Here is a 60,948-nt window from a genome sequence, read left to right as displayed (position 1 = left end):
ACTCCTTCACTTTCATTGCCCCTTTTTATTACCGTTGACTATTGTAAGACTCTTAATTACACAAGGCATTGTTGCAAATGAAGATCTGTGTTTGATACCAGTTACACTAAGATCACATTAATATAATCAGAATGAAAGCCATTTTACAACATCAACACATGGAACTTTAGGCAGCTTAAAATTATGAATGAGCTTTTTTGAATGATGGCAAGGAATTCACCACTGATCTGTGACCGCCGAGTTATTTGGGAATCTCTGTGGCAGCATCCCAGAGCAGCAGGCAGTTTGAGATCTCAGACGGTCTTGAAGGTCGACACTTCGGTCTCTCAGTTCTATCTAAGTTAAATTTTATGATAATAATTTCACAGTCAAAATGAAACTAAACCTCCTTACTATATTCAAACAAAATGAAAACTACGGTGCGTAATTTGGCAAAAACTTTCATCCGTCTGCATCCTTTCCATCATTTTCCGTCAATGGAAAATCAAATTAAATGTATTTGTGACCCGGTCAGCTCAGAGGTGGCATGAGGCATCAGGAGGCATCAGGGTGTGTAAGGACGTCACGCATTTAAAGGGGTAATAAAGGAACCTGTGACCCTGTCAGTTTGCGGCATGTTAAAGACAAACGATTATCGGGTGGGGTCATGATGTGACCCCCACGCCCCCCACACACACATCTGACACTGAGTGAACCCTCTGTTATTTACATCAATGTGTGTGTGTGTTTTATGTAAGGATGATTACCTGAGTCTTAAATCAAAGCCCTCAATCGTCATAGTGTGTGTGTGTCTGCAGATACAAACACACACACACACTGTTGAACCTTTATTGAGAGGTTTAACCACAAGGAGACGACAAGATCGAGTCACCGTAATAAATCACAGTTATCAAAAACTATTAAAAGTCAACAGAAATAAAAAGGTACACAAAACTCTACAGAAATACGATACTAATTGAATTGAAGGTATCCGCGTCTGCTATTTGAAATATTGATTGGCTTTTTTCAGCTCGTCTTTCCCAGTATGAATAACAGAGAGCAGGGTGAAGCTGCGTCCTGAGGCTGAGAGAGCTCCGTTAATGCCCAAAAACACGCATACACACTCTGACCAGCTGTTTTCTCCTCTTGCTGACAAAAAGTTACACAAAAGATGTAGCGATGATATGCACATGGTGTCCAACTGTGAATACCCACAACTCACCAAACGCTAATGGATGATGGGCACACATACAGGCAGAGGCCCCACAGTGACAGGCTAATGACATAAATATTCATCATGTCATGATTGCAGATATGTAAATAAAGTCAACAATGGTGAAATTGCCAACATCTGGTCACTTGGAGGGGAGAGGAGGAGAGAGAAGGACAAGATGGGGGGACATCTAGGATGCAGCGATGAGAGAGAAAGGTGATGGCAGGAGGATGTGGGGAGTCCAAATCGATAAGTTTATTTTATACTTCCAGCATAATGACTCTCTCATAGCTTTGTGCGTGTTTATTTAATGATAAATATCCTGTAGAGCCGATCCATCTGAGAAGCAGCTGCGGTGAGCGCTGAGGAATGAGTAGCATCTGGACTTCATGAAGAGAGATAATGGCTCTCTGGGCACCGGTGGATCACAGGTTGGGGATCTACTACCATCCACTAACATTTGGTAGGCAGGCGGAGTCTGCGGTGAACAGCAGGAAACAGCTCACAAAATGAAGCAACATTCAATTATTCGCAATCGTCTTCAAGTGTGGGTCATGGGAAACTCCTTCTGGCATTAATCTGACCTTGAATATGATCAAAATTTTTATATTGTTATGTTTAAGATCATAAATATGCACTAAAACTATAAAGAAATATAAAAATGATTGCTTGATAAATGATTAGTGGTGAATTAAATAACATAACAGAAGACTTTATAGTAAAAAGTATAGTTTACTATGTCATCATATTTATGCATGTATAAAATTTCCAGTATTTTAGTCTCGCTCTCGTTCAAACAGTCTGTACTGCCACAAGGTTTGGATTTGTACAGTGTTATGCCATTTGTGTGTGTGTGTGTGTGTGTGTGTGTGTGTGTGTGTGTGTGAGGGTGAGGTTGGATGTTTATATTTTAAGCAAAAAGAAATTAAAAATAAAAATTACCATAATAGCATTTGCCTTTATCACAAAAAGATGGTTTCTGCTTTCGCTAAGCTGAGCCAAACTCATCTGCTCAGCCCTGACCTGACTGTGCATGCATAAGTAATCATGCTGCCTATAGTGTGCTGGAAGGCACAAAGCAAACTCAAACAATCTGGGCCACAGTAGTTAACAGTAGTTGGCCTTCTACGTTACTATGGTCGGTTCAAAACCTCCAGTAGCTCCCTGTAGCCCAGTGAACTTAGAACTTCACTTTACTTGTGTTTGGTGTTTGTTCATCTTAGTCACACCTTTTGTTTCAGGGTGTTTCGAGTTGAAGGTGTTGTGTATTTGGTTTTAATGTTGATTTACACCACAGATTAAGACAAGAGAATAATGAACGGTTATATGAAAGGATATAAAACTACCTATAAGTCTCTTCTTAGCCTCAAACGACACAACATAGCTGATACCGTCTTTGCAACTTAGTTGGCCAACATATTGCTCAAAAAGATAACTCCTTGGATCTTAGATACCACAGTGATGCAGACTGATTAGCAGATAATCCTACATGTCCCCATATATCTGCACCTACTGTCTTGCCCTCCATTAACGCAACTCTGCCTTTTATCTTTTCCAAGGAGTGTGAAGGTGTGGGAGAGGTTAGTGTGACTAATGGGGCATCAAAAACAACCTTGATCTCTGCGTGAGACGCTGTGAGAGTTTCACCTTAGCAAAGATGAGCCAAAACGAGCTGACAAATTAGTCTTTGGATCAGTGGAGATCATTCCATAGAGAATACAATAGGGAGAGGGGTTCAAATATGTGAGACAAATACAACAATATGGAAATATATATATATAAATATGACCTTGGTTACAGAGTTTCAAAGTAAGATTTACTGTATATTAGTCCAAAGCACCTTGGATATGATGAACAGCCACATGGAAAGAATGCGGAAACAAACCTTAAATTATAATGTTCATACAATAGTAAGACCCACAGAGTCACCTGGCAAAGGTGTGTCTCATTCTCAGAGATGCCAAACTGAAGGAGCTACTTCTGTGGGTGTCAAAATGTCTTCAAGACCAATAGAGCTGGATATAATTGTGATATTAAACAATTATACATCAACTCTGACTAATGGCTAGACTGTGACACCAAATATAAACGAAGATGAGGCCAGAAAACTATTGTAACAGACTTTCCATACCTTAAGTATTTCAGATTGACTTCCTAATTTCCTTCACAGTGAGAACATGTAAAGAACATTCTCCTGTTCACCCTTACAGATGGTCCCATGCCAACATAACATGGTTTACGGTTCATGTCATGGGGGCTTGGACCCTTTTCAAACTTGCTTGCAAGTCTAGTTTGTTGATTTTGATTTTTGATTTTTTTTCTTAAATTTGTGTGTGAAGGTATTGTGATCTGTTTGCCGCCTGCCTTGTTTGTGTGTGTTCTCTCCTTTCCCCCTGGCAGGCTCCGGTGAGAATAAACTAAACAAGTATCCAACAGCTATAACTTGCCAAATACTCAAGGCTAGTTTCCAGATAATTAATTTCTACTCTCAAGAGGCTCAGATTTACCACTTTTAATCTCTATACAAAACAGGTTAACGTCAAAAGTTGTGGTTTAAAGACTGTTGCCTTTGAGCCATTCTTTTCAAACAATACAAGGACATCTGATGGATCTCCCACATGATAAAAGGACACAGTGTCTACTCATGAAAGGGTGGCCATGACTGTCCTTACAGCCCACGTTATTGTCCTATGGTGTAAAAGGAGAGGTGTGTGCTAGTGTGTCCAAGGGCTGTTGTGATTGATGTTCCCTCATGGGCCTTGGGGCTTTGGGGACTGGTGATATGACCTCTGCAATGGTGAGTGGATCAGCTGCTCTGCCATGACTGACTGCCTACCTGGGTGATCACTCGGGATGCCTTCTGTACCCTTCTCCTGCATGGACAACACATGGGACTCACTGTTAATGTTATTATTATTATTAAATATCCTTAATATTATACAATATTGTGAACACAAGTTCACAATAATGAATGGAATGTCTACCCCTAAATCCAGAAATCCAGATTGTAGCGGAAGAATCTCATCCCTGGTACACACACTGTCACGTTTGCCCTGCACACATGACAGGCATCTTCAAGGTCAGTGTGTCTGTTACAGTGGATAACTGTGTTAGTTGGGAGCATGACAGCTGCCATTCCCACTGTGAGCATTCATTACACTGGTGGAGTGAGACAGATAGAGACACAGTAAAGTGTGTGTGAATGCACATGCACAAACAGCATACTCACACACCGGGGGTAAAACTCCTAAATCTTCATCGGCAATGCCAGCTCAAGGATCTGAACAGAAACCTCACTGATGAATGACTCTATATATAGAGGATGTGTTAGACTGGTAGTGGTGTGTGTGCATGTCTGTTCGTCTGTGTGAGTGTGTATGCTAGGACCAATGTTCCCACAGAGATTAGTTGTAAACCAATCAGGACAAGTGATTAAACATACCAGAGAACACTATATAGGGCTCTGAGCGTCCCCAGAAACACACACACACACACACACACACACACATACACACACACACACACACACAGATATAGATCTCATCACCCCGAAATGATGCAGGAACTTTGTGGGCCAGTCAGCAATGAGATGTGTCACTGTTTGGGTTCATCTAAAGGGCATATCAAGTCGAGTCAATTTATTTGTATAGCCCAATATCACAAACATTGTCTCAAAGGGCTTTACAGACCCACATCAGGAAAATTCCCAACCCCGCCCAAAGCTCTCTAGGAAGACGAGGAAAAACTCCAGAGAAACCTTAATGTATGAGGAAAAACGGAAGAAACCTCGGGAGAGAGAGAGAGAGAGAGAGAGAGAGAGAGAGAGAGAAAGAGAATGATAGAGCACAATACAGTCTCTCTCAACAATAACAATAACCCTCAACAATGGCTTTTCACAGTATTAAATTAAACTTATAATGATATAATCCCCTCTGGCCAATCAATAACAACAAAATCTCAAAATCATCCCTCAAAGGGCCATTGAAATATCTCAATGATATCTGTTTACGTCTCAATGCGTATTGTCAGAAGAGTCAGTGTTTTATTTACATCACAGCGACAGGGGAGTCGATCCATAGATTTCAATCCAGTTCAAAGTTGTCCACACAAACCATGGCAGCTCCACAAAACCATTGGCATTTCCATATTGACAACTTGGCTTTGCTTTATTCGTATGCATCATAGCACCTACAGTATTCCTTTGACTTTCTTTTGCTCCTTAGGTCGTGCCTTGCCTTGGCAACATCCCCTTTGGCACTGTTGCACTGAATGAAAGGTGTTGGGCTGTGACAAATCACTGCACAATTGATTGGTTAAAGGAATTTATTGATGACTTGATTGATCTAGTCATTGACCTCTAAAACTGGTGCATACCCGAAGGCTAACAGGTTCAAGGTAGGACACAGCATCCACCCAATACACTGAGGACACGGACATAGGAGAGTGACACATAAGAAACCCTTGAAAAGTGAAAATAATCTATACAGAATATGAATATGTATCTGAATATTCACAGGTAAGGTACTTAAAGGTGTTCCAGGACAGTTTCTCTGCAGGACGGTGCCACCATGTCAATGCACTCTGACATCTCCACGGAATTCATCAGCCGCCTCTCTGCCTTCTGGCACCGTTTCCTCCTCCTGCTTTCATTGACAGACTGGGCTCCACATCATGTGTTTGGTCTCAGCCTGTGTGGATGTGATTCTCTCTCGCCCTCCCTCAGTCTCCGTCTCTCTCCCCGTCTCTGCAGGCATCCCTCCCCTCTCTGCTTCATTCACAGCGCAGTGCTGAGCGGGATGACTCATCCTATGGTGTGAAAGAAGCACCCAGTCTGTGTTCATCCTGACTCGGTTGGTTCTCTTCCAGCCTCCCAGCTCCCTGTGTCCTTCCCCTTGTCTCCTCCTACCTCACATCTCCCCCCTCCGCTCCTCCGCTCCTCCCTCATCTATGAGGCACCGATGCGTAGCTCTCTTCTGTCACATACAGATGTGGATGGACAGTATAGTAAGTGTTTGTGACAAAGCAGCACATCTCACATATGCAGATAGACGTGTGACAGCTTCCTCATGTCCCTGATCTCAACTGATTGAAATAGCAGAACTTCAAGATGAGTAATGAATTGGACATCTTAGTCTATTTCATTTTGTCTCTGTATCTTTTATACTAGCTTATATAATAGCTGAAGGATACACTCCAATGCTTCAACGCTGAAAAGAATAATAACAATCAAACCCAGCATCTGGACGGCTGCTTTGATATGAAATGTGTGCAATACTTCAGAGTATAAAGTCACCAAGTAAGACTGAACTACATCCAAGGTACAGAGCACATGATTATCTAACTTCACATGTTGGTGTAATCATTTTTAGATCATGTGACTCATTCATATTTAAAGACAAGGAGACGTGTTTCTATTTTAGAGAATCCTTTTTAATCATGAATGCTTAGTTTCTGCTTTGATATCTCCATGTTGTGTGAACTGAGTCGCATGATGCATCATGGTTGACTACAGGCTGTGTTTAAAGGGACATTCCTAAATTTGGAGGCACAGGAAAGTGCACACGTGCCTCAGTTGGTGTTTGGATCTAAAATGCAACTATCCTCATTTTAATTAGTTTTAAGTAGGAAAGCATCAAATTCAGTTCACTTAAAGATTTAAACATGTGCAAATGAAAACAGGCAAATATAAATTAGATATGTCTTGGATTTAACGTGTGTGTGTGTGTGTGTGTTTGTGTGTGTGTGTGTGTGTGTGTGTGTGTGTGTGTGTGTGTGTGTGTTGAGAGTGAAAAATAGAACGAATTGCACACTTGCACACTTCACATATAGATGCAGGACGTGTGTGTCTGACTGTCACACACATGTTCATGTGTGTGTATAATCCCAAGAACGTACACGGCGGCGGGAGGGGGGGGGGGGGTGAACACCATTCTGCACTTATGGTAAGAGTGCCTGGGGATTGCCATAATTGCGTGTGTGTGTGTGTGTGTGTGTGTGTGTGTGTGTGTGTGTGTGTGTGTGTGTGTGTGTGTGTGTGTGTGTGACGATGACACTTATGCCGTTGCTCTGCTGTGTACTGCGACCCCTGTGTTTGTTCTGAGGGAATATTCTGTATTCCAAGTACACATTCTAAAATGATAGATTGCTTTGCTCTTTCTCTCTCTCTCTCTCTCTCTCACACTCTCACACTCTCACACACAATTATCCCTTCCATCTGCTGCACTGCTTTAATAACAAATAGAAGTTTACACCAGTGACCTTACATAAAAGGTAATATTGGATTCGGAGTATTTCTCCATTCCAGACCTCCACATCCTTCGTTCTTTCACTCCCTTCGTATGTTTCCATTATCTCTCCCTGGAGGATTCTACTTCTCCAATCTGCCTGTTTTCACCTGCTTTCCCCCCTCAGGCTGCCCTCATACGCTCTCTCTCAAAAACCTGTGTGCAAAAATGGATTACCTGTCTTATACATAACTATATAACTATATAACTATATAACTACATCTATAACACATCTCTCTGCAAGAGAGGCGTATTAATTAGTTGCCACAGGTCCATAGTGTGTGTGTGTGTGTGTGTGTGAGAGAGAGTGCTTTGTGCCTGTAAATAGATGCACCCGTACTCGTGTGTGCATAATATATGTCTTCTTTAAGTTAACACACATATTTGGACAACTGCAAAGGCAAATATTTATACAAGAGCACAAAAATGTATACACGCACACACACACACACACACACACCAACCACACACATTCTTTTTCCATTCCATTTACCCCCTTTGTCCCTCCTACAGCTCAATGTCAATTAAAGCTGGGACAACACACACTCATTCAAGTCCTGCGTCGCTCGATCTCTCTCTCTTCCTATGACACACAGGTACACACACACACACACACACACACACACACACACACACACACACACACACTTTGCCACGCTTGCAAGCGGTGGGAAGGCCTTACTTCAATTTCATACAGGAATGCCAGCACTTTGAGGTGGTTGTGTCCCCGTATGCATGTATAATTCATACCTGTGTGTGTGTTTGTGTGTGTGTGTGTGTGTGTGTGTGTGTGTGTGTGTGTGTGTGTGTGTGCCCTTCTACATCCATGTTCAATGTGAAATGACACAACATGCATTCTGTGCTTTCTCTGTGTGTGGGAGTGTGTGTATGTGTGTGTATGTGTGTGTATGTGTGTGTATGTATTATTCACTGGCTTCTATTAAACTAAGTGCAATGATAAATACAGCAGGGTTATAGAATTATTCATGTCTTGTATTTTCCTTTAACTCGAGCGGCTCACATAGGGGAGGGAGAGAGGGAGAGAGGGAGGGAGGGAGAGAGGGAGGGAGGGAGGGAGGGAGAGAGGGAGGGAGAGAGGGTGAGAGAGGAGAGGAATGAAGGAAAGACAAGGCAGCCAGTCAGCCTGCAGGCAGAGAGGATGACTGACAGATGGAAACTTCTTACTTCAGTTCAAGGGTTTGATGAAGCTGAGAACGCAGAGTCCAGACCAATAAATAAGATTACATTCAGCTTTTGTAAGTGGATATTAATATTACAGTGATAAGCTCTTCATCTTTGTTCTGTTTGCTCGATTTGTTGTGACAAACAAGCGCTGCCACACCTCCTCACGATGAAGGCTCCCTCTCCTCCTCAGTGGATTTTCTGATGACTCGTCTTGCACTTGAGAGAGTGTGTGTTTGTGGTATAAAGTGCTGCCTGTTTGAGATGAAACGCTCTGACAGAGACAGAGAATGAGCTGGAATGCCTGCGATTCGCTATTTTCCAAGTCACACCCTCAAACCGGATCTCTCCCAATGTAAGAGAACATCAAGACGACTCACTTCACCTCAGAAATCTGCATCTGGATGTGGAGCTGCATCCAGATACGTGCAAGGAGAGCCAATCACAGGACACGGATTGATGCCCTGGATTGTGGGATCTCATGGTGGAGGTTTGGGTGGAAACAGGCAGCCACACAGCCAACAACCCATCTAGTCTCCTTCTTCCTCGTTTCCTTTTCTCCTAGGCTGCGGAGGAGAAAGGCGGGGGCGGAAGAGAAACAGCAGACGGCACCAAGACAACTCTTCAACGCTGTGTCAGCACCGGGCACCTCTGGAGAATAATAAAGCAGAGGGATAATTCACCACTGACGAAGGGCTAATGAGGGATGGAAGGGAACAAGGGAGGAGGAAACACAGGAAAGTCAAATGAAGGTTTATTCTTTACCAATCAATACGTTTGGAACACTGGAGACCACTGACGTCTCAGTGTCACGTCATAGCGACTGACCAATGGAGCGGAGTCCAGCCTCCCTGTTTTGCCAAAATGAGTTTCCAAGGTTAGAATGAAGCTTTCTCCAATCATGCTTCTTCTCCCTGTTGTGTCTGATGACTCTTCTTCATTCCCTTATCTTTATTATTATGTATTGTGTTTCTGCTTATGAAGCTCAGCTGAACAGGGCCACACATTATGGAACAAACACAAGACTCAATAACTCTACACACCAGCAGAAGTGTGCTCATTACACAAGGTTACATAAATACCAGGTGAGATAAGAAGAATGGCTCATTGTTGACTGAATAATAACAGCGTTTTTCATAGAATTAATGATGCGACAACATTTCCTGCAGTGTCATGCAACATTATTTAGGTGGCTCTCCATCTCTGTCTCTCTCTCTGTCTCTCTCTCTCTTTCTCTCTTTCTCTCACCTTCTTTCTCTCTCACAGACATGAACACACGCACACACACACACACACACACACACACACACACACACACACACACACACACACACATTACGTCGGGTGCCAACAGCAACGTCTGCAAAGTTGAAAGGAGGAGAGCATAGGAGAGGAGAGGGACGGAGATGTTGATCAATAAAAGTAATTGTGTCCAATGACGGACATGACTGCCGGCGTCACAATCAACAGTGACGTCATCGCGCACCACACACACACACACACACACACACACACACACACACACACACACACACACATGGAGAAGCAGAGGAAAATAATCAAATGTACAAAGATTCATTCTGCAAACACTCCAGTTCCAGAGAGAGAGAGAGAGAGAGAGAGAGAGAGAGAGAGAGAGAAAGCGAGGGAGAGAGAGAGAGAGAGTACAGAGGAGCTTCCAGTCACAGCAGATTTGATGACAGGCACAAACTAATGATACCAACTCCAACAGAAAAAGTGCTTATGTCAAGAACAGCAGGGGAAACACTCAGCATGAGGGAGACGCTCTCGCTCTCAGCTCTCCGCTCTCAGCTCTTATTTCTTTATTTATTTCATTTTCCCCCCAGCCCAAAGATGAGGAAACTTCAGGGTTTACAGTTTCTGGCCAAGCCACAAAATCAACAGCATCGACTACACGGGCGTCAAAAATCAATGAGCATCTCTGCATCAGCTTAGGGCCCAAACACACAGGACCTCCAGTGTGGATTAACACACTGGAGTGGGTGTGGTGATCATTCCCAGGTTCTCACACGTCACAGCGCTGGCACAGACCCCTGCTCTTACAAGATCTGATGAACTTTAATAGAGCTCCGGACTGTACAGGTCCCAGGACAAGATTTAGTGTAAATGTCAATCATCTGTGTTTTGTGGTGGTTCTGTAGCTAGGAGACAGTTAGGGTCAGACTTCAGATTCAGAAAAAAGTCCGGGGGGGAAGATAGAACCTTATAAGTCTCAACAATAGTGTGTATCTTTGCAAACTGGTAATGGTAACTAGCTTGAAACGGAAATAATGAGGAGTTAATTTCTCCCAAACTGTACTGGAATGAGACTGAGTGACCAGGCAGGGTGTGGGGGGGTTTGGCCAGGATGTGGTGTTTACAGAGGCGAGCCACGTTGTGTGTGTGTGGACCCAGGCGGAGACTGTGATGATGCATTTCATTATGCAGTTCTGGAGAAACATGTACAGCTATGAGGATAGAATGGCTACCAAACCCCTGAGAGGTGCTAGATTGTTCTTATTATCCCATTTGCTTGCAATCCTACAAACTAAACAGGATGTAAGAATGTATGTAAGTGTGTAACATAAGCTGAGAGGATCTATGATGACTGAAGCAACGCTGCGAGTACGAGCGTGTGAAGGAGCGAGGCGATCACGGAGCGACACACTGCATGGTTTCTATATTAGATGTAATTAGAGGGACGGTAATGGAGTTAGAGAGACGATGTGCTGGTGTAGTACAAGTACGAATGGAGTGAGTTCAGTTAAACAGCCTCTTCCTCTGTCGCTTGGTTACATCACCTCTCTTCACTTGACAGGCGGCTTCATCCACCTGAGAGGCGTCGCACAGCACCGGCAAAGAGCTGATCAAGTAGAAAAAAGGGATAAGTGACCTGAAGTTCCAGTTTCGCGGCGGGCGGCGGGGAGGGATGAGGCAGATTTAGATGTAATTGGGTGACGGAGCTTCCATAAACGAGTGGAGCTGGAGACTCCTGGCATCAGCAGGCGTCCTCGTTATCTGGCTGCTTCTCAGCGGGGGGGCGGCTGCTCAGATGGGTGATCATCCACTCATTTATAGAATAACTAACAACAGACACTCTATGAATGATGGGAATCCATTCTCTGCAACCTTGCGTTAACATTCAACCTGATTATTTGTGTGAGGTCTCCATATTGATGCCTGGTTGAGGACCTATGAGCTGCGTCCTGCTGGTGACATGAGGCATCACTCTTTGGCAGAACGTCACCAGTGCTTGGGTTAGTGTATTAATATTATAATAAGCGTTATGCAGCCAAAGCCGTGCGTGGCTGAGGACTTTTACGACGGCCTGTGACGTGCCTCGGCCAATCAGAAGTGAGCAGCGTCTGTTTTACGAGGTATGATTTACATCGGGCTCTGTGGAGGATAGTTATGATGACTTGTGCTTTTGCAAGTCAGCCAGACGGGAAAGCTTGTGCCAGGGTAAAAGGGGAGGAGACCTACTGTGTGTGTGTGTGTGTGTGTGTGTGTGTGTGTGTGTGTCTGTGTGTGTGTGTGTGATCTGCATTGAGACGTTGCAGGTGTTTTCAGGACTTTGCGTCTCTCTTCCCCTTCACTCTTATTACACACGATCCTGTAATGGAGATTAATGCATCACTGGCACCAGGACAAGTCTCAACCCTGTGAAAGTGGGAAGGAGGGATGGTGGGTGTGAGTGTGAATACGAAGCAGCAGTGTGTGTGTGTGTGTGTGTGTGTGTGAGAGGGGTGGGGGGGTCCTGGCAAAGGCAGCACTGAGAGGGAGGAAACAGGGGCAGAGATGAGAGATGGATGGGACTCAAGCAAATGCACCGCCGGTCGCTGCACGAAAACACCAGAAACAAATGACACTGGGTCACACACAGACACACACACTTTGGTTTATATTCTATATTTCCACAGGCTATTCATTGTGTCCGCTGGATAAGATCAGCAAGTTGTTTAGGACCACCACTCACTGTTTCAACTCTTCTAGGTCAAGGTGATGGATTCATGTAACCAACTGTGTACCAAAACATCCGACACACACACGTGCCACTGAAAACAACCACGCACACACACACACACACGCACACACACAAGAAGACAATACCCCTTTATTTATGTAGAAGTAACATAGAATAGATGACAGGATAGGTTTACATTGGTCAACTGACACTTACAACACTGTGGTTACCCTTGTGTGTGTGTGTGTGTGTGTGTGCCTATGTGTGTGTACATAAGAACCAGGTCATGGTGTAAGCTTGATACCTTGGTTGTCTTTCACTGAGGGGCTGGGGCTGAATGGGGACAAGTGTTCACCTGGCGCACACACACACACACACACACACACACACACACACACACACACACACACACACACACACACACACTACCCTAAGGGCTGAGGTTACTGTGGCCTATTTACAAGATAGATTAACAATCTCCACCATACAGGTAAGGGAAGGAGACACGTCTGACACTTTAAAGCTAAAATGAGCTTTTTGATGAGGTAATATTCATGAATTCAAGTCACTTTAGGGAGTGTTGTCATGTGTGTTAAGACATTTGAAGCTTAGTTCATCATTGCAACATTAATCCACACCATTTGACTTGGAATTTGCCTCACAGCAGCTCAGACAAACTAAAGGGATCCTGCATGTGAACATATGGATCAAGACCAAGACTGCCTAACCTTTAAAAGGGAGCGGCTCCATCTTTCATTCATCCTTTGCCAGGTTCCCGAGGTCGTGTTACCAACAGTGACATCTGTAAATTGCACCATCAAGCAAATTCCTCGCTTGGTAATCGGCTTAATGGACATCAACAGATTGCTGCTGTCAGAGTGTGGATCTATCTGGGGGTGTTAAAGGAAAACGATAATGTTCCATGTTTCTGCTTACAACAGCTGTGCCATCATCAGCTAATCATTACAAGATCCAAATATTTTCTAAAGTCACACACTGCCTGGAGAAACAGCCAAAGTGTGTGTGTGTGTGTGTGTGTGTGTGTGTGTGTGTGTGTGTGTGTGTGTGTGTGTGTGTGTGTGAGTCATCCTTCGTGTCTGTTTCATCACACCAAGGAGGAAAGTTTGACTTCAACTCCTGCAGAGGGAATTTGAGCCTGGATCAGATATTCATCATTTATGAGTGATCCTAGATATTCAGATCATTCTAGAAGCCTCCTCAAAGGCTTTTAAAGGAGCGTTCTTTGTGTAAACATTTTAAATGGACTCGATCTGCATGCATATTGTGCTAAACCTCCTGTAATGGAGTCTAAACTAATGTGTCCTTTTAGAGCTGAGTCCATGAATCATCAGTGATTAAACTCCAAATAATGAGCCTCATGTCTCATCCCTCCTCATTATGCACACACAGCAGCAGAATGCATCTATTGTAAAAAGCCAAAGAAGAATATCAATCAGCAGAGAGGCCGACCTTATCTCCCACATCCATGTGAGCTTCAGTGGAAACGTCTGCCTCCAAAATGTCATCACTGCACAAAATGTCACGCTGCCTGAAAGTAACTTTGTCTACTTTAAACATCCTGTAGCAGCCGCTCCCCCGACGCCACACACACACACCTGCAGTGAATTCAATGTTTACAAAGAAACTAAACACCAAAAATCTGCTGCCTAAGCAGGTTGGCTGCTGATGTTTGCAGATCAGATCTTGTGGTTAAATTGCCAATTGACAGCACAAGGCTACTGTGCTGCAGCGGACCCTGACCTTTGACCTTGCTGTGAGCAATAGGGCAAGACCAATCAGGGGTTAGGGAATTATAATGATCTATTTTGCATTCTTTCATATGAAACTAAGAAGGGCACCAATGTTTTAGTGTTACTATGATAACAAACTTGTAGAGTTCCTGAAAAAGGCCCATGTGTACGTTTTAAAAACATTTCTCTCTCATTCTAAAAACATTCCTGGCCGAGTGAGTATTGTGTTTTACTTGTGTTATTTTAGCGTGTGTGGAATCCTCTCACTGTGCTTTGAAATCCTCTTTGTATAAACAGACAGAGTTGAACTGAGGCGTCCCGACACAAACACTGTCCTGGAGAGCCCTCTGTTGGAGAGAAGAGGCATTGCAGGTCCAAGTTGATGTTTCCTGAACTGTAGGCCTCTGTGACATTAAGGAGGATCTTGATGTCACTATGACATCATCTCAGTTTCCTCCTCAGAACAAAATGTGTTCACAAAGCGTTTTGAAACGTAGAGATTTATTTCATGCTAAAGCAAAAACTCTGTAAGAAAAGAAAAACAGTAATAAATCCAAACAAATCAGCGGCGATACAGAGACAAGAGAGGAAGAACTCAAGTTCAGATAGAAAACTCTGTGGAGTGATTGAATAGATTCTTATCTCAACATTTGAATACAGAGCAGAGTGAATAGTTCAGCTCTGACTGTGTTTGATGTGTGGGATTGATTAGATAGATAAGAGATTGATTCAGTGTATTTTTAGACATAGATCCTTCAGTTATGATACTTTGAAGTAGAATCATCAGTAGTTTGTGCACAAATGTTCTAATGATTCTAAAGACTGAAGCATGAGCCCAAAGTCGCCTCTTAGTGTCCGGGCCTCATCTGTACTCTGTGCCATCCCTGGACAGCAGATATTAGAAATCTCCCCTTTCTCTGAAGCCTACAATGACGTCATCATTGCAAACCTCAGGCCTTTCCCCCCCCCGGCTCTCATTTGTTTATCTAGAATCTCACAATATCATAAAATATAAGATTTGATTTTCTACAAAAAGGTTTCATGCTTACAGATCAACTTGAAACACAGAACATTGATCGTTTCAAGCCTTTCCAAAGATCTGGCCCAAGGTGGAGAAGTGCTAAAAACACACACACACACCACACACACAAGCTTATGACACTTGGCATGTCAATACACAACCTGCTGCCGCTTCTCTGCAGCACACATCGTTTGCCACCTCAAGAAACACACTTTGGTTTCCTGAGGTTCAACACACACACGCACACGCACACACACACACACACAGTTATAAACCCTCAGTAGTAAGCACATAGAGAATAAATGATACTGTAACATCAGAGTGCATCACGACACCACCAGCTCAACACACAATAGAAAGCCTGCACCTACATTCAACCAGCTGCTTGGAACAAACAACAAATCACCGCTATTAAATATCTTCTATATTTTCTTTCTTAGCATGTAAAACGTGGCTGGAGCCGATCTTGTGCTTGTAGCGTTAGTGCAGTGCAGTGCATGGAGGTAAACACACTCCGTTTAAGAGTTTACCCCTTATTTCATTTGCAGAATTGTGTTCACACACCTTTTCAGGCTTAGAGACGTCTTGAGGAGAGGGAGGAAATAAATGCACAGTACAACTGAGCTGATGATTGTATAAGTAAACACAAAAAAAGTCTAAATGAAGCTGTGGCAAATGTCTAAACAGAAATGTGGAGTGGCACCAAGTGTGTGTGAGCAGCTTCCTGTGGCTGAGGATCAAAGCACCGCAGCCACTCTGAACAACTCTGGAACTTTCCTCTGTTTCACGCCCAGCAGATTCACTGTTACTTCTTTATTTCAAAATAAATAAGTAAGTAACCGTGTCTGGATGAGCGATGGTAAAGAAAGTCACGCAGCAATAAAGAGACAAGATGGAGGAGGACACTGAAGAGGGAACGAGAGGCAGCCAGGGCAACCGTCCCAAAAAAGATGTCCGGAGCCTGGCAGAGCCACGTCCCCACTGCAAAATCTGTTCAAAGGAGCAGAGGATGGCCCGACTCCCTCCCTCCCTCCCTCCCTCCCTCCATGCTCCCTGTGAGCGTCCCCCCATCTGCTGAGAGCAGATAGAGCCCAGCGCGTAACAAACACCCGCCCAGGGGATAAGACCCTGGGCTGAGGCCCGATGTGTGTTTGAATCCAGCTGTGTGGCTTCGTCTCAGACTCACACACACACACACACACTCACTGTATATGCTGTATATATATATATATATATACTGTGTATAAACATAAACACAAAGCTCATTAAAGAAGACGAGCCAAGCAGAGGAGACAATTATCAGAAGTCAAAAGCCATCTGCCATAAATGTAGTGAGTGTGTGTGTGTGTGTGTGTGTGTGTGTGTGTGTGTGGCCCTTTCACTTCTGAGAGCAAAGTAACCAGGCTAAACTACAATGCGCAGTTCATACTTTAGATCCTTGCTCACACGTTGCTGCTGATTGAAGCCTCACTTCTTGGTGACAGTGTTTTGTAAATTCAAGGCGGAAATTGAGAATTTTACTCAAAACCCGGAGCCCAAACGTCTCAACAGGTAGATTCAAACCTTACCTCAGGTGGAGTGGAAGGACATCATCAGTGTGAAGCAGCGGTGCTACACCTGTGCAGTCTAGAACTATCTTAGCAGCGTTAACATCCTTATTATCCCTGTCAATCAAATCTGACCGCAACTCTCTGACACATTCAGTTGATTCAAGAATGTCACAGGACTGAAGTTCTGACGGTGTGAAGGCGATTTTGCAAACACTCGAGCGTGATTCTTTGGTACATTCAGTAAGACAGATGAGGAGCTGTGCTGCAGGACGAAGGGGCAGGCCGGCGTTATGAATACCTGAGAAAGAGAAGAAGAAGAAGAAGAAGAGGGGGAAGAAGATGCATGGGGAGAAGGCGCAGAGATGAAGGAAGTGGGCTAAGACGTTAAACAGAGACTCTTTGATCCAAGACTCAGCACTTCTCCTCACATTACATTCAATTACATCATCTTTACCTTTCTCCCCCCCCCCCCCCCTCTCTGATCCAGCCCACACATAAAAGAAGAGGGAAATATGCAAACCCGGGGCTTTTCCCCCCCTCTGTCTTTAGAAGTGTGAGTGTTCTATGAAAAGCCTTTAGGTGGTGATACACACAAATGTACACACACACACACACACCATCTGTGTCGTTCTCTGTGGGACTCGTTTCAAGCCGGCGTTCAACTTTTTCTAGCACCAGCTGATGAAGTCTCATTAAGGCCAGCTTTGTTTGGTGTGGGCTTGTCTCCACGGCAACAGCTCGCCGGCAGAGTTTGGTCTTGACGGGACCGTCGGCCACACTTTGCGGTGGCGGGACGTGTCTGTGTGTTTTTGGTTTGGAGAGTGTGTGTGGAGCGGCGGAGGCTCTGTTGCAGTCGTTAGGGTGGAAACAGGAGGAGCTCGTTTGGTTTGAAGCCTGCGGTGTTTAGAAGAGAACACCTCTGCTTCAACCTGGAGCCCTCTGATGTGTGTGTGTCTCAGAGAATAGGCACACACACGCACACACACACATTCCTGTACCACTATGCAGCATCGTAGCATCAGAAGAACTTGTCATCGATGCGGAAGTGTGGCCTGGTGACATCGTCGGGGTTGAGGAAGACAGATATGGATTTCCCAGGGTTCTCAGTGACGAGCTGCTGCAGCCGCTGAGCCAACTTGTCTTCCGATGGCGAGATGATGCCGTTGGCCGCGTGATGCCCGGGGGAGCTGTGGCCGTTGGTGCTCGCCATGGCCTCTTTCTTAAGGTGGCCCACCTGCTGGGCTTGGTCCACAGCCGCCCCCAGGTGCTCGCTCGGATCCGAGCGGATGTGGGCCAGTTTCCTCGCCACCAGCAGAGCCTGGCTGTCAGTCAGGTGCTCCAACATGTTGCACTGGGGCAGGAAGTAATTTGGGCAGTTCTTCCCCAGGATGCAGTGAGCCAGGTCATCCAGAAGACCCAGAAGGAGGCGGCCAGGAGTGTCCGAGTCAGGGCTGGAAAGGTAGGCGGAAGGCAGGCGGTCACAGGCCCAGAAGAGCAGCGTGCGGAGATGATAGAGGCTGAGGCCGGTGCGGGGCCGGGCCAGGATACGAGACAGCACAGCTCGGGCCGCCTGGAACGCCTGAGCCATGGGGAAGGGGATGCACTTTTTCAACTGAACCTGGTGAGGACAGAGACACAGGACGGCTCTCAGGACTGAGCTGAGGTGCAACAGGAAGGAACACATGCAAAGTGACCCCCTTTCCCATTGAGCTTAAAAAACTAAACTTCTGAGAGACAAGAGGAGCGAAAGCCTCACCTCACTGCGGGAGAAGGCCAGCCTCCACTCCCTCTCGGGCCGCCCGCCCAGCGGGGAGCAGCAGGGCAGCAGGTAGAACCCAGATATGGCCTCCTCCTCTGTGATTTTGCCGTCCCAGAAGTGATTGGCCGTCAGCCAGCCCTGGGCCACGGCGGGCCAGCCCCTAAAGGAGACCACGGGCAGCAGGTCGTACAGCACCCGGCTGGAGCCTGCCTACAGGGAGAACGGCAGAAGGACATTACATCATCATTTACCCAGGCCTGAATCTCTTTCCCCTTTAACGAGACTGAGGGCAGAGTCGTTTTCTTCACAATGGTTTAAAAAGGTAAAAGACACATTTACAGACGGCAATCTGCTGCAATATTGATTGGATCTCCCAGACGGACACTTTGAGATCAGGGCAGGAGAGTTCAGCAGGCTCACATTCCTTATGGACATGTTGAGTCAGAGCACCGTGGTTACAGCATCACTCTGTCTGGTCTCTACCTGGAGGATGATGGTAGTCAGGGGTCCGTTCCTCTCCAGGCGGTCCGGGGTGGGGATGCCTCTCTGCGGGCAGCGCCTCAGCTCCTCCACCGCCTCACTCACCACCCCCCAGAACCAGTCTGTGACCAGGGTGGGGGAGAAGTACGACCCGTCCAGAGAGTGAGGAGAGCCCAGGGACAGCATGGAGCCTTTCCCTGATGAAGAGGGGATGAAGGAAGAGAGTTTGAAATTTGGTTTCACACAATTAGAGAACCACTGACAAACAGCTGTGTTATGATTGCACAATCAAACAGCAGCAGCGGCGGCAATGACAGCTTTCAATGTTTCCAGCTGCACGTCTGCACTCCTTCAGTCACCTTTCTGGATGTTCTGCCGTTCTGTAATGTTTATACTACATGTGGACTGTGGCCATAGCTGCTTAGCTCTGGGTAGTTCAAACTTCAGAACCTCAAAACTTCACATACACCATCTGTTCACCGCACCAAGATGTGAGGCAATGGATAACAACTCTTTCTTTAGAGATAGTTTGGGTCCGTCTCTCAGCTTAAAGCCCTTTCTTAGTCTGGATCTGTAAACTTCTCTGTTATCCATCTCACCATCTAAACGAGTGCAGAGCCTCAGACCTCATCGGAGCTCCAAATATGAGATTAAAAACAAAACACTGGCATGGATACGTTCAGAATGAAAAGAAGACAGAAGACCCAACTGAATAAGGTCTAGGTTGACTGATGGTTATCACAGCGGCTGACTCACTACACTGGCGCCACCGGAGCTCACATCGCAGGGTAGATCGCTGCCTTGCTTCACTATCTTGCCTTGCTGGCTCCGGGGTAATCATTGATTCTGGATGCCTCATCTATTCCTTTTCTGTTTTGGAGATTATTAAACTTCCAGGATCTCCAGTTCCTTTCAAGTCTTTCCTTGTGTATTCACTGTGCAAATGACCTTTGACCTTGGTCTAAATATCCCATGCAGCTCTCCTCTCTTCTGCTTTCACAGAATTCCACCCAAAACCTTTCACTCTCTGCCCCTCCCTCCCTTTAAACTCCATCCATCCATTTGGTGTTCTCACATTGAAATCTCATCCTTTGACTCCTCCCTCATGACCCATTTCTCTCTTCGTTCTCGTCTTCCAATCTATTATTTCTCCTCATTAAAGGCTTTCTCATCATGCTCCCCATCAAACCTTTTGTCTCTTATTTCCTCCTTTTCCTCATAACCCCATCTCTCCTTCCCCTTCTCTCCTCTCCACTTTACCTCCCTCACCATTTGCCATCTCTTCCTTATTCTCAAGCTCAGTTCCCTTACCCATTTCACTCTTATGGTTTGAAATTTTGTCCTCGCAACAATGACTTCCCGCTTACCCATTTCTCCCTCTTCGTCTTCATCTTCTTCCTCAGCAGGTAGTCCATTCTCCTCCTGGCAGCAGATTCCCCAGCGGGACAGTGTGTTTGAGTCACAGAGGCGGAGGCTGAGCCAGGAGTGGCAGGGCGGGGAGTGCCTCATGTCCAAGGTGACTGGCTGATTGCGGTCGTGGAGCTTCAGGGCCGGCACCAGCAGAGTAAAGTCCAGGTCAAAGTCGGCCCCTTTGGCGTAGTCGCCCAAGTCCTCAGGGTTGAGGTCCAAGACACCTTCCCGGGCACCGCCTGAGAGCAGCAGGTACTCGTTGGCCACCGGGAGGCGCTGGTCCACCTTCTGGACCACGCCTAAAGGGGTAGGATTAGGGAGAGACAGGACAATCACTCACAAGCAACTTCAATCATATTCAGCACTCGGGCACGAAACGATTAATCTACAGATTATTTTTTCGATTAGTTGATTAATCAACAGATTTTTTATTACTCAATAAATATAACATAATTCTCCCCAAATAAACATCACACTTATCTCATTAATATTTGACACAACAGAGGATTCAAAAGAAGGAATTCTGATTTTAGTAGTAAACAGGTTAAATACAATAAAACCATGAAACAGGGAAAAAAGAGTTCAAGCCAAACTTCAAATGCCAGCATGTTCAACAATCATCCATCTAGTTACATTTCAGGCCTGGCTGTGCGGTCATTTACCAGAGTGCTGAGACGCATTTTTCACTTTCCTCTCTAAACTGTTTATAGGAGAAAACCCCAAGCCCCCAAATCCCTTTACGGCTACTTAACTGTGTTGTAAACCTCCGAGGCTCTGGGCCCGGGGGACCTGCAGCACCGGAATCAAGTAGATTAAGTTTTGCCATCTTAAGAGAGAAACCAAGAGAGGCTTGATCCTGTGGTTGGACCGCCCCAGTCTACAGCTAAGCACCAGGTGCCACAGGTCAAAGGTAAAGGTAAAGCATGGACACTTCAGTCCACTTTCATGCCATCATAGGGGAAAGATTGTGCGGAATTAATCTCGGGTATGAGTGCTGATCCCTCCTAGAGCCTGCAGGCAACTGAGACCGAGGCATCAGACCAAGCCGCCAGGCCACGGCTGGAGGCACACAGCCCCCAACAGGATTCCTGTCATCCAGCTAAATGGGCACGCAATCATGGCAACCGAATGATTGGTGCCGTTTTCATGTACAGACGTCACACATTTGTGCTCGTACGAGAGTGTGAGAGCCCAAATCTAGAGCAGTCTGAGGGGCACACGGAAATAGAACAATACGTCATGAGACTGCAAATGAGCAGCAGAGACTGACGTAGGAGTCAAAGTCAAAAGTGCTGATGGAAATTTCTCTGACGCATTGCTTTAAAGCAGAGCAAAAAAGAAAAGTATCTCATTTCTTAGCCACTGGGTGAGGAGGCGAGGATAAGTGGTAGGATGCCACACCGTGTCTCAAAAGAATCAGCTCATCCCTTTCTTCAAGCTCCATTCATTTCCTGATTGGAACAGTGCAGCTGCGTCTTCAGCTGGAGCCCTGCATGTGTGGCCTCCAGTGCACTCTACCCAGAATGCTGGATCTTCAAGGTTGAATACATTCATGTCATCTTGCAGTGGTTCCTGGAAGAGCGCGGCATGAAATATTCAGCACGTGTCATTTTGTGAAAGATTAAGATAAGTTCCTGTCCAATTCCTCGACAGATTTGTGATGATAACTTTTATACTAAGCACATAATGCTTAGTTTGATTGTGAACAGTGTGTGGAGGAAAACTCCTTTGTCCACATTAAACTCCAATACAGACAAACACACGTTTCTAGTTAGCAATTGATCCTCTGAACTTGAACACTGGCCGAAGGACTTTGAGGTCTTTTCCCAATCACAATCTACTTGTTCATCCAAACGCTCAAATCAACAGCTGGCTGCTGATTTACACGCACACACACTCTCAAAGTTTCTCAAAGACACCCGCCGGAAGACCCACACTAACTCATACAGCTGGAATAGAGACAGACTCACAACCATGGACCAAGACTAATCCTTTAAGAAACGCCTTTGCATGTAGATTTTCAATTAGAGGGACATTTGTTCACTTTCAGACTCGACTATATTAAGATGGATCATTAAACGCAATGCAATGTCATCACGCCATCCAAACTCACAACACAATGGACAGTCTAGCCATACATGTAAGTCTGAACTACTTGATTCAGGGCGTTTAGGCTTGCAGTTAACATCAGTGATAGAAATGTGAATGATTAACATAAAAGAACGACTCACCTGAGGAAGCAGATAATTAACCTTTAGCTGCGATCAAACAGCCTAAGTGCTGGAGTCCTTGAACTGACCTGCTCAACCGCATCGGGCTGGAAAAGGAAATCTGCAGTATGTGTGATCTGAATGTAAATTGATCATCTGAATCTGAATTATTTAGCGTTCATCTTCAGATAAGTGGGATTCCATAAACACACAGGAACATCGTCAAGTTTACAGCAGCGTTCCTGCCTGTACTCTGGATTTTAGAGTGCATGATTCCTGCTAAATCCCAGTGAATTAACAAATGTATCCTACTTCCACTGTAATAGCGGTTGTGCTTCAGGTCAGATGCTAATGTTCTGTATCCAAATGCATGTTCGTCAAGACAAGAATACTTCTGTCCTTCTTGAAGATCTTTTGAAGGTAACAGCATGAAAGGGAGGAAGAGCAGTCAGATTCCAACAAAGCCATCAAGTTTCCCCTTCTCTGATGTAGGTGTGTGTGCCTCCGACAGTCAACACGTTGGATTCTCTGAGATTCGTTCAAAAGCCTTTATTCCCACTGTATAAGAGGTAAATTGAACTCGCAACGACATAATTCACATTTTAATCTGCATACACACACACACACACAGTGAAAAATCCCCTGAAGCAGAGCAAAGGCGTCTTGGGTGAGACGTCCCTTCATCACAGACCTAACAGGGTGAGAACATTCAGCCTCACACACCTCCATATTGGATAGACTGTAGAAATAGCAATGTAAATCTCTGAAAATGGGATTCTTTCAAATACGGTGCAGCCTCCCTCATGTGCTGAGCTGCTGCTGCTTATTTGGAAGGCATGACAAGGTGACAGGGCGGAGGAAAAGCTAGTAATCGCATTCCTATACATTTAGTTTTAACCTTAATCCATCAGCTGGAAATAGATTAGAGATTTAGGAAGAAACATAAACAAAAGAACATCTCTGTGTTCGACCTGGAGAAACACCTGGACTGCTTTACAGCCCTTGTGACTGGCTTCATTAAGAGCTACATCCAGAATGTTCTCATCTAATCCCTGCTCAGGCTAAGCTCCGTCTCCACACAATGTGTTGGCTCTGTTTTATAAGTAACAACTACAGAATCAAAATCAATTCATTATTTTTGTTTTTTCAAGTGGTTTACAATGCCTTGCTTCAGTGAACCTTGGTTGAGCACAAGCTGGTCCACTTCACAAGCTTTGTTGGACATCCACTACCTCCCTTTGACCTTCCTTCATTTCAGAAATGAGCAATCTCTTCAAATAGGAGCAGAGAATCAACTTAAAAGCAATCTCATTCCCAAGGAAGCAATATACAATCCATTAAGAATGAATCTTGACTAATACAGCCTCAATACGCACTTCTTCCAGCCACTGTTCCCTGGCTAACAGCCGGATTAATACCAGACAATCCAGCCGCTGAAAGGTAAAGTCATTCTGCCAGCTTGCTGTTTATGAATTCACGTCCAGTCTGGAGATTAGCTCAGAATGGGCAGGAGACAGAGAAGAAGGAAGCCGAATGGATATGTTCCAATTTAAAGTGATTGGGTGGATGTCTCAGGTCACTGGGTCAGGGGTCTGTGTGTGTGTGTGTGCGTCTACGAGTGTTTAATAAAGACAACAGTGTAGGGAGGGGTGTTACTAAACCACCGAAAGACAAGGAAAGGACTCCAGCTCATCCCCAATAAATGACAGGCAGCTGGATGATGTAAGGGTTTGACAGCTCATGCTTCAACCAGGCATCATTCCCCACGTTCCAAAGCTCCAAAACTGTTTCCTTATTTTCCTCGCTTGTGTCTGTTCCTCACCACTACGTTCTCTCCCACTTAAGATGCATGGAAAATATATTAAGGGAACGATGCATGGAGAGAGGAAATGAGGTGCTATGTCTAATAAGAGACCTTGGCTGAGAGTCATCTGGAGTTTCCTCCATCAGCTATCCTCAGAAACACAGGAAACAGAATGTCCACAAAAGAAGAGGAACATAATAAAGTAAGAAATATATCCTCGTGCAAAAGTCAGAACTTTTACATTCCAGACAGGGGCAGAAGAAATATGAAGTCCTCCTCTACATCAATTAAGTATCCCATTAAGTAATAATGTGTAAGTAACTTGTAGTTTTATTCTGGGACTGGTTCCCAACACGGAGCACTGCAAGATCAGGAAAAAGCAAACAGCAGCCAGCAGTTTGATTGAAAATGTGAGCACCAATGCAGCATGCCAAGTCTTTCTGGCTTCAGAAATCACTCACACTGATTCCGTTTCGGTGACATTTTGAAGGTTCACCTCGCCTGTAGCTATTGGTAGAATATTGGAGTCCATGTATTTTGCTCACACAGCTTTGAATGGTCTTGGCAAGCAGAGGCAGCAGATGCAAATTCTTGGACAGGAGTTATGTTTTATTACACAGCAAAACAGCGTTAAGCACAGTTCAATCACTCTGAACGCCAGCAAGGTGAAACTAAGAAAATAAGTGGAAATGTAGCAACAGGCAGACCTACAACAGCAAATAAGGATCAAATCAGAATTAGTGTTAAGGTATTTTTAAGTGATTCAATTATTATACTGCTTTATCACAATACACAAGTTACCAGATGTCTTTCTAATTATTAAAGTCAGAGACAAACAAACTTCTACACAAGCCGCTCACAGCAATTAGCTCACCCTTCACCAATGACAAGGAAGCGACCGTGACCGTAGGTGGTGTGATGTCTGAGACTAATGGAGACCTTCATGCCTTTTCCCTTATAACTGCATATGGTTTACTCGTTTTGAATACTCGATAAGGACAAGAGACAAGCAGAGAATCAACTCTTTGTGTGTTCAAGTAGACACACACACACACACACACACACACACACACACACACTCTCTCCGACTTTTTTCCCTACCAGAACTATCACAGCAGGCACAGAAGAACAGGGTTTGAAAATACCAGCAAAACTCTTGGTGATTATGCCACCAAACGCAGACTCAGGCCCATTTCTCTGAGGCCATTCCTTTGCAATTGCTCTGGCAGACATGGAGTGAGATTGAGAGTGAGAGAATGAGAGCGAGAGAGAAGGAAAAAGCTAGGACAGAAGTAGGTTGAGAGGAGTAAAGGCAGAGCAGTAAAATAAATGACCAAAGGATTAAAGAGAGCGGCCAAAAATGCTTTGTTTCCAGCACAGTAGGACATATAAACGGAAAAACAACAGGGGAGAGCAGGGAGGGGGGAGAGTGCCACCTATTGGACAAACAAACGCACTTCATTTAGGACAGCCAGCACTACACTAATCTAACAGACTATTGGACAGTGAATATCAGCTGCGTCCATGTTTGAGCTTTGCCCTGCATATTTATCACACTTGGTGTTGTAACCATGGAGGTTATTTTGATTCAAATGCCTATCAGTGAAGTCTTATCAGTTGGGGATTGAGACATACAAAGTTTGGGAACAACTGTGATACAGAACATATTATCCTGTGTGTTTGAGTTACAAACATACCTAGCATGTTGAAGATGAAGTCCTTGGCTGTGTGGACTTCTAGGGCGGTCTGGTCTCCAAACTCCCCCTGTTCCAGTTGCACCAGCTCAGAGACCTGTGCTGACAACTGCTCCAGGGTAGCCCCGGAACGGAAGTCCACTTCAGTCAGCTTCTTGGCAGGAGCTGGAGAGCGGGGCCCCACCGCACTCATCAAGGACTCCATCTCTAGAGGGGAATGAGGAACGACTACAATATCATATCAGCCATATTTGGAGACATTTTAAGACATGTAACAATGTCCCCTGGAGGATTTAATGTTGCTGATTGAAGCTCCTCTGGCTTTAGTAGTTACAAAACAATTTCACAACTTGCTCCACAATTTTCTCTGCTACAATAATCCTTCTCTTGTTTTTATAAGCCTTCCTCAAATCACAAGACCTGGATGGACCATTTTATAACTGAAGTGAACTGAACATGCAGGTGAATTTCAAAAGGACCCATCATTGGTGTGAATGAGAATGAGTCATTTTCGATGAACTAAGGCCTGCAATGTTGAGAATACGATACGATGAGTCTGAAGCAGGATTAAGTCACTCTGCAAACATTAACTCAGGTTTGTCTGTCGTGTTTTGTACAACAACTTGACCGGGGCAAAGTTTTAGTTACTTGCACAAAGCTGAAGGATACTTGGTTTAAGTCATACGTTAAATATTTGCTTGAATTGGAATTAAAAACTGGGTGTAAAGTGAGCCATCGGCCACATTGCATTGATATGTCAGTGACCTAAATGGAACGCGCCTGTAGAAAGCAACATGGCCCACATTAATAAATGACTTTAGACTACTACCTTCGTTGACTTCGCCTTGCTAAACTGCATATGAGCTTCACTGTGCCGTCTGTGCTAAACACTATTTAAGCAGCTATTTACTGAAACAACTGTATCAAACGGTGTAATAATCCGAGGTTATCCCTGTTTAATGAACGTAAACAAAGCCTGTGAGGCGGAGTGACGTCATGACAGCTGTCCCTCCAAACGGGTTTAATTAGCGAGCTGCTCGTCGTGGCTAAGCTAGCTAATAGCCAAGCTAATTAGCCTGTATGCTGGGTGACAGCTAGATGATTAAACATGTTAAAACTCCGACAAATGGACGTTCCAGGGCGACATTAGAGGGGTTAATGTGGCGGCTACAGTATCGTAATGACAGAGCAGGTGACTTGCAGGGATTAGGTCGACCTGCTGCCTCTCTCTCACACACACACACACAAACACACACACTCCACTTCTTTCTTTAGCCAACACTAGCCAACTAGCTTCATCAAATTAGCTGGGTAGCTAGCGACCGTGACAAGTTGGACAGGGACAACACAAGCGCGCGCACACTAACACGCGCACAAACAACCACACGGACACGCACACACATACACACACACGCCCAGGCACATACATACACATACACACACACACACACACACACACACACACACACACACACACACACACACATGCGCTGAGATCAGGTCTCGTTAGCTCGTTACTGGCTATGAAGCGTTCACATTTACAAACACACACACCCTTTCCGCGAGCTGCCGTGATGGAGTGTCCTCGCTATCTGTCAGGTTCGCTGTTCTGATCCCTGCGCTGCTGGAAACCGATTTCTTCAGCTGTCATTTCCAACAGGTCCCAGGCGCCACCTTCCCCCTGGAAACAGCGTCTCAGGAATCACGGTCCGGCTCAAAGGATCCTGGGATACTGGCTGCTATGCGCCAGATCCCAACACCGTGAGGGCGGGATTGGAACGGAAAGAAAGTGAGAGGGAAAAAGAAGAAAAAGAGCGACAAAAGATGAGGGTATTACACAAAGAAGTGTCTGCTTTAATTTATGAGGATGGATCCAGAGCTATAAAGAGATAAAACTCTGTCTGTCTGTCTGTCTCTATCTCTATCTATCTATGTGAAGGTGTGCCGGGTTGCTAAAACTCCCAATTATACCTAAAATGACGAAAGAGTGACTTTAGTGTTTCTGCTTCAGCCCAAACCTGCCACCTGTGTCTTCACATCTTCCATGAGGTCAATCAAAAATAATAATTCACAAGTCACATGTTAAATATGTCAATAGAGAGCTTTTTCCTTATAAGGTGTGGTGTATAGAGTTCCCTTCCCTGGATTTAAAGTCTGTGGAATAACCTGTCAGACCTCTCTCCCTTAGCCAGCCCATCCAAGGATCGTTGTTCCCTCACACGCTGCACTCACTGACTGTGACTGTGAGGGAGCTCTGTATGTCCAGCGTCAATGATGCCTTACTGATTCTGTGGCATAAGTAGAATATAGTGTGTCAGGATAATACTGTACCAAACAGCACTTAATGAGGAGCAAGTTGAGGGAATGCACCACTCGTCTGCCAAATGAGGGGTAAGACACGACCCTGGGAGACAAAGTGACAGCAGAGGCACTCCACTAACTGAAGTAGGCTTTCCCTGAAGTTCACTTCAGTTTTCAAACTGCAACTTCCTTCCTCATACTAGCAAGGGGAATATACAAAAACACCCACAGCATCACCTTAGCCACAATATACAATAAAAGTTTATTGTTTACGGTGGTGCCTGGTGGTGTAATGCTAATGCTAATAAAAGGACTCTCCCCCAACAGTTAGTCCTCACCCAGTTTGGTTCTGTGACCCCCCCCCCCCCCTGAGGATGGTTGGTTGAAAGTGTCATTACGTATCCAGCAACTTACATAATCTCTCTTCAACCCCGACGACTATCACCAGCTAACATCCTCCAGCTGTCAAAGAACTATTCCCATTACTCACTGACAGGGCTGCTGATGGGGCTTGGAGTGATATGGCAACAATGGCTGCTCTCCCCTGTATCGTGCCTCTAATTCCTCTGATGCATTGCCACCGTCACTGTGGTGCAGACTGAGCTGAAATGATGAGGTATAAAGCTCGGATAAGGCGGCTATAGCAGTCATTACTTAAAGTGGGGCCTCTGTGTCCACTGAAGTGAGGGAATAATTCCTCTGAGGGAGTGATAGCAGTGACCGTCGTCTCAGTGGCTTGAAAAGATCAGCAGGAGGACAGTGACGGGGGAACTCTTTAGACGGCCATTATAACCATTCTGCTTCACTGTGTCAGCCGCAATATTTGATTGATACCACTGAGAAGGAATTTGGTGCTGCTGTGCCGTGTATTGCACAGCCTGTACTTTAATATAGTGCTTGTGTGTGTCTGTGGATGGGTTTTTGTGTGTTTCTTAGTACATGTGAATTAGAGGAAGGAGGCTTTGTGTAATCATGCAGGGTGAAGTGTTTCCATGTCAGTCCTGCAAGAGAGGATCAGGAGGAGCATGCCATTCTAGACAGTCTGCCATTTCCTATAAGCTCTCCATTCCCATACTTGTACATGACTGATGGCTCTGACACCAACAGCTGTTCGCCTTTAACCAAAACACACTCAGACCAAGAGATCAATGGAGGAAGGAGCTGTTCCTCCACAGAAATCGCTCATTTAATTAAATCTGTCTGAAACATGACAGGAACAGGAACTAAATAATAGATTCTTGGGGAGAGAAATAAAGGAGAACAAAGCTTGTGAAGTGCAGGGAAGAACAGTTCCTGGCGGTAGAATTAACAATATCTAGTTTCTAGTATAAGAGTCTTCTTGATCTCCCAGTTGCCACAGTGAGGTTTCCACCATTGGGTTCAGATGGCCATCCTGCTTTATGGCCATCAGATTAAACAGCAACCCAGAAAACTAATGTAAATTCAAAATGAGCACTGACCATAGCAAATGCTGAAATGTGGGGTGATTGTGAAAAGGGAATCTAAGGGCATGAGCGCCTCCCTGTATCTAATTTTCCATTTTTCACCCTCTCATGTGCTTTGGCAGAGTAAAACACTGTTATCCACTTGATAGATGTGCTGGATGAGATAATGAGCAATCGGATCCACACGTCTGAATGAAAGCCTCAGAGGAGAGAAGCACAGAGATCTAAAATGAGACAAGCTGTGTGAAAGTGGTCAAAATAGCTCACATGATGGTGAATCAGATGATTTTCCATTTCGTGTTTAGCACAGAATATGTGAGGTGGGGCCTTAGGCGTGTGTGACATCCTATAACTTTCGAGTCAGGAGTCTCCCACAAACTTTCAGAGATGAGTCATGCAGAGGAACAATTTCACAAGTCGCTATGATGTGTGACTGGGTTTTTAAGATTTCTTTACTGTGTGATTGCTTGGCCCTGGAATTGCAGAAAGCTTCCCAATGGCTACTTAATTCTGATGAGGGTTTTATGACTCGTGATCAGGAGCTCATTGGCAATGTGTTCAGTCAATAGCGCTGCCTTCTCCGAGCAGAGCCTCAGCTTATGTGTCGACCCCAGCAAATTGACCCCGAGATTTATAAAGCTATTTTCTAAAGTTCCCCATTCGTAGGCCTACAGTCAGGAAGGCAAATTAGTGTTTCAATGGATTTGACTTTGAATTTGAATACAGAGTAGGTGGAACATGGACCCAGCTAAAGAGAGGCCGCGAGTAATTAACTCTTTGTGTTCCGTCAGTCTCAGAATCGAGAAGACATAGGTAAGACGCTGGAAAAGTGAAAAGACAGTTGTCATCTGGTTTGGGTTCAGACAATGTAAATTTACCAAAGATATGTTGATATATTGATAACATATTTCAGCATTCCTTGTAATCTACAAATGTTAAAATTTATATCGTTAGCCCACACAGAAAAAAAATAAACAAAAAATCACAATATAACTTTTTTTTAAATTATTATTAAATCAATCTCTTTTTAATGTTGTATGGGTTTCCAGTCTCATCTTCTGTCTCAAAATGGATCAGTCACTTAATGATTGGATGGGTCATGAATATACATACATGAATGGAAGGCAGTGATGAGATGAGTGGTAATTCAAATCCCTCGTAAAGACAAATCAGACTGCACAACAGACTACAGAAATGTACATAATTATAGTTGTTTATTTGTTCTTGTTGTATGTTTCTGTAAGAATATGTTTTCTGTTATCAATGGACACCGGTCAGAAAACAGAAAAGTCATAATCCTGCTGTGACCTTATCTAGCGTTGACACCCACCACCCAGAGGAAGGGAGTGGTTAGACGGGTGACATAGTAACACGGCCTTTCTAACCTCTCTGCCAACTGTCACAACCTTTCCAGTTCATCTATTAGCCAGCTGACAGTTAAATGTCCTGCAGAGGTGATGGGAGCTGAAAGGCTTTAGAGAACCATCGCCAGCCAGCCAGCAATCATAGCTACGCCCCCCACAGGAGCCATCTTGCGTAGAGCAGGGTCCCCTGTCAAGGCCTGGTGGTACAGAGAGCCACAGAACATCCCCATGCCTGATATCAGCAGGGCACCAGCCTGTTCAGAGGGGAGATACAGGAGAAGAACAGAGAATTAATTTGAACTTGTTGGCATTAATAAGTAGTTGCTCTTCTTATCAGTACCAAACTAAATTGAATGCTGCTGTAAAATTGAAAACACGATTAACAGAGAAACTGTGTTATGATGGGTTACAAATTTCTCAAAACAAGTAAAGAAAACACAGTTATCACACTTCACACAGCTGATCAGCATACAAAAATGTTGGCAACCTCTGCTTCCTGTTTGTCATAAACCCACAGCTTTGCCTATTAAAACATTTTGTCATTCCAGGTTAAGAGATGAACACCACAAAGACCAATGAATATGAAACAATTTAATATATCTAATAAAGTGGCTTGTGCAAAAAAACTATAATTATGGCCTAAAGGAATACAGATGTTCAGAGGAATGATGGGAATGACAATATCAGTCTAGTTCAATTTGAAAGGTTAGTGAAGTGTATCCAGGCCTGGGGATTGGTATTGGCTTCTATACTCACCAAAGCAGGTTTGCCACAGTGGGCAGCACCCAGCAGAGCAAAGCTGTGGTAGAAATGGTACTTGTTGGCCGTTTCAAATAGCTGAAGGGACACAAAATCTTAATTTTAGTGAATCTTAAAATAGACAGGTAAGACAAGGTCTTACTTGAGAGACAGGTCTCTGTGAGCTACAGGAGGACCTCTAATCTGAAGTGAACATTCCCCATTATTTTTGGACTTCTAATTAAAATTATACTCTTCACATACCACTCGCTGGTAATCCTCAGGGTCGCTGTTTTTGAAACCTAAAATGAAACAAAACAGAAACATAACACATGGAGTTCATGATGTGACGCTGTGTACCTTAACACAACGTTACAATGATGGGAAATACTAAATTATTTCAACACATTTCATTCACATGACCTTGTAATTATTCATTTTGCTTTACTGGATGGCTCACTGTAAATGCGGAATTTCCCAGAACGTCATACATATTAGTAACATCTACCGTTTCCTATTTTAGAGTAACGAGCTCCGTGTATACGCAGGTCAACGTAAAATTCGAAACTTTGGGACGTGAAGCTAGCGAACACGTGAGATTGCTGCCCCTCCTGAGCGTAATATTCCGCCGAAACTTAAGTGATGTGTCTATCCAACATGTTGAGTCCATACCGTGAGCCCCGTATGCCCCCGCAGCCACCGCTCCTGTCCCTGACAGCGCCGCCAACCTTCGGACAACAACAGAGGCGGTCATCTTGTAGCTGTGTCTTCTGCGGAAGACCGTTGGTGTTGCTGCCTTCAATGTAATCGTTCAAACGCCTACGTCTCAAAACTCAGCTTCGCACTCTATTGTAAAACCGGCCATATAGTAAAAGTAACGAGATAATAAGCAACAACGTACAGTGTAATAGAAGTACACAAAATAAATTACACTTAAATTAGTTCCAGTGGTACTCCTTGTCTTGTCTCGACTGAAGTACGACGTTACGGAGTACGTAAATGCAGCGCGACGACGGGATGAAACTGGCTTCATTTCCGGGCACCACACAGGAGAGTTTAAAGACTATCAGCAGGGAGCCCTGAAACAAAATGGCGGCTTGTGTGCAGCAGTTTCAGCGAATAGACCAGTCTCAGTAGTTGGTTTTCTTTTGCGGTTAATTTCGTGGGTTTCTGTTTAGTCAGCTAACCAGAGAAGCAAACTTTAAATCCTGTATCTCAGATCTCTCTACCAATTTGTGTACTCTTGATTCTGTGCTTTCAAAGCCCTGAATCAACCACAAACAAATTATTTTAGCCACCATTGAACCAAGGTGAAAGTACTAAATCCCCTCATCAGACCCCCGCCAACATTATGTAAAGCCATCACGACTAACCTAATCAAGTGCACAACATTGTATTATTTATAACCCTGGAAATGGAAAACCAAATCAAACATATTTTACCTCTGCTTTGTTTAAGACCCCGCATCTGAAATGCATTATTCATGACAGGGACTGAATAATAGCCTACTTTTGTGCTGATTTTGTATGAATAATTAATTTTCTCCACAGGAGTTTCTTGTCTTTCGCAAGGGTTTATGCTGCTGTCTTGTTTGCACTGAATGGCCACATAACGCTGAATGATAGGCTCAGCCCTGTGAATGGTGCTTTAGCGTGCAGCAGTTTGCAATATGTCCATCACAGCAGTTTGGGGGGAACTGGTAAGTTTCTCTGCTTTTCTAAATTGCTCCTGATATCTGATGTGTTTTCCTGTCAGTACTGATGTTGAGGACTAATGTTGATGTTGCACTTTGATGAGAATGCAATGATCCAGTTTCTCTTCCTTTTCTCCCCCTCTCTGTGTGTATGAAGAAAAACAATCTCCAAAATATCTCATAGCTTCGATGTCATGTCAAATACTTTCTTCAATAGAAAATTTACAAAAAGAAAAAGACAACATTCAAAATAAACAAAAAAGGAAGAAAAAGCAACTATCCTAGGGTAGTTGACCCACCAAAAGGGGGTGCTGCACTGCTTTTTCAAATACTAAAATATTCAGATAAATCCATGGAGCCTGTGAGGGAAATTGATGCCCTCAAGTGACGGTTCAGGTGTGAACCGTATGTAACTGTTCCAACTTACATACAAATTTGGCAGACATACTTTTTGTAATCTTGGGACTGCCTGCACTGTATTTCCAGAAATACTCCCTCTGATGTGAGAAACCACACACACACACACACACACACACACACACACACACACACACACAGGTCATTTTCAACCTAGCCCATGGCAGAGGGGGAAACAAGGACAACAATAAAGCCTTTATATCTTATTTTAACAGACAAGCAGCAAATGATGTGTAAGTCCCAGCAGCCGTGTTCTGTGAGGTTCCTCCAAGCACCAACATCCATCTCACTTCGGTCAAGCCGCCTGCCTTGTACTCTCCTCTGTGACTGCTTTACTCGCCGCCAAAACCTCCGCGCATTTGTGTGAAATATGTGTGCCTGATCTCAGATTGTTTGCCCCTGGCTTGTCTTGTCATGATTGAGCTCCTGTCTAAAGAAACATCGAAGTCCTGCAAAGCCACAAGGCAACATGAAAAGGAGAGCACTGTTTGCTCTAAATGAATCCAGTGTGTATGTCCACTGCAGTGTAGAGTATTTCTAACTAACCCTATAGATGTCAGTATCTTTTCTTGCCACCTCCATATTTACTTGACAGCTGCTTTTTGTATGACATCAGCATGGGTTTATGGATGAGTATGACAGTAGCATGCTGTAAAAGAGTCAAATAAAGGTCTTTTTCATCTAGTTTCTCACTGCTTATTTTGAGCAGAACCTAACCCTGTCTCAATCTAATGTATCGCCATGGGTTATTTTGAAAATCCAATTTCCTTTACTTGTTGGGGATATTAGCTATATCTGGTGGCAATGCACCTTTGCTCTGCAGTGAGATTTTAATACAAAATAAATGAGGCCGAAAACAGCCTTTGATTTACATAACAAAATGGTTACATACATACATAATAGTTTGCCTAGGGGGTAAAAAAGAGGTAAATCACAGCAAGACCTCAAAATTTCCAAGATAAAAAAAAAATGAACCACAGACTGAATATTAAGAACCCCTGCATGTCTTAAAATATTTTGTTATGTTATAGACTTATACTGGAATCAATACCCAATACCCTAACATGACTAAATTAGTTTTAGAAGGCTTTGCTTATTTTCCAAAAACCTCCTCAAAACTTGAGCATTTGTCCTGCAACCTTTCTGCACCCTTCCCTGGTGCTTTGGGAATCCATCACGACAGCCAATTAGGGCGCTTTTAAGTCACAAATGTATCTTCTGTGCATCATTGTCACAGCTGTTCATGCTCTGGTTCTGTCATGTCAGTTAATCCCTGTCAGCAAAATGGAAGGAATGAGATCAGCCACAGGAAACGGGAATTGCAGAGAGAAGCTGCTGTGTGCTACTGGAACAGCATTTGCTCCCATTCACATGTCAACACTAAAAAATGTGCAGTGGATGTTTTGGACAAAATAGCAGTATTTTCCTTTGACCACCTTTGTTGACATGACGCCTGGTTGCTTCTGACAGATGCTCAGAACTGAAAAGATTAAAGGCACAGCTCCCAAATATGCAATCAAGAGACATTCAATGTTATCATTAATCCACTGAACGATATTCAGACTCTCATTAATGTCAGATTGTTTTTGTTCCCAGCATTTCTGGATGTGTGCACGACTCTGAACTTTCAAACACACACACACACACACACACACACACACACACACACACACACACACACACACATACACACACACAATGTGGTAGTTACAGCAGGCTTCCCTTGCATAGTGAGAATAATTAGCACACTCGTTCAGCTCATCTGCATTTCTCTTCAAAGGAGATCAATGCAAATGGTTAGAATTTAGCCACTGGTTACAATTAGACCAGAAAATATGTAAGTGGGAGTAACTTGGTTACAGGAATGCAAAGTCAATTTTGTTGCAGCTATTAAACGTATTTGCTGCCCTTGCATTCGACCCATAATAGAATCCAAAACTAAAGCGTCTATTTAACATCAAGTCCATTTGAATCAGCTCTCATTTCCAGCCCTCCTCCACTAAATGCTGGGCTTTAAGGACAAAACAGAAGGATGCAAAACGTGACTTCTGAACTTTTAAATGACTGTTTTTGATTAAAGGTTGATATTTTCACCCCATCAGTCTGGTTTACATTTGTGTGTGAGAGTCTGAGACAGATGGACAGGGTTACCAAGTGAGCTCTGGGAAATAAATCAAAGCTGTCACACCGCATGTAGACCCGTCATGATCCAATCATGGCGTCGTTGTGGCTGCTGTGCCACGAGGCGTCTGTCTCGTTCACCTTAGCCTCCATATTAGCCCACTACTTCGGCCCTCTCTCTCCTTCACTCCTCTGATAAGCACCCTTCTGAATCTGTGTCGTTTGATGCCAACACTGGAATTTCCATGCTGCCTTTCTGATGGACGTGTAGATGGCTAGGAGCGAGGGTTGGAGGAAGGGAGGGATTGGCAGGGAAGTGTCCATAAATTCATGTTAAAGTCCTAGAATTCTTGATTTTCACATGAAGACTTAACCTGCCACATGGTTTTGCCATGGTTTTTGGTGATACTTAATGTGGAAGAAGGAGTAAGGTAGCAGGTAATTGGGGATTAAGGCTCACTGTCCAGGTCCACAGTGGAGAATGGCAATTTTCAGTAAACAACATGGAGACTGTGGCACCAGTGCCTTTACAACCAAACTCCCACTCCCACACCTTACTTTAAGAAAAAGAGGCTAGTCTAAAGAGAAAGAAATATTTTTTGAGATTATGAGAATATGGAGGAACATAATATCTTACAACACTAACAAACGGGAACCTCACCTAAATGTAATAGTTTCCTCCCATGTCTCAAGGTTTGTCAGGATCAGTTTATAGCTGATATAATCCAGTAAACAAATTCTTTCTATATTTATGGAAACATTCAACCTTCCAATCACCATTTCCATTCTGTTGCACATCTACCCATCCATCTATCGGAGCACATTTTTAATAACTTTACAGTCATGTCACACTATTTTCATTTTCCTAATACACACCTTAAAATGAAGCAGCCACAGGCTGTGTTAACTATTACTTCATATGTATTCAGCACTCACAATAAGGCAATTTCTTACTACTCTTATCTATAATTGCAAAAAAGCATAATTACCTTTTTCCAAGTTTCACATGGAAGACAGAAAAAGATATTTAAAGTAATTTATGATGGGAAATTCCCATTTCTCTGTTCTCTGGATGCATCAGCAGTCAGCTGATGATTTATCTTTTCACACTATACACATTATGTCTCCTTATACAAATTACATGTTCTGTTAGGCTCCCTACTCTTTTTGTTTCAGTCTTTCTCTATATGCTTTTCTGAGTTACTTCTCATTGATAGTCATTCAGTTGAAAGCAAGCAAGCAAACTAAACATCGTCCATTTAGAACGATGATGTTACTCCTGATAGAGTCGTTGACATGCCCGTCATTCAGATCATCGTCCCAGTGGAGCCACTCTCTGCTTTCATTATGTTGATTTACTTCCACTCCTTATGTTGTTTCTCCAATTGCAAACACTTTGCTCAGAAAGCACTAAGCTGCAACAAAATAAAAGAAAATGTGAACAGTGAATGAATGTAATATATCAAAAACAATTACAGTCAGCAAAACATGGAGGCAGGGTGAGTTTGCCTAATAACCTGTAAAATTGTCTTCTGCTCTGTTTACTGTTCATAATGGAATGAGTACAGGAACACGGACACTCCACTCAAGAGTTCTGGACGAGGGAACACATTGCTTCTGTCTGAGTGTGTGTGTGTGTGTGTGTGTGTGTGTGTGTGTGTGTGTGTGTGTGTGTGTGTGTGTGTGTGTGTTTAACAACAAGCAAGCATAATGTGGACCATTATGTGTGTCAAATTTAGTGTTTGTTTTCAACATTTGCAGGGGCCCTATTGAGCAACCAATGGAGCAGCTTCAGAGTCTCCCACAGAATTTCATCTTAAGTGCTGTTTATCAGCGTTGACTTATTGGCTTTTCCCGACACTTTATTTTCCCAAAAATTCCCCAATAAATTATGGACTAATAGGTCATAGTAGAAATCATTATGAGCTCTATAAAAAAGTCCAGAAAGGTCAAAAGCCCCAACTGAAAGTTACCTCCCCGAGCCTGGCAATCCAGTTTGTTTTTAATATTTGCAACCATTGTGCTATTATACATGAAGGATAATAAAGAGGAAAACAGATGAGGAGTATTCCTTCAACAAAATCTTTACACAAGAAGTTTACTATATAGTATAACTTTATGTTTGTGTAGCATCTCTGAGCTAACAGTAAAAGAAGGGAAGATCTCCTTCACACGAATATTAAATAAGCCCATTTCCTTTCATGTGAATTTACTGTCACCTTATAATGAATAATATATCAGCCCCATGCTCCTCTCTCAGCAGACACACACACACACACACACACACACACACACACACACACACACCACAGAGACATGTGCAAGTACCTATGCTGGCATATGAACCTATTAGATTTCATAATGAATACAGGTACATATATGATCAAAAGGCCATAAACTTAAAGTGTCCAGGTAATAAGATGGAATGAAAAATGGGCCCTGACACTGGTGACAGTCTCTCTCGCCCTCTCTGTTGTTCACATTGAAGCAGTCTGCATTGATGGGGCATGTGGTGATGCAATTAACAACGGCCAATCTATGATGTGGTGGCAACCCCAGTGCTCAGATGGCTACAATTAAAAGCAGATGCCACACCAGCTAATGGGGCATACATGTGTGTAAGTTTGAGTCTGTGTGTGTGTGTGTGTGTGTGTGTGTGTGTGTGTGTGTTTGTGTGTGTGTGTGTGTGTGTGTGTGTGTGTTTGTGTGTGTGTGTGCCCGCGCACCTGAGATAGGAGGATGCTGAGTTACAGAGGCAGATAGGAAGAGGAGGTGAGTTAGAAACAGAGGAGGTTGCGTACAATGTGAACCCATGCAAGTGAAGCTACTTTAGCTCTAATCTGCCCGGCTCCCTGCTGTTACAGATCAGAGAGGAGGGAAACCGTGACCGACCCCGAGGGGCTCCAGGCAGCTGAGGAGGAGAGATACAGGAAAGGATGAAGGAGAAGGAACAGGGAGAACAAGCCTGAGCAATGGAAGCGAGGTAAGAGTAGGGAAAAATGTCACTCATGACCCCACTGGCCTGCTGAAAAGAGAAGAAGAAAGGAGGGGGAAACCAGAGAAGAAGAACTGTGAGGAGAGCTGCAGATTGAGGATATGAGGAGTTTTATGGATGTTTGTAAATGTTTGATGATGCTCTTTGGAAGTCAATTCCCTCAGCATGAAGGACGAAAGCGCTCCTCCTCAAAGTTCAATATGTAATCATTGATGTCTCTATCACTGTTATATTAATTTCATTGTTTTTGGTCTTTTTATTTATTCATAGCTGCCAAATGTCCAAACCATTTACCTTTTGACATTTGTATTATGGTCAAATTGCATCTAAGCTTTTGTTTTGAAGTCCACAAAATACCTTTAAAACTAGACATGCAAACAAGTGTGAAGGGGTCCAAACACGCTGACACCATCTGTAAGCCATGGCATGACATCATGGGGTCAGCTCACGGCTAAGTCATGCAATTAGGTGACTTGGAAACTGTAAATTGCCTATGAGTGTGCGATTTATCTGTCTATGTCAGTCGTGTATACCATTGTGTGTACCAGCCATGTTTATGAAGAAGGTATGTTCATCCAGCCATGATGATCTGTATGTAAGATAAGAATGGTATCATAACCTCAGTCTCACATATCTTTCATGGTAATGTTCACACCTACATGCATACAGTTCTGTTTCCTCCTCATTCCTTCTCTCATGCTTGTGCTTTCTGTCAAAAAAAGGAAGAAGGTACTTTTGAGTTTCAGCAAATGACTTTGTTCTCAACATAAATCCAACCTTACAATGATAAGTGGGTCTGAAAAGAAATGGAATTCAATGCCAGGGGGGTAAAAATCAGGGGAGGAGGAGGGATGAGGTTGGAAGAGCAGCACTTAGCGCCCCATAGGAGACATGCCTCGTGGCGAGTAGAGAGGGAGAAAGAGATGAGAGAAATAAATGTGTGGCTCTATGGGAGTCAAGAAAGATTACCAGTAGTGTGGTTAGAAGTAGTGAAGTGAAAAGCAGCATAAGGAGACAGGGTGTAATGGGTAAGAGTGTTAAAGGTGTAAGGGTGAGAACATGCAAGACAAGATAAGGGCACATGGAGGAGGAAGAGGACCTGTGCAGGGTGAGATTGCCAGTCCAAATGCAACATGAAGCAGAAGAGGATAATCATTACAAAAGGAGGAAGGACCTTTATTTAAAGTGTGTGTTTGCCGTGCAGTTCCTCCATCTCTCCTGGCAGGATTATGTCCAACTGTGCAAAAGCTCACTCTCTTTTCCCCCAAACAGCTTTGTGCATTAAAAATCTGCTGGCATCAGCTAAACGGCACAAGTTTGTCTCTAACTATTTGAGAACGTCATCTTTGTGGGTCTTGTCTGCCGCTGAGGAGTAATGGGTTGTAATTATGTGCATTATGCTTGTGCGTGCACAGGTGAGTGATTGCATGATGGATGGATGCTTTTCCTCCCCGTTTACTGTACAAAGACCTGTGGCACAAATTCACACAGTTGTTTCTCTGCGACTCTGTGATTCTGCAAACAAAGGAGGGATTTGTGGGCATGTCCAATAGGTCAGCCGGGAAGGAGAGCAAATTAGGTAGAGAGAAAATATATTAACACTAACAATATGTTTTCTAAATACTGGGGGTGCCTTAGACAGTAAGGTTAATGGCTTTGTGAGAGCGCAGTGACATATTGCTGCAAACACCTCCGAGCCAACAAATGACTCGATTGTATTGCTATGGAAGGTAGGTGTTTTTGTCGCCGTTGTTAATGGAATATTAACTCCACAGGCCTATGTAATTGATTGAAAGCGGCTCACAGCATCATTAGTGTACGTGTGTGTGTGTGTGTGTGTGTGTGTGTGTGCGCTCTCTTGTAGTATATGCTTTCATATGCATGTGTACGCATTCATGTGTCGCCACAGTCTTTTCTATCGTGTGTTTTCTACTCCTACTTTCTCATTTCAGAGTCATTCTCTTTTGAAATCTGTTCACCAGAAGGAAAGAGAGAGAGAGAGAGAGAGGGAGAGGGAGAGAGAGAGAGAGAGAGAGAGAGAGAGAGAGAGAGAGAAATGTGGGTGTCGGGAGGTTTTGGACCTAAGGGTCACTTCAAAGTCTCTTTGGACTGCTCACTTGTGCATAGAACAGGGCTGATTGGTCAAAAATAAACCAAACATACATAAACACTGCAGAGGAAGTCTCCCTGGACCAGCAGCTTCCCCACGGGGCGACAAAGGTGCAAACTCACCTCTAACAGAATACACAGTATATCATGTGTGTGATTGGGTGGGATAGGATGTGTGTGTGTGTGTGTGTGTGTGTGTGTGTGTGTGTGTGTGTGTGTGTGTGTGTGTGTGTGTGTGTGTGTGTGTGTGTGTGTGTGTGTGTGTGTGTGTGTGTGTGTTTTCTATGTACATGTACGGTCTGTGTTAAGGGAGAGCAATTGTGACTGGAAGTGTGTATTGTCCTGATGCATGCTTTTGCCGTCAGAGACACCTGGCAGTGCTGTGTATATGTGTGTGTCTGTGTCCCACCTTTGGCGATGCTTGACCCTCGCCAAGCATCACAGGTAATGGCTCGCCAGGGAAACCTGACAGCTGAACCCTCGCCACAAAACACTCACACACTCACACACAATGGCCACCTCACCTCACCTTGGCCTGATGGGGTGTACCTGGGGAACATACGTCCACCACCAAAGACAATTTGTCTTGATAGCAGAGAGAGTAACCCCGTGGCGGCCTCTCTGTCTCTCTCTCTCTGTCTCCCAGGCTTTCTTTTCTCCCTGCCTCTGCTGTGCTCCTACCTTGGAGTGTCTGAGATGAAAAGCTGATGTCTAAGCTGATCAAGGGCAGACTAGCTCTCCATGTGACTGCATCTCTGAGCTCTGTGTCCCTGCCTGGAGTCCATGAAAACTGGTACGTAGATTAAACATATTAAAATTAGATCTGGATGATGCCTGGGAATGTTTAGTCGTTGTTGTTTTCTTGTTGTCGTCTCCTTTTTTTTCCTTTTTTTCTGTACCTTATGATATGCTGGCAACCATCACCCGACCAACATTGGATCCATCGCCCCCATGCTGGAAAGTGACTGAGGCAGATCATTGGCTGTGTTGCAGCTCTGGTAATAAGATGGACGTGTGGCTGTACTGCATCCAGAGGAGCAGCTGCGGCCACTGTAGTGCCATCGCTTTGATGAGTTTGGGGGCTCAGCCTTGTTGGACGTCATCATTCCTTCAAATAAAACAGACAAATAAAAAACATGAAACCCGGGCAACCAAATTGAAGCACATCAAACCCAATTAAAATATGTATAATGTTCCAGAGGGGATTTGATTTTGTTTTATGATATCCTCAATGGTAATGTGATTTTATAACACAGAATAATACTGTGTTGTTTATCCTGCAGTGAATAAGGCCACCGCAGGGATTAGGCATGCATGTGCCCTATTTAGATTACAACAAACTATACAGTATGATGTACAGCCCCAGAGCTGAACATAGGAATGGGTGGAGGGATTGTTCAGGTGGTTGATGAGGTAACGATGATAACAGAGATAGAGGGAAGAAGGAAATATATGGAATGTGGAGAGGGGGGTAAAAAGAAGAGGGCTCCTTTAATGTCCTCTGACGTCATGCTGATGCGGATCTGCCCGGCTGGACTGAGGAGAGGAGAGGAGGGGAGAAGAGGGGAGAAGAGAGGGGAGGAGAGGGGATGCCGAAAAAAAAACTCCTCAGCACAAAATTCACACATTCCACTGCAGGCGAAGATACAGCGACACAATCTGACATCCGGTATTCAAATCAAGTTCACTTACAAGCTTTCACCGGCGCGCTATTAACAATATTGCCAAATGCGGAGGTGAACGCGAGCTATTTGAGCAGAAAAGCCACCATATTGAGGTCAGGAGAAAGCGTTGCCACAGCGACCAGCTTGCTACGAGGGACCGGGACACTGCGGCGCGCGGCGCGGTGACGAGCCCCGCGTGCCCGCGCGTGGCGGCACGTACGCGTGAGTGCGCCAGTGAGCCGACGGTCACGCTCTCCAGCGGTAGGTAGCATCTTCTTCCCAGACTACCGGAGGACCAGCACTGTATGTCCGTCGTTACCGAGCGCAGTCAAGACAAGATAAACAAGCCGAGCCGAGACACCGTGACTCCCAGTCGGTACCCGGGTAGTGCCATTGGTCTTTTTTCACGGGGAATTACGGAGGATTTATCGACGACGTCCCGGTAAAACCTTAAATAAACTGAGAAGCTAGCTGCAACCGCTGCTCTGCACAGGTGACACTTCCTGGCTGTCAGACCACAGAGTCCCCGCAGACTCGACCGGGGTGTTGAATCGTTAAAGGGCCTCCGTAAATGCAGGACGTTCGTACCGAGGCAAACGGGGGCCGTCAGCTGAAATTAATGCATCGGCGTGCCGGAGAAGACGGGGACCAAGCCGGGCATGTCTGCTCGGACGGGGGATCATGCTAGAACCTCCCTGCATGTCTGAATCCGGTGTGTAATGCAGTAAAAAGCGGGGTTTTGGTATTCCGGTCCTCACGGTCCGTCGTCCCCGGTGCTTGAAGTCTCACCTGCCGGTCTACAGCTGGATTGAACTGGATGGTTAATTGACCAGGGGCGTTTTTTGTGTGGTGTTGTTTTTATGTTTTAATTTAATTTTGATTTGAAAACAAGTCCATTTTGCCCGGCGTGACATAAACACCAGCGGGAGGAAGGCTGTGTGGAGACCGTGAGGAGGAGGAGAAGATCGGTGGGAATCTGACACCTCCATCAGCAGCAGCAGGACCGACAATTAACAGGTAGGCAGAGCTTTACACCCTCTTCTTATGGAACACATCAAAGATCCAAACAACACTTTACTACCTCGTTCTCCATGTTTGTGATTAGGAGGGTTACCGAAATGGAATCAGCTTCTACAGAAAACGTTTACAGTCATCGTTTATCAAATATAGTTAGTGGTATATAGTATTGATGGATAAGTTGAAAACATAGGGTACACGTTGGCAAAAGATAGATTGGAACTTTGTCAACCCGTGTCCTTCATCATGTGTGGATGTATAGAGGGAATGTTGTGTTTAATCAGGGAGAATAGTTCCTTCTTAATGGAGACGGTGCATGCTCTGTATCTAACTGTATGATGGAGACCTGGACTCCTCCTCGCTCCTCTGGTGGAATGAGACAAACAGAGGCGACTATTCAGTCAGCATGAGCTCATTTCTCTCTGGTGTGCATGCTGAATGTGGAGGTTATTAATCCGTGTTTAGCTGAGGTTGCATTGGTGCTGGATCAGTGTGTGTGCGTGTAGAGAGGTCGCTGACTTTTGTTTTGTTTTGTGTTGTCTTGAATAAGTATCAAACAAATAAATGTGAGAAGGATTTCTTTTTGGAAGTTAAGAAAAGGGTTTGCAAACAGGCCATTGAAAGGATACACACACTCTTACACACACACACACACACACACACAAGTTATCAGTAATCATCAATCGACAAATCATCCTTCAGATTAATTTGAGCGTCTTTCCATTAGGTCTTCAAAGTCAAAGGACACAGGAAACGCCATGAGCATGAGAACATATATCCCGAAATGCTCCCCCCCCCACACACACACACACACACACACACACACACACACACACACACAGCACAAAGAATGGGGCACATCTATATACTGTGGCCGGTGTTGTGGGGCTTTCAGATCGGCAGGGCCTGCTAGATTACAGAATTCAACCGGGACAAGAAGACCTCTGTTCTTATCTGGGGTGCCGAGAAAGGAAAGGCAACTCGGCTTGGCTCAGCTCAGCATAGCTCGGCTCAGCATGGCTCAGCTCAGCTTCTCTCCTTGGCTCAGGCAGAAGTCTGCCCTATATAGCAGTTAGCATCTCCTCTGTTTTGTGTGTGTGTGTGTGTGTGTGTGTGTGTGTGGTGGGGGGGCGCATTTTAATGGAGGCAGGGGAAAATGTGCGTTTGTCCTTGTACTGAATAAATGTAGTCACAGAGGCGTTATTATTCATCTTGATGGCCTCTCCTAGAAACTTTGAAGATCTGTGGAGGTGTTAAAGGAGGATAACAGCGGCACATTAATGCAGTGTGTAGAGTAATTACATGAAAGAGATGGATGAACAGAATGGCAGAGAAATGGAAGATTGAGGGGGGGGAGACACCATAGCAGCAGAGCTTCTGTTATGGATGTAGACTAGAGGGTGGACTCTGATTTACAAAAGGCTTAGTAAAAATAAAGAGGACAGTTGGCCATGTCCATGCTTAATGTCCATAAATTGTGTGTGTCTGTGTGTGACTGCTGAAGAAGTTTGTGAAGCTTGTGAAGTTTTCATTTGTTCATTCACTCATCATGTCTTTGGATGTTTCACCAAATCAATGAAATGCTCACGAAACACTGTTTTATGCCAGTTCATAAAAAAGGTGCAGAGAAGCTAGAGGCAGATGAGGCTGAATCGTTCAAAGCATGTCGCCTGGTAGATTTATGGCTTGTAGCGTAGATCACTAAGCAGTCAACAGATGGAGGCAAGAGATGTGACTCGGTGTGCACAAGCGGCCATCTTCACAGCTTTTAGAAGCAATACCTGCTTGATGGACTGCTGCTGCTTTTGTTCTTCAGTATTCATTTGACTGAAATGAAGATGAATCACTGACAGCTGGTTCACTTGGTGAGTCAGACCATTTACTGATTTGGTCTTCAGTGTGAAAATGATGGTAATTATTGCTCTATTTTTAGGTGTGACCTATACAGATTGCTGGTAAAAACAAAGATAGACTCATGACAGGTGATTGTTGCAGTATACAGTCTTTTCTCCCAGTTACAGTTTATGGTGCTGGGCAAATCCAGTGTGTTCCAATGCCCTGTTAGGCTCACTGCAGCTGGAACAGAATGATAACCTCATACATCTCATCCACCTGTACATTGTGTCAAATGCTGTTAAGAGTTTAACAGTGGATCAAGGATATATTTCAGTCTGTCGTTGATGAATATGACCCAATACAGTTCGTCTCCTTTCGAGCAAATACCTTAAAGTGCAGTTCTCCCACAGTCCCTCCACAGTGGCCTGACTCTCTTCATCTCAGTCTGCTGAATGAGATCTTTGCTCTCTGGGGTACAGGACGGAGACGAAAGAGTTTGGTCCATTAGCTCTCAACTCCATCAAGACTGTTTGCAGTTTTCCCTTATCTGTCAAGTCCTAGTACTATTCTTTGTCTCTTGATGTTTCGTTTCTGCCCATATATCGCTCACCTGTCTTTCTGCTGTTAAAACCTTTTTACACGCCTTCTTTCTTCTCCATTTGTCTTCAAACTGCCACATCTTCACGTCTACAGTGTCTCTGGTGGGCTCATTAATGGTAGATCAAGCTTGAGCACTGGCATATTTTGATCGAAAAACCTTAAGATTGCTTCCTGTGTCTCCAGCCAACACTATCAACCTTCACATCACTACTCCTCCGACACCCTGGTAGAACCAGGCTGACCACCAGCCACGATCAATGAATAATGACTTCTCTTTTCTTCAAAGAGATAAAAGCCTAACGAAGCCACAAACTATGAGCTCCCCTCTCATGTTTGCTCTCTAACAATGGTAACAACAGCAAAGATTATAAAAGGTGAGTTTTGAACAAATAATTCCAGTCATATTGACGGCAGCAGCGATGTTGTTGCTTCTGTCTGGCTTTTGATAGAAATCAGATTGAATGGAATCAAACAGCATCTGAGTTGCCAACACCAGGATTTACCACATTCTTATTTCTAGTCAAAAACATTGACTGATAGATCCACAGAATCCATGTTGCCCAGCGGGGAGCACAGTTCATCCCTCTAGTGAAATGAATTAGTGTCTTGGTTTTTGTCTGGGAATTCTACCTTCATGTACTCCTGTCTGCTTTTCACAGTCCATTTCATAGACAAAGACAAATTCCTATCTGTATGTAATATTTATAGGAAATCGTCCCTTGTTGACATGGAGAATGTGAGGGAGCTTTGGTATTGGTGGGTCAGAAGTAGCCAATTCTACTTGGTACTAAACACAATCATCAACAAGCTGCATGTCACTGGGGATTGTAAACAGGCCACCATTTCTGCTTCTTATCAAAGGCTTATTCAGAGAGAGAGAGAGAGAAATAAAGGATGTATTTTGAAAGACAAGTGGCGACAGGTGTCACAAGAATTCGAAAAGAGCAGGGGATATATGAAGAAGATAAGCTATGGGCGGGAGAGAGAGCATGGTGCTAGTGCCAGCGTTGGCTCTCTTGCCTGACTGGCTCTCAGCTCGCCTACTCGAAGAACTGATCTGTGTTTCCACTAACTTGAGAGCTGAGCGAACAATGTGGCCATGTTTGATCTGTTGTTCAGAGACACAGGCTTTCTTCGGCCCAAATCAAATTTCCTCGAATCTTCTCTTCTCTTTTCTGATGTCTCCAACATATCTTCAGTCTCTTGACTACACCAAATTGTGTAGTCAGAAGTAATCCTTGATGGACCACTGCTGTACTGTTTTGGTCTTCATACTTGCTGTCTCCGGTCTGGTCTCCTGGTGCTTGTACTATGAACCACCATCAAGGGGTTAGTCAGCTATGTTAAAGCTCAAGTTTGATTTTTCGGTGTTGCAAAGCTGACTCACTTCTGATTTCACTCTGTTGCCACGGTAACCTATGCTCCACTGTAATTCTGGTCCCGAGCAGAATTTGTTGGAAAGTAGCGCCATTGTTCCTGCAAGATCCCGTTGATGTATCTTTGAGGGGGTTTCTCCGTATAGGGAGATGTTTGAGCATATTTAGCTTGACCTCCCAGAGGATCCTCTTAACCAATGCTACAGATTCTCAGCAGAAGGCAGACATTTATGAATGCTGCTGGGATTGCAACTAAAACAATAATGATGATGCTTACTCTAAGGTATTGATCACAGGTGATATTCAGTGATGAGACTGAAGACAACTTCTATTTTGCAAATGAAGTCAAATCAAATCCAGCTTTATTTAAATTGTATTAGACATGCATGGCAGTTTACATAGAATCAAAGAAATAAGGACAATACACACACACACATGCTCCTCTGACCTGAACTATGGATCTGCACGTCACCGCTCTATCCTTTTCCTATAGGCTCTTCTTTACAGACACACCCCCTTTTATGGGAGTGTGCAAGTCTCCACATTAACAATTCCTGCTGAATAGCGGCTTTGTGATTCTGACCAAGTCTAATGTAGGGTTTCGATTTTTGTCGTGCCAGCTTACGCAAACGAGGCCGAGGTCTGTTGAGCTTCCTTCGTAGTACAGACCCAAGATCAGAAACTTTTGAGTGCCACAACGGCACCAGCTCTATTTTGCTCTCCTAACATCCACTGTGTGCTGCCTCTTCCCCAGTGTTGCACACACATTAGCATGGGCTGACACACCACCACATATGAGCTGTCAGCTAAAGCTGTAACAACCAGCTAGGGAAGGACCAGTTGAATGGTAATACATGGGGAGGCACCTGTTGTATCTGTGGTTGCACTGTATAATGATAAGGGTTGTTGTAACATACACACACACACACACACACACACACACACACACACACACACACTCTGGTCTCAGTCAGTCATCTTTAATGAGCCTCTATAGCTGCTGGTGGCTGTCACAGTACAGTGTCGGCTGTTATCCATTTGAGGTCTATAAGTGGTGGTGGTTGAGTTTGAGGCATGGTCAGTGCTGGTGGCTAATGGCAACACTTGAGGATGCAGAGATACAGTCTCCACATCGTCCCTCTCCCTGGAGTTACCATGGCTAGAGGAGCTAGGGAAGGGATTCTTTTTCCCAGTGCCACACATTGCGCCTTTTCCAATTCTACAAAAGCCATAGTCAGGAGTGCTGCGTGTGTGTGTGTGTGTGTGTGTGTGTGTGTGTGTGTGTGTGTGTGTGTGTGTGTGTGTGTGTGTGTGTGTGTGTGTGTGTGTGTGTGTGTGTGTGTGTGTGTGTGTGTGTGTGTGTGTGTGTGTGTGTGTGTGTGTGTGTGTGTGTGTGCGCGTGTGTGTGTGTGTACACATATGTGTGCACGTCTGTTCATAAAGAATAATTGAGCCTTGTCCTCTACCTAAAAACAAATGAAGCATTCCAACTACTTCTGTATGCTGCCTGGCCTACAGTTGATTCATTGTTAGGCTGCTAGGCTTTGGCTGTTCTGAAAGCGGATGCTAATGAAAAGAAAATGCCTGCTCTTACATCGTGAATTAGGATGTCTCTACCTTGACAGGCCTGCACCGGCACACTACATTCTGGATTTGTGTGTGAATGCGTGCATGTACCCTGGTTAGGGATGAAAGCAGAGGTAAGACAGTGATGAATGAGCAGCAGAATGGCAGTGTCACACTTTTGCGCCAAGTGATGCCAAGCACGCAATGATCATCGCTGTTATTGTCACAATCAGCAAAGAAAACACTGACCATGTGACAAGGAAAGACACACACACACACACACAAAATCAAGCATGTGAACACACACCACAGAGACAGAGATTCTGCCTCTATGCGCACATTGTGGAAGAGCAAATGCCTCAAAACCTTTGGCGCGCCTTTCACCTTTGATGAAATCACTATCTTGCTGTTTTATCCCAGTATTTAAGATTGCAGCAAGTATATCCTCCATCCTTAATATGAAGCAATGCATTTGGGCTGAATCAATCTGTGGCTGTTCACACTGTCTCCCAAGGCTGAAACAGTTCCTTTACTGACTACCAAATGGCAGCAGGAAACAGGGACTTTTGCATGAGCAGATTTCCATGAACTATACTTGCACAGGTGCTCACAGCTCCACAAACATGATTGTGTTCTGACTCATACCCAACTTTGTTGAGTGCACTTATCTGCTACCGTGAGGTCATAGAATCTTAGTGAAAATGAGTCATCTAACCCTTCTTACATCCCTACGGACGGAATGAATTTACCTAAGATAGAAGAGAAAACCATAAGGATGCAGCTAAACAACAGATTTACAAATTGTGGTAAAAGCGTCATGGAACAAAAAGAAGATGATAGCAAATAGAGGTGTGAGATTGGAACTTTGTAGGAGTCTATAATAGGTAGGATCCTGTCATCTTACTGAGCCAGGAGTGTAACCTTGATCACAAGCTAGTGCTAACGACTAATTAGTAGTGATTGCTTGGCTAGTATATCTGTTAGTATATATTGTGAGAAGTGTGTCTGTGTGCACACATTATTTTAGGGATCACTCTGTATACTGGAAAAATAAAAGCTGGAAAGTAAAGCAGTGGGAAAAGATGGGAAGAAAGCAGTGGCAGCTCCCCTGGTGCCAAGATGAAACGATCTGTTTGCATGGATTTAAACTCCAGAGACTTGGAAATAGGAAAGGGAATAGGAAAAGGGGGTTGGTTTAGAAGGCTGCAAGTCAGCAGGATTCCCTGGCCCCGGGCTCTCTTTCCCTCTTTTTCTCCCATCCATTTTCCAGAGAATAAACATATTCCGAAGGACGAACTTGATTCCACTCAACCGAAAACTTGCATCACATTTTCAAAGAGACACAGCTGCAAAGGTGTGTATTGTGTAAGTAAAGTTGACAGTTATGTGTGTTTGACATGCATATTTCTCCGATTAAGATTCCGTTGACAACTAAGTATGTGAATTGATTTTCCAAAGGTCTCTCAAAGACTGCAACATAGATTTTGTTACTGACATCTTATTTTCCCTGACTTTGACAAATCTGAAGAGGTGGAGTCGTATTGATCCAGGCAGGTGGGCGATGGCTCATGATGATGACTAACATGGAGAAATTCCCATCAGTGAATTAATGGATGTATCCACTCCATTAATTTAAGCACACAAGTGAATTTGACTCTCCCATCCTGGGCTCCACAGCCGCCAGATCTTCCAATACCTAAAATCTTCATGACCTCAATCCTCAATGTGCCTGCTCCACCCTTCCCCCTATCTTCTTTCCCACTGGCTACTCTAGCCAACCCCTGCCCTCTCCATTTTCTCCACTCTCCACTTAATTAACCCATTGATCAGGATGCCCATAAATTAGTCCTCTGGAGAGGCCCTCATAGAGCACTCTTCTGTTTCTCTCCCACCCCTCACCCAGTGCTGTCCATTCATTGGCCACAGTTATACAAACCAAGACCCTGGGCTACCTCACGCTGCAGTCGTGTCATTATGTGAGCCCAAAGGTATTTTTCAAAAAGTCAGTCGATTCAACTGCTCATGGATTAACACGAGGGCCATGGAAAGAGGAATTAAGGAATCGAACAAACAGGGAGTAAGGAGGTGGGGGAAGGTCAGCACTGCACTTTACGGCCCCTCAATTCATTAGAATCACATAGTTCCACCTTTTTGTGGCACCCCCCTTGTGTGTGTAAATGTTTTTGCCTTCTCTCTTCAGCTCTCTCCGTCAGACATGTTCTCCAGAGCAGGTTGCTGGCTGCCTGTTCAGAGATTTGCCCAATTAGGAGTATCTCAGAGATCATTATAGAGTGAGCCCCCTAACATCCTCCACTCTGTTTCTTCACTTCCTGACAATTTACTCTTATTCCTGTTTACTCCATCTATCCCAGCCTACCCTTAACCTTACCCATTTGTTCCTCCTTTCATTATTACCTCGGCTTACTGTTTCTTGGTGCACTCTACTGCACTGTGCAATTACCATCACTATCACCATTTTAGCTGACCCTTGCTATTCCCCCTCTGCACTCATTTGAAGCCATTTTCTCCATTTCCTTCAGTCATGTTGGTCTTGTGCTTTGAAGCCTTTCCTATCTTTCTAGTCATCATCTTGGCCTGATGGAGTGGTACAAGTGCTTATTTGACCCAGAAACGTCTTAGCAGTGGTTCTGTTTGAAGGGAAATACAAGCCACCAGGATGTGCTTCATTCATATCCAGAGGTCTGATTTCCCTCAACAAAAAGATGTTTTTGTTTTTAATCTTTCATTAATTCATTTGAATATTATTTCAATACATTTTATTTTCACTGATCTCATTCTCTTTGAACGGCCCTCTGCAAAAGCAATTACAAGGACCGCAATCTGTCAGAAATTGGAAATATATAAATAGTGAAAGTTGTCTGTTTGTCATGTGTAATATTTCTTGTGCCCTTTCAAGCGGCCCTACTGTTCTTCCAACTCAGCTAGCTCTTATGTTATTCAGTATCAGATTCCTTCCTACTTATCTTGTGGCCTTTTGTTGTTTTAAGGCTTGACGGAACAAAGATTCTGCAGTTGATGTTGTGCCATCTTGGCTCCGTGGAGTCAGCTCATGGAGTCTGTTCCTACAGGGGCTAGAGCTGCTGATATTGGTTGATGTCTGGTTTATATCCTTCTCTCTGTCATTATGATTCTGTTTATGTAACTGTCTGGATGTATAAGAAAGAAAAGACGCTTTGAATGGTCGTATAGTGGCTGTAGCAACAAAACTCTTTTCTCTTTTCCCTTTTTAGCATACTATGAGCATGGTGCTGAGTACTAGCTTCTGTTTACCGCCGTTTGAATGCTAGAGAGATGGAGATTCAACGCCTAGTTTCTACGAAGGAGAGTTGTGCGTCTGTGCTGCCCAGCTACGTAGTGATGATGCTCAGCCTGACATAAGCATACACAGATGCCTGCCACAAAGAGACTTGCCAGGGCACACACACGTGCACATTAACTAGCCCCAGGCAGCGTAGTTGTATGCTGTCATTGTAGCGTACGAGTAAATATGTTTTAGGGAATAATCTGAGCCGACAAGTGCCATCCTGACCTACCGAAAGCTTTTACTGTTCAACTGTTCTAATGCCATTAGATGCTTTTGTCAAAACCACAACTCAAACTCACGACTCTGAGGGATTTGGATTCAGAACAGTGTAGAGAACAATTTAAACACTGTGGTTTTTTATATCGTCGTAAAATGGTTGCCCACAGTGCACAAGTCAAGGGCAGTGGTAATGCTATCACTTTAGGGTTTAGGGCAGGGGATTGGTGCTCCAGCATTCATCCCCAACACTAAATGTGTTCCCAGAGTGATAGCACAGAGTTGACCACACTATGGGTGGAATGGTAAAGCTAGATTTCTGACATTTATCATATATCACATCAAATATATCATGTATCATATCATATAACAGACATTTCAGACATTTTGAATATTTTGGATGCAAAATGCTTCCAAAGTCCTTGCATTTAACAATTAATTCCACGTTTATGTCTGGATTCTGTCATTCCATCTGTCCTCTCCACATGGCAGAGATCGTAGGGCCCAGGGAAACTGATTTTGCTGCAGGTGCTCCAGAGTTACGGCAAATTGGAACTAACATCCACACTCTCCCATGTCATCTAGAACTGATGTACGAGCGGTGTAGATGCTTGCACACAACAGAGCTCATTATTCACTTAGTTGTGTGTGTGTGTGTGATGGAGTGGCTGCTGTGGTGCCGGATTATAACCCCCCTCCATGGATAAACATGAAATATGTGAGAACATATTTATATATCCTGAGGAGGAGGGAGAGACATTTTCCTCTTCTGGACTCTTACTTTCTGCATGGGTAGAATCATTTCAGTCCTTGTGTGTGTGTTTGTTAAATGCAAACTTCACTCTTAACTTGAACACCACATCCATGTATCTGCACATAAACTCACTCAGACGTGTACAAGTCCTTCTGTAAGTATGATATGAGCCAATTACCATACAGACACATGCTGTATGCATGGATGCACTCAGTGTCACACAGCTACACAACACACAACAGATGCACAATGCAATGTATGTGTGTAATAATGTGTGTAATGAGTTGGTTATCAATACAAATAACACATCACAATAACCCTAATTCTTCACACATGTGGAGCAAGCTCAGTTGGACATACTATCTTTTGTGTACTCTGTCTGTGTGTGTCTGATGCCTTCACTGTGCTGTGTGGCACGGTCCAAGCAGAGGAACGAGCAGGCCGTATCAAGACATGATGTTTTTAGGCTATTTATGGGCAGCGGTGGACCTGGGCTGTCAAAGCAACACAGCTGATGATTGAGGAGTTTCAGCTGTGGCAGGAAAAGACCTCTCTGTGTGTGTCTATATGTGTGTGTCTGAGTATACTGGGTGTGCATGACCTGAAGTTCTTTTATCTACCTTTGTTGAACACACTTATTGTAAGTCACTTTGGATAAAAGCGTCTGCTAAATGATCGTAATGTAATGTAATGTAATGTAATGCCTGGGCGCGTTAATGTAAGCACTTCACCGTGACATTTACGAAAAACAGCAAGAGCAAAATAGCAAAATAATCTGATTTGTATCTCTGCACACACACACACACACTGTCACAAATGCATTTATCCTCTCCTTAATCTGCATTGTGACACAGCTTTAATAGCTATAGGCTGCCTTGTGCGATATACACATTTTACTATCATGCCACATGACACACATTGGACTTTTCTGTAGTGCGGTGTAGGGAGATGAATCTGCTGTAGGCTCCGTGTTTATCTGCAGGTAAATGCCGTGCAGGAACACTCTCCATGATAGCACTCAGCTTGATAAGAAAGAAAATGGAATGGGGATCACAGCTGTGCCTCACTCACATTGGTTGACAATGAGACATACGTGTACAATGTGTGTGTATATGTTTGGGTGAAGAGATTACAGGCCTATTCCAATGATAAGGTTAGCTTTTAGAGTATGACGTGCAGCCTGCTTGATGCTGCTAGATGTTAAAGGATTAGACCATTACTGAGACCTGGGCATTAGCACTCAGCTACTCACCTCAGGGAATGACAGCCAAAGAGAAGGAGGAATGGAGAGAATGAGAGAAAACCCAGAGACATGCAAGACAGGGCGGGGAGGGGGGAGGAGGGGGGCTGCCGATGGAAGGAAAAGGAGGGACAGCTGAATGAGGAAAATACAAAATAAATAAATAAAAGCCAAAGTGATAGAAAAGGGAATGAGATAGAGATGGACCAGGAGGGGGAAGGCAGGGAAAGAACGGAGAGAAAGGTTGAGGTTCATAAAAGAAATGGTTGAAAGAGGAGGGGATGAAGGGAGAGACTGGGCTTACTGCAAGGACAGAAATAGAAAGGAGCAAGGAGCAGAACCAAGGAAAGCAAGATATTAAAAGAGAGGAGAGGGGGAAAGCTGGAAGACTAGATAAAAGCCGACGATGAAGATTTGATAGTGTGGCTGTGAAAGGGAGAGAGTGCATTAAGCAACAAAACCATGAATGATGCATCCAAAAAGGGAGCGTTTGAGTTATTAGGGCTGGAGGAGGAGGAGGAGGGGGTGTGAGGGGTGACTGAAAGGAAAATGTTATAGAAAAGGTCGGGCAAAGAAAGGCAACGGACAACAAAAGAGAAGTGGAGGATTATTGAGGCTGACTGCAAGATGAAGAGAAAAAGAATGTGGTTATTCCTTGGCCAATGCTACAGGAAGAGAAAAAAAGAAATGAAGGAGAGGATGAGGTGAATGAGAGGAATGATGGGAGAGAATGGAGGGAGAAGATGATGTATATGGGGGCGACAAAATAGAGAAAATGGATACTGAGGAAAAAAGAGAAAGACCAATGAAAACGGTGGACAGGTAATTATACCACAGCTCTTTCTTTGGGCCTCCTTCCACTGTGAATTGATCCACTGATCTGGCTCGTACCCACATACACACTCAGTGCACACACTCACACGGGGGCAATAGATTTTGAACCTGCATTGATTTGATTGGGGCTCTCTCCGGCCCTGTGTTCGCTTGTTGTTTACGAGTTCTGTGAACAGCATATCAACGCCGCCGTGCACACAGACACACACCCGCAACTGTGCAACACCGGGCTTTACAGCGTGCCTGCAGCCTTGCCCCTTCGTACGGCCACATCCCATACAGCCTTCTGTCAACCCAACCTGAATCTGTAAACTCGTATTTTGTTATAACTGGCTTGAGAAGCCTATATGAATTGTAAAGCAGCGGTCAAACACACCTGATTACCCATAAAAGCTTGGACTGCTCACTCCAATAAAACAGCAGGTGAGCAATATACTCTGGGAATGAGGTGTAATATAATTGGTGGGAGTGTTAGTTATGGATGTTAGAGTACAGTTATTCTCATGGTACTGATGACAGCCAATAGCTATAACTATAATGTGATTAAATGTAGCTTTTAGCCCAGTTACATGAGGTAATTAAATGCTCTGTGGCCTCTGGTTAAGCTGGAGGGAAAGCAGGTAGCTGGAATGCAGATGAATGCATAGAAATATTCTATTAATATGTCTTTGTGTTGTTAGGTATCGTATACGATTTTGTCATGTTTTCCGATTTAAGGCACAAAAGGAATGTGTTGGTACAGTGTGTGTGACATTTAGCTCAAACCTCATGATTCCCTGCATTCTCATATGTTGACATTACATTTTGCTGAACTTAAACTTGTTGTCCTCATATCTGGACATTTTTCGCTGCCCCACTTTGGGTGACTAGAAAACACAGCAGACAACAAGAAATGTGTTACTGTGTACTTTTTTAAATGTATTCTTGTTAGATCCCACTTATATGCTTGGGTTTCCTGAGGTTACTGTAAGAGATGCACAGAAAACCACAGTTTGTTTTGAGGTTGAGTTGGATTCAACTTGTGTGTGGGGTCGATGGTTTAGACAGGTCAGATATACATCTTAGTGTTTAGCAATTAAAACTGCATGCAGTAATACAGGGAGGAGATGGGTAAGAAGGGATAAAATAAAGCTAATTTGTTTTAGGGCAAACAGATAATTCAAGTTGAATCCTCGATGGCAGTGAGTGATTGCATTGTATTACAGGAAGAGGTAATAAACATCACAGAAGCCGTGAGTAAATGAGATTGCTTTCCGACAGACTTTATTGTTATACTTGCTTTGACTTTGATTGTGATGCCTTTGTTGAAATCTTAATTACCAAAGATAAACTAAAAGTACTCCTTAAACACGTTAGCTTACTGTGCCTTGGCTTTAGATTGGAACATTCCATTACAGTTGGACTAAGAGTTGTATTCAGTAAGTTTCTTTAAAGAGACACAGCTCACTCTATTCACATATCCTGTTCCTTCATCAGCTGCTGTCTGCCTTCTATCCATCTCTCCTGTTCCCTGGAAAGATGACAGAGCTTCATTTGTCTCTCAATTATACCTCCAAGCCAGAACACATTAGTCAGTTGAGATTCTGTCTGTTGTTGTCTGGAGGGGCAGGGAGAGAAGTGGGCAGAGCAACTGATTTGGGAGTGTGATACTGGGAAGCCTTTGGCCAATGGGACGCCGTTACTATCATTACTTTCACCAGTCAGATGATCAGAAACCATATATGGGGCCAGTGAGTCAGCTGTCTCACGCCACTGCAGAGTACCAAATGCTCAGGTAGGGTTAGGTAAAGACGGAATGGAGAGGGATGAGTTGGAGGAAGTGTGAGAGAGAGAGATGTGGAGCTAGACGGAATACTGAGGCACATTCCTGTTTGGAGTGATGCTGTCAGAAGATAACTCAAGGATCCACAGCACCATGACAGTCAAACCATTTGTGGAGTTAAACCTGGTGTTTCATTGTTGTACATTCTTGTGAGACTGCATCCTGGTTAGCGTTTCACACAGATAATTTCCCAGAAGAGTGGAGAAGAGAACAGAAGAAGACAATCCATTTGGTTGGTATTGAACTAAAAGTGTGGAAATTGCTTTTGGAATAGGTTTTATGCATACATAAACACACTTAAGCAAAAGACAAAGTGTAGCATGAACGCAGTGCTACAGCAAATGCAGCAAAGTGAGTGGGTAATGTGAATGTTATCAGAAAATAAATGGGAACATTTAGTGAAGGACACATACAGAACGGTAAGGCAACATGGCTTCTCCCTTACATGCAACACATTCGATGACAACATGACCACTGCTGTTTATTATACTGATTGGAGAAACAAACTGCATAGAGAAAAGCACTTAGGTGTCATAGTGAGAATACACGAGTCACTACATGTAGTGCTGCAGTACAGACAGCTTGGAAATGTAACACTGCAGCATACTGCAATCCTTTAAACGAAAGAGAAAATAAGCCACCATGTTTTTGTTTTCTCTTGGAAGTCTATCACCTCGCTTTGGTCACATAAACAAAATACCTCAACAAAGTCCTGTCTTATCATTTTGTACACACAGATGTACACACACACACACACACACACACACACACACACACACACACACACACACACACACACACACACACACACACACACACACACACACACACACACACACCCTCACCATGTTAGATATTAATTGTCCTGCCTTTATGAGTTGTAAGGCTGGTTGTGGCTCTACTCTATTAAAGTTGTCAGGCTTTGTCCTTTGTTTATGAGTTTGGAATGAGCTCACTCCAGAGGGCCATTGCATCACTGCGGCGTCTGTTAAACCAAATGCTAGCCACTCCAACAATAACCTCACAATTGATCTTGCCACTTGGGGATGGAGGGAACTCTGGGGATCAAACATACTTCCACTCAAGTGCTGGTGTGTGTGTGTGTGTACCCAAACACAACATATACATTGCATTCTGAGAGCGGTGCCTTAGCTATGATGACTCACTGCCTGTTGTAATGGAAAAGTCACACCTTATCTGATGAAGCAGGTGGGTTTTCACACATCAAGACTGGTGTATGTTCACGTTTGGTCTTGTCTTCAAGGTCACCTTGCCCAGAGATATCAAGACCTGGCCTCTGTGTGTCCTGATCTTTCCTTCGTCAGTGAATTCTGTACAGTGGTTTATTTGAAGCATTCTTTGGTGTCTGATTAAACACGGGCCAGATAATTAACAGATGCTTCCAAGTAGGTTTCTCCTCCAGTCATTGTGGTGAGACAGCTGGAGTGCTCTTATGTTGGCCTAGCTCTACCAGTCTCTTCATTTCATCTGACGCAGACCTCTGTGGTACTCAGGCTTGGCAACAGACGTACATTTTGAGAGAAGCGGGGGACCTTGAAGGCTTCACTCACACACACTCACGCACACACAACACAGTTGGAACCAGACTGCAGTACCTGCAACAACTGCATGTCCACAAACAAACACACACACACACACACGCACACACACACACACACACACACACACACACACACACACACACACACACACACACACACACACACACACACACACACTTGACTCTTACCCAGCTCTTCATGCCAAACCTGTCAACCTACAAGTGTTTGGAGTCGGAGTGGCCTGCAGTCAAGATTGCCCTTGTTGATTTGGAAGTAGCAGGCATTTACCTCCTTGTGTAAAGATGATAATAACAACTGGGCAATGGTGGGCCAGTGTTGAGAACCTGTGGAGAGGAGTCAGAGGAGTGTGTGGACGGTGTGTTTTGCTCCTCAGAATGGAGGACGCTCAGTGATACCAGCGTTGAACTCGCACAAGTCTTTGCTTATCCAGGGCCGGCCTGGGAATAAGGAGGGAGAGGGATGGTGTGGTGCTGATTAAAGTCGGTGACAACAACGCAGTAGTAGCTGTGTCACTATTTAGGTGTTCCCTTAGGGTGCTTTTAGACATATTTTAACCCTGCGAACGCTTTTATTGGGATTTAATCAAACAGAGAAGAAGTTGTTTACGTGAAATGTGTGTGCTTCATTTGGTTTTGGATAATGGGACTTATATTCCCTGCTTTCCTTCATAAAGCAATTAGTTTACATTTTGTGCAGTTATTCAAATAATACTAAAAATAATAATAATAATAAGGCTCGGCACTTCATTCTGAAACTCAAAGCTAAGAAGTCCATGCACAATAACACAGCGTACTCTGTGTCTCTACCTCTCCTTTGACAGGCAGCACTTATTATAGTTTATTTCTCCTGTATGGCTTTCCACTTTGGGGACATTGATTTCATGTCATATTAAGGATTACAGCAATCCAAGTACAATAAACTGTTTCTATAATCACACATTTCCTATACTAATCTGCCTAGGACTGTTAATCTCGCACAGCCTTTCCAGTGTTTTCATCGTTATCGTGTTATTATTCTGTAATATTATAAGAGGTTTCAGTCTACAGCTGCCAGATCTGCTAGTGGGGCGTTGTACATGTCAAAGGTTGAAGTTACATCTGTCTGTAAAATAAATCAGGCCTCCTACTCAGACAGGTGGAGCCTACATTTCTCAATGCAATACAGAGAAAATGGACATGATTTGTAGGACAAATGCAGTGTGATCAGTAATAGTTAGCTGGTTGTTGGTCGTGACACCAATATTTCTTGCAGACGTTGGGAGAAGCATCCAGGAGCCGGATGGAGTTTGATGTAATGATAAATGGCTTAGTCTTTTAGAGGTCGGGTTGAATCACCATCCATATTGAGGTTTCAGGCTTTCTGCATGCTTGCAGAATGTCTGAAATGGATCGATACCCTGATTATGGTGTCGTAGGATAAGTAGAGCATTGCAACAATATAAGGAGCCCTGAGGACAGACTGTGAGTTTCTGTGTGTTTCTCTGAGCTTTGTCTCTCCCGTACGTAACTTCATCAGTCTCTCTCCAACCTCGCCTCTGTCCTCTTAGAACTCAAACTCGTACTCGAACTCAAACCCCCCCCTCTTACTTTTTCAGATTGATATTACTAGTGAATGCCCCCACTTCTTCTCAA

At 44.1% G+C, this 60,948-nt stretch overlaps 2 protein-coding genes across 2 annotated transcripts; both read right to left on the bottom strand.

The window, feature by feature from the left end:
* Positions 1–14,857: 14,857 nt before the first annotated feature.
* On the bottom strand, positions 14,858–28,041 carry tmem102 (transmembrane protein 102). Its single transcript, XM_076153626.1, has 6 exons — positions 27,856–28,041; positions 26,305–26,508; positions 20,551–20,892; positions 19,187–19,380; positions 18,701–18,913; positions 14,858–18,562 (listed from the first exon to the last, which is right to left on the bottom strand). Exons 2-6 carry the CDS (start codon positions 26,504–26,506, stop codon positions 17,963–17,965), a joined length of 1,551 nt encoding a protein of 516 aa, XP_076009741.1. The 5' UTR covers positions 26,507–26,508; positions 27,856–28,041; the 3' UTR covers positions 14,858–17,962.
* A 3,193-nt stretch (positions 28,042–31,234) lies between these two features.
* tmem256 (transmembrane protein 256) lies at positions 31,235–33,156 on the bottom strand. Its single transcript, XM_076144043.1, has 4 exons — positions 32,822–33,156; positions 32,414–32,451; positions 32,168–32,248; positions 31,235–31,665 (listed from the first exon to the last, which is right to left on the bottom strand). Exons 1-4 carry the CDS (start codon positions 32,901–32,903, stop codon positions 31,522–31,524), a joined length of 345 nt encoding a protein of 114 aa, XP_076000158.1. The 5' UTR covers positions 32,904–33,156; the 3' UTR covers positions 31,235–31,521.
* Between the last annotated feature and the right edge of the window lie 27,792 nt (positions 33,157–60,948).

This window comes from Genypterus blacodes, unplaced genomic scaffold (genome assembly GCF_046128005.1).
Source record: "Genypterus blacodes isolate CSIRO-AG114 ecotype Tasmania unplaced genomic scaffold, CSIRO-AGI_Gbla_v1 ptg000001l_1, whole genome shotgun sequence".
NCBI lineage: Eukaryota > Metazoa > Chordata > Actinopteri > Ophidiiformes > Ophidiidae > Genypterus > Genypterus blacodes.
The sequence above is the reverse complement of the archived record's forward strand: the minus strand, read 5'-3'. Positions and strand labels throughout refer to the sequence as shown.

Coding starts and splice junctions, on each gene's coding strand:
- tmem102 (XM_076153626.1), bottom strand. CDS start 26,506: ATGGAGTCCTTGATGAGTGCGGTGGGGCCCCGCTCTCCAGCTCCTGCC. Junction 19,381..20,550: donor AGACGAAGAGGGAGAAATGG/GTAAGCGGGAAG, acceptor CCTCTTCATCAG/GGAAAGGCTCCATGCTGTCC. Junction 18,914..19,186: donor TGACTACCATCATCCTCCAG/GTAGAGACCAGA, acceptor TTCTCCCTGTAG/GCAGGCTCCAGCCGGGTGCT.
- tmem256 (XM_076144043.1), bottom strand. CDS start 32,903: ATGACCGCCTCTGTTGTTGTCCGAAGGTTGGCGGCGCTGTCAGGGACA. Junction 32,249..32,413: donor CTGAGGATTACCAGCGAGTG/GTATGTGAAGAG, acceptor GTGTCCCTTCAG/CTATTTGAAACGGCCAACAA. Junction 31,666..32,167: donor ACTGTGGCAAACCTGCTTTG/GTGAGTATAGAA, acceptor CCCTCTGAACAG/GCTGGTGCCCTGCTGATATC.